Consider the following 68,171-nt stretch of genomic DNA (forward strand, 5'->3'; position numbering starts at 1 on the left):
GGGGCAGCCACAGCTTCCCTGGGCAACCTGTGCCAGGGCCTCCCCACCCTCCCAGGGAGGAATTTCTTCCCAACATCTAATCCAAACCTTCCCTCCTTGAGTGAGAGCAAGTGCAGGAGCCACAGCCCATCTCCTTGTTTCTGCCTTTCTGGGGACACAGGGACCCACACTTTGACAATGAATGGATGATGAGGGGGTTATTTTGCCTTCTGATCACCAATTTTGTGGTACCTGGGTGAACTTTGCAGAGAACAACAGAAAAGCAAAGATTCTGTCAGTATTTGGTGAACAAATCAGGAATATCAATACTTGCAGCTTTTATAAAGTCCTGTTCTACTCATCCAGGTCCTGCTTTAGAACAACTGGGGGTACTCTAAGATGCATTAGGGTAGATCAAACAGAAAAAAAGAGCAAACCAAGTGATTCAAAGAGGCCTTTCTGCCCTTTATTACTTTCTGGACAAGTACAGCTGATGCCCCACCATCAAAACAGAGTCAAATTGCAACAAAATATGAGCAAACACGGTTCTGGTCCACAAGATCCAACCTTCAAGAGGAAAACAAAGCTCTGAAGAGTCACATTTTACAGGTATAATTAAAGCAAACACTTTGAAGGATAAAGTCAGCAGAAAGTGATTTGTCAACTAGTTACAGTTTTAATATAAAAATGTTTAAAGTTCAGCCATAAGCTTAACTGTTCAAATGAAAATGAGTAGTGGAACCAAAAGCTTGAAGATGATGATTTGGTTTCAACATCAAGCTTGTTGGGTGACAAATACAGTAACCTTACTCCAGAATACACCTGCCCACACCCTAAAATCAGGTGTCTGGTTGTTGTCAGGCACCATCAGATATCAGATTTCCTGAGGCAGATGTTCTGTCATGTCCCAGCAGCTGCAGCTCAGGGGAATTTGGCTGATTTTTTGCTAATTGTATGCACAGATATATCAATTTACAGCCTACAAGGGTTCAGTGAGGACAGTGACTGAAACACTTTCTCACTCTTTGTGGACACTCCTGGACTCTCCCCCCCAGTGGAGAACTTTGCACTCAGTGTTATCACATCACATCTGCAGACACAGACATTTAGCTTTTGATGGTTTAAGTTTAGCATCTGTCAGGAGCATTAAATTCAAACCAGAACATCCTAAAAATTGTGTAAAGAAAATACTGATAACCGTCACAATTCTCCTGGAAAAAAAAAATATAATCCACATAACTATGTACAGCCATGCCAATTGTAGCTTCTCTGAAAAAAAAAATGAACTGGCATGTAAAAAAAAATAATAATACCTGTAAGAATAACATTGTGAACTGTTATTCATTCTGCTGGGAAGTTACAGTAACAGCTGTTTACAAACAGAAAAGACTGAGAAAGAAAGCATTTCCCCTTAGGGCAAATAAAGTTTAACAATTCTAGCAAACTATAGCAAAAAGGGGAAGTATTTGCCCTAAATTAACACAAAGGCAAGCTGGAAGAAAGATGGCAACTGTGTTTTTATTAGCCTCTTCATAAACAACAGTTTGCAGGAAGAGGTGGGAGTATATTACTATGATCTGGAAAAATAATAATAAACCTCCAATCTTCCCTCCAAAATTCAACACCTCTAAAATCGTTTTGGTCTTTTAACAGTTAGTCCCAGGCTTTATGCCTACACATCACAGTTTGGAACTTGTGTTAATGAACAGAAATAAAAAGAGCAAATACTGGTCAGTTGGCAGAGGGTTTCCAAGCCCTGGGGGTGTCCCAGGGTGGGAACTTTTCCATCTGCATTTCCCTGACTGGAGCCAGCAATCCCCCTGCTTCCACAGAGGCCTTCCCACAGACATTTCCTCCTGCACTCAGTTAACTCAGACTTTCACAAACCCCTATTTTTGTTTCCAAACCCTTCACTTGAAGCTGTTCCCTCAGACTAATTCCTTTGAAACCATGCAAAACCAGCAAATAGTATTTTTTTGACTTCAGATAATTTCAACTCATATTCTGTAATTTTTTTTTATAAGTTAACAGAGCTTTGAATGAGTTAAGGCACCCAAATGCCCAGAAAAAAATAAATACCTTGGGCTAAATACAACTAAGTGTTCAGCAGTCATTTAATTGCACAATCACCTCCCTAATTTGTAGCACAACTCTGCCAATATCTTTAGAGACCCTAAAATACAAATACTCTGTGACTGTAATGGACAAGGCATCGACAAGACATTCTCAAGGTTCTTTCTGGATTCCTGGCTCCTCAAGGTAACTGCTACTCCTAAAGTTAATTAGCATTTAGCAGCAAGATCAGCATGTCCTAAGAACGAAATAAATACTCACACAATCAATACTAATGGTTCAAAAGCTCAGACACATTATTGAAAACAACAAATTTCCAATCTTTTCTCCTGCCAATCCAAGATTGCAGAAACGAGACCCTTGGCAACAACATTCACAGCTCTCAGGACCACAGAAGCTTCTGCAAAGGAATTCTTGGCCTGAAGTTTTGTTGGCTGTGGTGCCTGTGAGGTGTTTTACTGTGTTCGGAGCTGGTAGTCTGTGAAGGGAAAAAAAAAACAACAAAAAACCACTTTTAGTCATTTGTCTCATTAAAAGTAGGAAAGCAGAGCAGCAAACTGGGATAAAATGCATTGGTATATTAATATATATTAATGTTTCTTAATACAAGAAAATAGAAATATCAATAAAGCACTGAGAGGGGGAATGGCCTTAAGGTGAAGAGGGGCAGGTTTGGATTAGATCTGAGGGAAGGAATTCCTCCCTGGGAGGGTGGGGAGGCCCTGGCACAGGTTGCCCAGAGAAGCTGTGGCTGCCCCAGCCCTGGAATTGTCCAAGGCCAGGTTGGAGCAACCTGGGCTAGTGGGAGATGTCCCTGCCCATGGCAGGGGGTGGCACTGGATGGGCTTTAAGTTCCCTTCCAACCCAAACCATTCTGGGATTCAATTACTCTACAAAATAAACCCAGATCTTTGCTTAGAATGGCCATGAGAATGAGCCCTGAAGGGTTAAAGGTAATTGTGGGCAGTCATGCTTAAATGCCAGAAAAAAAAACCAAACTAGAAAAACAGCAACAAAACAAACAAACAAAAAAACCCAACCTACTCACCAAAAAACCACAAACCAAAACAACAAAAAAATTAGCAACCAATAAAAGAACCAAACCAAACCCCACCACTTTTACTTGCTAAAAATCTAGTACATTTTATTAGCCAGTGTCTGATACATTTGGAAGCTGGCAGAATCTGTGTGTGAGCATATTGTGAATGTGTATGTTTTCAAATTTACCTCACCAAATTCCAGCCTAATTAGAAAATAACTTGAACAGCATTACTGTTTTATATCCTATTGGGTCTTTCAGTCTTTCATTAAGACACCAAAAAAGGGGTCTAGAAAAAGCAGCATATCTTCATCTACTGTGTGCAGGTCGTTTCATACCCAAGAATATGAGTTTCAATTTGCAGGTGTATCCTGGAGAAATAAAACACTCCCTTCTCTTACCTCCATTCTGGGTGATGTACCTGACCCATGGCAGGGCCTGGTAGCCACTTTTCTCAATTATCTTCAAGTAACGAACCTGGAAAGAAAGATCTGTAAGATATAAACTGCCCCATGTTGGTTTAAAACAGCATTTAGTAAAAAATAAGGAACAAAACAACCACCCTTTTTCAGTCAAAAATGTGTTTTATGGGTAAAACTTGAAGAGGAGTCACATCTAGAAGATGAGAAACAGCTCATGTGTTAGAACCCAGCATGTGAATTTATCATTATTTCCATTTTCAACTACTAACCTGGATTCCTGAAGTGGTGAAATAGGGAATCTCAAACTTGACACTAATGGGAGGTTTTCCTTCCTTGTCTTCAGCTTCAACACTTGGAAGTCCAAAGTGAGCTCTCATCAGGTATTCTTTTCCACCCTACCCAAAAGGGACAGATTTTTTTTTTCTTGAAACAAAATAAATTAAAAAAGAACTTGCAATGACACAAGAGGTTTTATTAATGTCAAACTGCTGAACTCCACTATTCATTCCAGCTCTTCTCCAGGGCTTCAGAGTGACATGTGTTTTTATTTTAAAAATGCTTTTTGTTTTTAAAGCTGCAGAGCCAGCCTGAGGCACAATTCCTTTTCTTCCAGCCTCACACTCAAGAATTCAGATTAAATGGTGACACACAGCTGCACTCTCACATCACCAGCAGTGGATAGAGCTCATGCTTGTGGAACCACCCAAGAAGCAGAGCCTGACAAAACTCAAACAGCTGCTGCTAAAGCCAGGCCAAAGATTACACCATCCACAGGATCACTAAAAAATCTGCTCTCTAATCTGGTTCTGAAAAAATATCCCAGTGAAACAAATATAAACAACATGTATTACACCAAATTCCAACCCTTCATCCATGGAGAAAGAGGAAGAGGCCACTACTGCTCATCTGACACTGTCAGAATTTGCTCTAGGCAGAGTCTGAACATCAATGAAATACTGATGGGAAGTAATTATTACACTGCTGGGTGATAAGAGTAAAAAGAACACTCACTGGAAAAGATTTAATGGACCAGACAATCTCACTGTTCTCTGGAACCCATTTGACACTTCCAACAGTGGTTTTGAACTTTGGCGAGTCGGCGTCGTTTGGAACTGGGATGTGAATCTCCACGTTGTTGGCAGTTGATCTACGTTTAAATTGACTTTTTGCCTAATGAAGGAAAAAATATAATCAACAAAGCAGGCTCTAAGTACTTCCATGATGCTGGTGGGTTCAGCTGTGAGACACAGAGCTCCCCTCCACCCCAACCTGCATCCTGAGAACCACGACACAGACTGTAAGTTAAAATTAAGTGTTCAAAGAGATCCAAGCCCCACAGAAATACTTAACACTTGTACAGAAATGCACATGTTGCTGGTCAAGCTTTGAAAATAAATGAAAGAAGACTGAAATTGGCCATAATTACTGAAGGATGTCTGACCTTGATCATGTACTCGATGCGGCTGTGGGAATGTTTCTCAATCACAGACTCGATCCAGATCAGGGGTTTTACCTGATGGGGAAAAAAAAAACCACTTCACAGCTCTGGGTTTCACCTGAAACAGTCACTAAAATGTTGCTTCATAAAGCTACACTCAACATGTGAACCCCCACAGAAAACAGAGCCTGGGGTGTCCAAAATGACAAAAAGCCGTGGTTTAATTTAAAAGAAATAATTGTACAAATGAGCAAGTATTGATACACCAATGAGCAAATGCTACAAGAATTATAAGCTTAAAAATGTGTGGCTCACATTAACCCCTAATAACAAACACTTGCATAGGAAAATACTTGATAGTTTAACATACCATGGACTGAACTACAGCAGCTCAGTCCCCAGCATGAAGCTCTAAAAAGCCCTAAAAACCCCTCTAAGACTTAAAAATAACTCTAATTCAAAGCATTGCCCTTAAAATAAAAAATAACTCGAAGTTTATAGCATCTTATAGACCCTCTGTAGATTGAGATTTTCCTTTCCTGAAGGGAAAGGCATCCTCATCACTGAGACTGACACACTGATAAAACTAAGTGATAAATTCTGTTGTAAAGCACAATGAATGGTTACACTGACATTTCATTATGTAGTTAGATGAAAAAAACACAGTATTTAGAAAACATAAAAAAGTCAAGAGTATTTAAAAACTACTGAATAGTAGTTGAAAATACAGAGACTTATTGCCAAGTTACTTCTTAACTCCTTTTTCCTCCAAAAAGAGCAAACTATTAACAGTTGACTTAAAAACTCTTGTACTGGTCAAGATTTGGAAAAAACTAAATAAATAAAATTAAGGGAAAGCCACTGTGGCTACAATTTAAAGCACTCTCCCTTCAAAAAGCAAACCTCCAGACTCACGTGGGTGTTCAGACGATAGGACATGAGCTCAAACTCCCCGTCAGGGGGGATGAAGGAGATGGTCCTGTCGTTCTCGAAGCGGGAGAGACGAACGCACTGGTGGAACTTCACGTCTTCCAGTTCTACTGATTTACTCTTCCCACCTGGCAGAAAACACCACAGGTCAAGGTCCTGCACGAACTGTGGCCCAAGTCTCACCACAGCAAAGCTGCTGCCTGCTGACAGTCCTCCCTTCTAGCCAACACTTCCTAGGAATAGGGAAGGGATTGTCCCCCTGTGCTGGGCACTGCTGAGACACCTCGAATCCCGTGTCCAGTTCTGGGCCCCTCATGACAAGAATGACTTTGAGGGGCTGGAGCATGTCCAGAGAAGGGAATGGAGCTGGGGAAGGGGTTGGAGCACCAGGAGCAGCTGAAGGAGCTGGGGGAGCTCAGCCTGGAGAAAAGGAGGCTCAGGGGGGACCTTCTGGCTCTGCAACTCCCTGACAGGAGGGGGGAGCCGGGGGAAGTGAGGCTCTGCTCCCAGGGAACAAGAGGCAGGATGAGAGGAAACAGCCTCAAATTGTGCCAGGGGAGGTTCAGGCTGGACATCAGGAAGAATTTCTTCACTGGAAGGTTGGTCTGGCATTGGAAGGGGCTGCCCAGGGAGGTGGTGGAATCACCATCCCTGGAGGGATTTAAAAGCCATGTGAATGCAGCACTTGGGGACACGGTTTACTGGCGGTGTCGGTTAATGGCTGGACTTAATTTCAGAGGGCTTTTCCAGCCTTAACGATTCTGTGATTTCCTTGCTATGCCCAGGCCTCAGGCTCCAGATCCCACCTCTCCTGATTATCACAGCACCCCCAGGACACTCACGGCCCGTGTTGTCAAAGAGCACTTTGTCGTTGAGCCCCAGGCGCAGCTCCGGCATTCCCGACAGGAACACCCGCATCTTGATGGAGCCCACGATCTCGCTCCGTAACACGTTCCCGTTGGCACTCACCTGGACAAGGAGGCACAGAAAGGTAACACTGCTCTGATGTGGCATGTTGGGACACCAAGCAACACTCCCACCCCATTCCCACGCCCCGGGGTTTTCTTGGATGTGTTTCTCCTGAGGAATTAATCCAGCACAGCAGAATTAGATCAGGGAAGTGATGGCACAGAGAAGGAAAAGACCTATTCAAAAATCATCAATACAAACAATTAAAGGATTATTTGTACTGGATGTCCCTGAGACCACTTAATCTTAATGACTGATGCTGCTTTGAGTGGCACAGCACACCAGCCACAGTCAGTCTGACCTTTTATTGCAGACTTTCATACAAAAAAGCTCTTTATAAAACTTCCCACTCCAATTCTCATTAAGAGTTCAAGTTCAAGGTACCCACCAAAAGGTTAACAGACTCTATGACATCCAGGAACACCTCGTTTTTCCTGTATTTTATGCCTTCTGATCTCCATGAAACAGCATTTGTAACAGTGGCAGGCGGGCGTGGGGCTCCAGTTTCAAGTTTGTGACCTTCCTGAGTGATGTACCTTCACCAGCCACAGGGTTGGCATGAAAAAAATGAAAATTAATCTTTTTTTGATACTCAGAACAAGCCAAACATTTGTTTGCCCACAGAAGAATGCTCAAAACTCTCCGAGGGCTTTGTCACCGTGATGCAGAATGGTACTTACTCTTGTAAAATTTTACTATCAGTGGTTTGTGGATACCCAAAATCCATAAGCTCATCTAACAACTCATAAATAATAACAAAATTATCCCTAATGCTCTCTTCTTCCAACTCCTTGAAATATTCAGAAAAAACCTGAAACAAAACGACAGGAGGGAGGGAGAGAAGAAGAACATGAACTGAGCAAGCAGAGCACGCACAGAATGTATTCCTGCACCCGAAATAACCATTTTAGAAAGCTCCAAACCAAACCCCATACTCCACAAACAGCATCAGGGAACCCACCTCCATTAAAACTCAAGAGAGAAACAATCCCAGGAGGAACTCTGATGAAAAATATTTATTCTGGAGGAAATATTTTTCACAGCAGGTTAGAGATGAACTGAACACAGGCTCTATTGTGACGCACCACTACTCATGCACCACTTCACAATTCTCCTCTGGGTGCTCAGGTCTTGTGCAACTACTTACAGCACTTTGCCCCATCCTTTGCCTACTCAGCTACAAAATATCAGTGCCTTTTTTTAGTGGTTAGGGAGATAGTTCTACAAAATAATCAGATATAAAGTAAAAATGCTATTGTCAGAGTTCTTTAAAAATGCAAAAGCTCTTTGCACTTCTATCTGAGGTCAGATTTAGACTGAACTGAAAGCAGAGGTTACTTCCAAGATTTCATACTCACCTGAACTACTTTATATAAAAATGAAAACACGAGTGATACACATGCATTCTTCTTAGATGTTGCAACAACTGATAAAGGATGTTCAGGAAAAGTGCATTAAAAAAAAAAAAAAGAAAAAAAGGTTTCCTAAGTGCATTTCAAAAAGCCTCTAGGCAATTAGAGTTGGCCAGAAAAACTAAGAGTTAATTATTTAACAGCACCTCTGATCTAAGGAGATGGGAAAATAAACCTCCAGGAAATAATTTATTAGAGTAAAATTAACAGAAATACCTTTTTGTAAAGAGCTTATTAGAGTAAAATTAATATAAACACTGCTGGTGCACATTACATTATGTAAAGTATACATCAACTTTATTTAATATAACCTATTTTATTTAACCAACTTTATTAGATAACCAAATTTTTTTTCATCTTATGTGACTTCAGCCATTCTCCAACTTGCACTTTGTCACTAGAGAAAATAAGAGCAGCCCTTGGCCTTTCTTTCAGCAGCTCAAAGGATACGATACAGGTTGTTGTGTTTAATCCACATGAAACGAACTCCTCCGTGTGCTAGGATAGGGGAAAGCGTCCCCTCCTCCTCCTTTTCCATAAGGATCGGCATAAAATGCTCCACCTCTGACATGTCCACATCTCCGCGGTAATTCCGACAGATCAGAACCTACGGAGAGAGCACCTTGGGTTTTTTCTCTTTTATAAGGGTGTTAGCACGCAAGAAAAACACACAAGGCCTCTCTAAAATCGCTCTGCTTCCCTCGAGTCTCCCTGCACGCAAATCACGCCGCCAAAATACTTTTGCTGATTAGGACGCAAACACCAATATTTCACTGTGAAGTCGCGCATTAACGCTTCCCACGGTTATTCCTTATCGCTGCTCGCGCCCCAACAATGATTTGAAGAGGGGAAAACAAGGAGCTCCTCTCAGGCAGAGATTAATAACCGCGGGCCGCGCTGCCTCACTCAGCATCGCGAGGGGACACAGGCCACGAGTGCCCTGTGCCGGGGTGGTGGCACCTCGGGGACACCCGGGGGTGGCGGCGCGGCGGTGCCGGGGAGGGGAGCGCGGCCCCCGCAGCCCTTCGGGCACCGCGCGGCGCCCTCAGAGCGGAGGGTCCCGGGGGCATCGCTCCCCCCCGGCCCCGTAGAGCCCCCGCGGCCTGGCCTCACCTTCCCCTTGAGGTCCAGCACATACACGGCGCTGGCCGACATCGCCCCGAGCCCGCCCGGGCCGCGTCCCGCCCGCTCCCCTTCCCTTCCGCTTCCGCTTCCCCGGCGGTTCCGACGGAAGTGACGTCACCGCCCGGGACAGGCCGCGCCTCCGCGCAGAGGTACACGCGGAGCACCGCGGCCGCGGAAGGACATCGTAATCAGAGGAGTGCTGTTAAATAGTCCCAGAATGTTTTCCCCAGTTTTATTCCCGCTGGGAATGAATGGTCCGGTAGCGCTGGCACAGCGGGGTGAGGTGTTTTCCCCCATAGTGCTGGCACAGACCCCGGAAAGGAACGAGGGTCTGTCCAGGCTGAGGTGGGAACCACACTGAGCTCCCCTGGCTCAACCAGAGGGACCAAATTCGGGTTAAAAACAATATTCCGATTATCCCAATATTCTGATTATTCCAATATTCCAATTGAAGAGGAGCGACAGGATTTTGAATGTCGAGGTACGTGTCGTCCCTCACAGGGGGTGAGAATTGTAAAGGCAGGCATGGCCCTTCCAGAACTTCACACACAAAATTCGCCCCGATTTTATATGTAAATCAGCACCAAAAAAAAAAAAAGGATGAAACCAGCACTTTAATAAGTTATATCAAAGTTACAAGTTGCAGCAGACCCCTCACCTCTGAAAGAAGTCTGAATAGAAATACTGTTGTCCACAAAATCATATTTGTTACCTCGTGTGAAACACTCAAGAGAGACACTGATTATATATTCCAAAGTTGCCAAGCTTGGGTGCTCGGTGTGTTCCACAAATCCAGCACCCCAGCTATCAAAACTTGGACATCATTGACAACTTGTTGGCTGCCCTCTCTTCCCTGGATTAAATCTCCCCTCTTGTTGATTAGGTTTAAAAGTGTACAAAGATCAAACATGAAAGAACATCCTTCCTTAAGAAAATTTTACATACTCCACACTTTGCAACATCACCTCTGAAAGAACTTGATAGAAAGGAATTTTACAATTCCCATAACTTACAAAAGAAACTTAAATATGAGACTGTCAGACTCTTCGCTTCCAAAAAGGAGAACAAATAAAGGAACATTTTCCAGCTGGCTTGCAGCAATTAATTTTGGCCTTAATCTCATTTTAAACACTAAAAAACTAGCCCTCTGCACCCACATAAACCAGATCTCCTCAGCCAAGAGGAGCCTTTGCTGGACATTTGGCTTTAACAAGCAAAGCTATAAAATAAGACAGGACAAAGTCATAAAACGCTCAGAAGATATATTAGACAATATGGAGAACACACACATTTACATGGCAACCCTTGCTTGATACAAACAAAACACAACTCCTGCTCCAGAGCCCGTGACAAGCAGCCCAGTCACTTAGTCCAGCTGACTTTGGGAATGTCGTAATGCTCAGTCAGAGTATCCAAGTGCCTGTTGAAGTCCTGGGGGAGGAAAAGAGAAAGAAAACGTTTTAACATTTGGTGCTGACATCACCAAGTCGAACCACAAGACCCCCTGCCTGTGCTTCACAAGGTGAAATAGTTCCCCCAGCCCAACAATAATAAGCACGCTCCGAGGGACTCGGGGTGACTTCGCTCACCTCCACTCTCTGCTTGTGGGTTTTCGAGGCTTTTTTCAGGATCCGCTCCATTTGCTGCGGGAGACAGGGAGGGGCCGGTTACTCCGAGCACTCGGGGCCCCTCAGCGGCCGCACCCGAGGGGTGACGGGGGTGGTTTTTAAAGCCTTACCCGCTTCTCCTGCATCTTCTCGTAGGCCACCTGCGCCGGGGTCCGCTTGTCCAGCCCGCGCTTCTTCTCCTCCTCCTGCTTCTTGCTGCTCACGATGTGCTCCAGGATCTGGGCCTTTTCCTTCGCCTTCTTCTTCTTCCTGCGGACACAGTCCGGTCAGCGCCCGGCCCCGGGGGTGGGTGTCCGCCTGTTCCTCCGGTCCCCCCTCACCGCCCCCGGTTCCCCCCTGTCCCCCCGGGTCTCCCCCGGTCCCCCCTCACCGTTTGCCGGCCCCCAGGGCCCCCCCGCTGCCCTTCAGCTTCAGCGGCCCGCGCTGCACCGCCTCGTAATCCGCCATGGCGGAACGGCCGCGCCCGCGCCCTCTGCCGGCACCGCCGCAACGGCGCGGCCGGGACGAGGGGAACTGGCAGCGAGCCCCGTGCGCTCCCTCCGTGAGGGGAACGGGGAACGGGGAACGAGCCCCGTGCGCTCCCTCCGTGAGGGGAACGGGGAACGGGGAACGAGCCCCGTGCGCTCCCTCCGTGAGGGGAACGGGGAACGGGGAACGAGCCCCGTGCGCTCCCTCCGTGAGGGGAACGGGGAACGGGAAACTGGCAGCGAGCCCCGTGAGCTCCCTCCGTGAGGGGAACTGGGAATAAGCCCCTTCTGCCCCTCCGTGAGGGGAACGGGGAACGAGCCCCGTGAGCTCCCTCCGTGAGGGGAACCGGGAATAAGCCCCTTCTGCCCCTCCGTGAGGGGAACCGGGAACGGGGAACGAGCCCCGTGCGCTCCCTCCGTGAGGGGAACCGGGAACGACCCCTGTCCGCCCTCTCAGTGAGGGAAACCGGGATAGAATGAGCCTCGTCCGACCCTCCGTGAGGGGAACTGGGGCGGGACTGTCACAATATGTGGAATATGTCAAGTTTCTCTTAAAGTCAGGATGTTTTTTGGTGTACGCTCTTTATGTACTTTTAAGCCTGATCAGAAAGCGAGGAGACCTAATGAGTGCAACGGGCAGCAGGAGCATCCCTTAGTCAAGGACATCTGGGAACTAACAAGATTTAAGGATGTAGTAAATCAAGATGGTGATGGATGTCTATGAAAACATGGCTAACTTGGCAAAAGACTTAAGGTCTGTGTATCCTAGAGCTGAACTATCTTCGTTATAATATTAAAATCACGCTTATAGGTCAAAAAGACCCTGCCCAGGTGCAGACCATCCCTTGAGAATGTGGAGAAGTTCATTGGGGTTACGTAATTTGTACGGAAATTACTAAATAATCCTAATAATAGAGGGGCTGTACTTGGAAAGGGACTAACTCTGAACTTCTGTGTGTAAATAATTTATGGATACTACCTCCAGTACAAAGTACCATTAGCAGCACACAATGTGCACGAAGGGAAAACACCGGCACAGGCTGCCCGGGGCACTGGTGGAGTCACCATCCCTGGAAGTGTCCATAAAACTTGGCTGTGGCACTTGGGGACATGGACCCAACCTTGGCAGTGCTGGGTTGGTGGTTGGACTCTGATCTTAGAGGGCTTTTCCAACCTTAATTATTCTATGAAGAATGAGAAGGAAAGGAAGGAGTGGTTACCAAATCTCCAGCATTCGGTGTTAGTTCTCAAAGAAGGAAAATACTACTAACACTTTTCAGTTAATTTGCCGTATCTGAAGGCATGAAAAAGCAGGATACAAGAATACCTGCTGCTCAAAGGCACTAATGAGCAGCTATTAGTTGTTCTGCTAAATGCTGTAACCCGAGTCTTTGTGGTGCTCACAGGAGACAGGTGAGTGCTGCTGGATAAGAGCCTCAAGCAGCCAGACTAAAGATTTGATGAAATGCTCCTGTTATGATACTTTGCAGCCTGTGGAAGTTGGTTACCTGATCCTCTGCTGTACCTGAACCTCATTGTTGCAGCTTTTAATAACCGAATATCCAGACGACCTATAAAGGTGCCTTTGGGGAAAGAAGGATGGGAAAAAAGTCGCCATTCCCAGCTCGAAATGGGCAATAAGCAAACCATTTTCACTCAAGAGCAACTGGATGCATATCAGGTATAAACCAAACTAAATGGCTGTTTGAACACAACGCTGAATAATGGTAAAGGTGTTTTTTTTTTTTAACAATCTCTTTTAAAAATTAATAAGTAGAAGTACTGAATTACACCACAGATTTTAGTGATATAGTTTGATCTTTATCTCAAGAAGAACAGTTATGAAATACTTCTCATTTTATGCCAAAAAGAGAGCTTTGATGCTTAGTTACGTATTTTACAATATAACTTCATCTAAGTCACTGTACAGGAAAAGTTTGGGCCAATGCATGCTAAAAACTCATTACATGTTTTATCTTTTCTTGTTTCACAGGACTGCACATTTTTCACAAGGAAAGAAATCCTGAGGTGAGTATTCTGTGTGCATTCTGTGGGTAAAGGACATAGATTGCTATAAAGGCAGGCTACATATAGGGTTAGATATTTTAAATTTGCATAAATCTATTTTAAAATTGTTTTTAAAGTGATACCTTTGGGCAATCTTAGTATTTTCATTGTTTTGGTTTTTTTTTTTTAATGTACAAACTCTGTGTTATCTATCCTAAACTGAGACAGAATTCTGAATTTTGTATTTATGTACCAGTCCCTCTTTATTTATTAGAAATAAATGTAACAAGTTATATTTAGTGGATACTTTGCCAGCAACATCCACGTTTCACATTGTTTTATGACAGATGCTTCAAAATATACTGTTATCCTTTGGAATACTTGGCCTGATTTTCATAAATCCTTAATGATTGTGTCAAGTTTTCTTCATGTCTGCTTATAAATAATTACACTGCTGCTTCAAAGTGCATTTCCCCCCTTCATGTGCCTCACTGAACTCTCCATTTAATCTCTGGCCAAAGGTTCTGATAAAGACAAGACGAGGAGTGGGACTGAGAGTCTTCACTGAAAACCTGAACTTCTCCTCTTGTAAGAAATACTCACCCAGACAGTAACATACACAACATTGAAGCACTGTTTGCCCTCCCTGACCCTTGGGTGTGTGAACAGAAAGGGAATTGTTCCATTTCTCTGCTCTCAAGATGCCACCACACGTGTTTTTTTGGCAGTTTCTCTGAAGGGCAGAGCACAGGGGACAGTTTTGTACAGAACTTCAGACCCCTGACATCTGCGTGTGGATTTTAGACAGGATAAACCAGGAATGGTTCTGTAAAAACTGGAATCTGTATCTGCCTCCTTTCCCCACAGGAAACAGAGGCCAGAACCATAACTATGTCATGAATTAAGACATTTATTATTGATAAGGATCCCTTTTAAAATTCTCTCCTATTGTTTTGTTGGTAACAGCTGTGAACGGGATCCTTTCTCTAGCGCCAGAAGAAAGCAAAGACACGCTGAAAAAGTGGTCAATGCATTCCAATCCTGATGCACATTTTCTGTCTCTTGAACCTGAGTTCTGTGGAAGAACAGGAAGATACTTTGGATGGGTAAAATCCTGTTAGGGTGGATCCCAGATCTCTCTCCCTGCCCACGACTTCAGGTTTTATTCTGACGTTTAAACCGAATTTTTCACGCTCCGGTTTCAGCCCGTTGTTTTTTGGCCACACCAAGCAAACAGATCCCTTCTGCCTTGCCACCAGCACTTGTGTGTTTGGAAACAAATCAGGGGGACCTTCAGGTTGAAGGTCTTGTGCCTTGTTATCATGAACACACATCCCAGTGACTCCACGTGCCTGAACACCTCTGTAGAATAAACCTGACACTGTTAAATGTGGGTTTGGATACAGGTGTGAAGGAGTTTGGCTGCATGAGCTGTGTAAGCATTTTCACCTCATTGTTCTAGAATGAAACTTAGTATTTTTCACCAGTTACACCGTGTTGCTCTCAATACTGGTTCTTCCACCACCAACATAATGATTCTGTGATATATTATAGATATACTTGTTATATATCTATAATATAGATATATATTATCTATATATTAGATATATATTAGATACATATTAGACTCCATGATCCCTGTGGGTCCCTTCCAGCTCAGAATATTCTGTGATATATAATATATATATAACATATATGTTACTTAGTGACCGATCTCCACCTGGTAATGGAGGAAAAGAGTGCAAAGTGAGGTGGAAGAGGCAAACACCTTGTTCTCAGAGGTCTAAAGGACTCATTCACCAAACAAGCCTTTCTTTCTGCCTCAGGCTGTTTTACAGGTACCGAGATCTGGCCCCTCAGCTCGTTCCCCTCGACTACACAGACAAACCAGCTGTGACACTGCCCTACGAGCTCATTGCCAGCATGCCAGAGCTCAAGGTACGAGCCAGGCACACGACTCGAGTGACACACTGCAGCTTAATCTGCCCTATTTTAATAATTCATCCAGGACTAATTGCTGGGAGCCTGACATACAAATAAATTTGGGTTACTGACGGCAGAAGTCTTTCTGGAAGCTTCCAGTGATTCCCAGAAAACACCCTGAAACCGCACAGAGTTTAAAGCGGCCGCGGCTGCGGCTGCCTCTGACACGAACAGAATGGCAGAAAGGGGGAGAGTTTGCCAAAAAGAGGTTTCAACAAAAACAATCTCGCTCCAACTGCCTCATCTGCACTGAAATCAATGCTGGTAAGGATGACCTCCCCTTGCTCCTCTGTTTCCCAGGACAACCCGTTCCGGCAGCGGATCGCAGAGGTGTTCTCGGAGCACGGGGACGGCAACATGACTTTGGATAATTTTCTGGACATGTTTTCAGTGCTAAGTGAAATGGCTCCCAGAGACTTGAAAGCTTATTATGCTTTTAAAATTTATGGTGAGTGAGACATGCATAAAAAGTTGGGGAAATCCTGCAGCTTTCATGCAGGGATGCAAAATCTTCATTATAATGATTTCTAGTTAGCATTTCTTTTAATTCCATCTCAGTGTTTGTTCTCTCTCTACTAAAAACTTTTGGTTTTCTTTATCCTTTTGTCTCTTATTTACTTGGGATCAGGATTTACTACAAAATTTACAGCCTGAAATTATCTGCGGTTTTCAAGAGCTGATAAACATTTAAGAAATATTTCTGTCTGAAGAGCTGCTTGGAAAAGTGCAGCACAAGGGATTTGGCTGCCCATAAATCTGTAGGGTGGATTTGGGAGGGAGAGGCGGGGAATAACAGTGCAGGCTTTTTTCTCCAAGGACAAATTTAAAGATTTAATTTTTTTTAAGGGACTATTTTCAGTTATTTTCTTTATGATCAGCTAAAGACAAACCATATACCAAAGAAACAAAATCTTGCTGGAATGATTTAATTATGGCTACACTATGTTTAGCCACTAAACTATTTACAGTTGTTACTCTTATATATGATAAGGAGAAATGATTAGGCTTTTATTTTGTAACTGATTCTTTTACAAGCACACAGAGGTAACTTCCTTTCTGATCTGAGTTCTGCTGATATAAATCCATCACATCCTGGGAACCAAACCCTCCTCTTGGGTCTTGGCAGCCAACCACGTAAAATGCTGAAATTCTGTCACTTCAAATTAATTTTTGTCTCCTTTGTCAGATTTTAACAACGATGATTACATATGCAAATCAGACCTAGAGAAAACTGTTAACAAATTAACCCGAAATGAGCTGACCCCAGAAGAAGTCAGCCTTGTTTGTGAGAAGGTGATTTATGAGGCTGATGTGGACAATGATGGCAAACTGTCCTTGGAAGACTTTCAGCACATGATCATACGAGCCCCAGATTTCCTCAGGTAATATTTGCTTTTCATTTCTGACACAAAATTGCTCTTAGTTTCTCTGTCAAAAGCCTCTGAAGTGTCTATTTTATGTTTCCTCAGCCTTCATAGATAACCACTCTTCCCTGGCAGGTTCTAGTAGAGCTGCAAAGACTGGGAAAAGAGATGCTTGAAAAAAAGCCTGGAGGCTACTTGAATTGCTTTTGAACCTCCAGATGTACTTTTTATACAACAAAAAGTCCTTGTAACTTAAAAAGTTAATATTAGCACTCAGGCTGCACTGGTAGGTCCATGAGATTTGCTCACTCAGTGCCTGACATGGTGTTAATGTGGTTCTGATGCACATCTTACACAAAGCAGCACTCAAATCTTGCATTTATTTAATGTACCCAGTCCTTGCAAGTGCTTCATGAAATAAAGTTTCCAATTATAGTACAGCCCTAGAATTAATTGAGTTAATCCTTTGCATAGTGACACATAAGTGATCGTGGCTTCCTCTTGTTAACAGCACATTTCACATCAGGATCTGAATCCAGTGAAACAGATGGATGGAAGCACTTCTGGAACCTTAAAAAACTATCACTTCACCCAAGATTACCAACCATAAGAGCACAAAATGAGAGGGGCAAAGAGGACAACTTGTGGTAACTGAACCAGTCAGAAAACTGTTCTTGTTTACCTCTCTTAAAGGATCAATTAATTAAGTTCTGCATCAAGATTTCCCTGGAATTTAACAAAATGTCTATTCCCCCCTCAGCTAGAGCAAACCTGGCCTGGACAGTGAGATGGGAAGTATTCTTTTAAAGTTCAGATACCACCAGGTAGTAAAGGAGCTTGTATAGCTTCGAAAAATTCCCAAGAAAATGCCTTAACCAGGAAAAAACCCACTTGAGAATAGTTTCCAAAACACTGTGATTAATCAAAACTGTGTAAGCAACTCCTCTGATCATTTAGAGTCTTAATAAATGCTCCAATTAATCAATTTGCAGAAGTATTCTCCAGAGTGCAGGATTTATAATGAGAAAGTCAGCATACTTTGAGGACAAGAAACCCTTCCCCAAATTCTGTCCCTCTTCTCTAATTTCAGAAATCCCCTGTTTTCCACACCAGACTCCATATGCACAAATGACAAAGAGAACTGACAAACTAAGTTTGCAAAATTCTCTTTTCACAAGAAGTTTATTTATGCAGTGCTCAGGGTCCTGTACAACAGAGTAAAAACAGACATCCTGTAATAAACAACAGTTTTAATACAAACATGAAAATCAACGAGAAGTGTTTAAGAAAGCAGTTGTAACGTGGGAAGGGGTGGCAGCCAAAAGTGGTCATTCTAAAAACACAATTTACAGTTCTTTTTACAGATTTTTGGGATGCATTAAGGTCCCTTCAAAAGGAAGTCGTAAGTCCCAACTCACGCTCCAGGCAGAGCACACTTTTCCTGCAGAAAGGCTGGAAAGCTGCTCTTTCCAGCTGCTAAACTTTATCAACCACAGAAACTCCAGGGCTCAGTGGGAGATGGGCCAGGGAACGAGGCAGCCTGGAACACTCAGACTGCAGCTCCCATTCACATTCCACTCAGCAGATCTTTAGTTTAAACTAGAACTGAAGACACAAGTCATCATTCTTCCCTCAGCCCTATAACTAGGAGCCCATCCTCACACAGCTGTTTGTTCCTTCCTCCCCTGGCACAAACAAGTCCAAGAAAACACAAAATCAGGGCAGTTTTGAGCCAGAGACACCCCCACAACAACCCCTCAGCAATTGTCAGGGGGATGATCAGCATCCCACATGAAAGGAGAGACCAAAGAATTTTCAGCAGCAGTAAAGAGACTTACAATAATCCATAGGATTTATAAATCTGAGGCTGGAATTCTGACGCTGGCATAAGGCTCTGATGTCAGGGAACATGAGCTGTGCCCATTTAACACAACATGGGTGTTAAATCAGTGTTAGAACAGCAGTTCCACCAGTTACTGACCCACTGACAGCTCTGCACCCAAAAGGGTGAGGACCATCCCAAATATTGCAACCAGCCTGGAAAATAAGGGCAACCACAGAATTCCATGATACTCATTAAAGTAAGGGACTTTGAGAACGTGCTCAAAAATGGGCTTGTTTCTCTACAAACCAATTGTTAATCCATTACCTGACATTTTAATGGTATTCAGACACTGAGAATGTGTAGTGTGCACAGTTGATTTTGCAGATCTACCTAAATTCCTCAGTTTTACAGATTTTGTACCCAATTTCAGATTTTTTCCTCCTTAGTTAAAGAAAGCTTAGATACATTACTGAATGTATTTCCCCAGTACCTCTCTGATAACTGTGTTTTCCATAACACTCATACTTAATAAACACAGTAAGTGAATGATGTGATGGAAACATCAACTAGATATTGTACTTCTCCAAGATTTGATGCCTGTATTTAGTGACACAGAGCCAAGCACAGGTGCAGTGCAGTGTCTTTAACCTTTTCCTCTCTTACATTTGCATTTTAGGTTTCATATTGCTTACACAGACTTAATGCCTGGGTAGAGCGTGCATACCCAGAAGGATTGTGATGGCTGTAGTCACAGTAACTGCATGAAACTTCCTGAGATCAGGCAATAATGTACTTGTTCATTGAGTAAAACCAACCATTTCAAAGGAAATCACACTCTGATCAGGTACATAAACATGTGCAACAACCAGCATAAGTTCAAACAGAAGGTATTCACAAAGAGTTCTGAATGCAAAAGAGTAACTTGAGATTTAGAAAATGAGTGAAAAAAAATCACAATTCCATCCTTCAAGTTTTGCCCACTTGTAAATGAACATGGTTTGCTTTCCCCAGCTCGAGATGAGTTATTGATATTGTCCACAGGCAGACCTGTGGTGTCAAGTTAGATAAACCACTTATTTTTCCAGTCACCTTGAAAAATAAGTCTGGCTCAACATCTGGCTGTATAAAGCAGAATATGGATGTGAGACAATCCACAGTTACTGCTGAGCCAGAAGCAAATCATGACACTGATCAGCTTTGTGGAGGAAAACAGCACTCAGACCATGCCTTATCACCTCCCCAGTTCTGCCTCAATCATTTCTTGAAGCACAAACTCTCTCTTTAAAACCATCCTTATCTCAAGACAGAGATGCTGCTCGTCCAAGCTACAGCTCTGGGTTAACTACACTCTGAACCACAGTGGAAGCCTCTTCAGTGAGGCTTCAGTGATTTTATCCTACAAATACATCTGTGTGAAAATCCACTACGGTGCACAATCACCAAGTCCTGCTGCTAAAAAGCCACAAGTAAACAAAAAAACCAAACCCTCATAAGGTTCTGGTTAGAGGAAAGCTTTAATCATGACAGAGCTTGTTGTAATCTGCTATTAAAAAAAGGTTGGTAGAATCTAAAATGCATTTTTATAAACCAGTAACGTACACAGTGAAATATCCTTTTTCCATTTCAGAGGAACAGGCAGCATTCCTGTTGAACCCAGTAGCAGGCTGCAGATTTATAATGTTAATTATGAACAGATCTGTAATTATGATAGATCTTTAACTACAGTAACACTTACCAGTGCTACTCTGAAGCCAGAGGTTACCACCACAAACTTGGAAGAAAACAAAACCGGTGAGTAAATTCAACAACTTTAAAATCAACTTCAATTCTACCCTTAAGTGCAGTTGTCAATGTAAACGAAGCATGTTACAGCCCCAGTGAGCTGCAGGACACAGCTGGGAGTTTGCTGGGGTCAAACACACCATCACTGCCCAGCAGGCTCAGCAGCAGATGCTCTCACTGGCTCCTTTAGGCAGGAGAATTGAGATCAGAGCTGCAGCCCCGCCCTGGCAGGGGCTGAACGTGGCTCCTGCATTTCACACACGGCCACGTCACGGCTGGGTTGGTGGGAATGAGTTCCCAGCCTGTTCCTGGGAGGACTGGTGTCCTTTGCAGTGACAGGGGTTGTTGCTACCTGACATCTGCACTGGGACACCCAGCAAGGCAAGGTCAGTCAGAGAGAGTCTGTGTTGGAAAGGGGGTGTGCAGCATTTATTTGCATATGTGAGCAAGTGGGCATGGGAACATGCCACGGGGAGCAGTGTGGCACTTCCTGGTCACTACTTCAAACTAGTTACTACTTCATGACAGATCTGGGGTCATTCCCAGCTGGAGAGTGGAAAAGTTGCCCATTGCAAGGTGACAAATTTGGTGTAAGTGTCCCTGCCTGACCCTGACCTGGTTCTCCAAGAACAGGTGACAGATCACCTGCCCAGGACTCGCTGCAGCCATCAGCTCCTGTCAAACACATCTAAACATCTGGAGTACTTAATTAATCAATCAAGTCTAATGTGGATAAATTCCTGATGGTAAGGATCTGTTATATTTACAGCACACTTTGGCTTTTTAAAAAAATAGAGATTCCTTTGAGGAGGATTTTTTCTAAATGTCAATTGTACTTGTGGATTGTCAAGAGTAACACAACTGAGTAAGTGACAGGCAAAGGAGCTTCTCTGCAGTAGCAAAGAGGTGGAGCTGCAGAAAGCTCCCTCCTACCTCCTCAGAAAGCCCCAGCCTGCACTGCTCCCCCGGGGGCATTTCTGGGATGGTCTGATGCCACTGTTCTTGTGCAGCTCCAGACTGGATATGCACATGTACCATGTACACACACCTGCACTTTATTCACATGGGCATTTCTGGGTCTTGTTTTGATCATAACTTCATCCTTCTCCCCTGGATGCATGAGAGTTATGGACACAAAGGTTGAAGTCTGTCAGCAAAGGTGCTGCATCCCCGGGCCACGTGAGATCTGTCCCCCTCTGCCACACAGCACACGCGCCCAGCGGCCAGCTGACAAAAATAAACTTGTTTTGTCTCCAAAATTGAAGAGTCAAACAATTACCAAAATAAACCATTTCTTATTCAGATGGTCACAGAGTTTGTTGTGACCAGACAAGGTTTGTTGGGAGCACTAAGTCCACAGACAGAGGAAACCTCACTCAGCACAGGCACAGTCCAGCTCAGGTTAAGGCCGTGTCCCTCACAGAAGAACACATCGGAAAAAGCTGCTTTTCTTTTGCTGGTCTGGTGTGATTTTGACTCCCTGGTTGCTGCCTTGTGGGCTATTGCCTTCCTGAAGAGGCAAAGAATATTCAGTTACTCATTTACACTTCACAGCTTCTCCCATTCCTATTTCATCTGGTCATTCTCTTGAGCCAAGCCTGACGTACCCAAAAACCTTCCCTAAAACCAACAGGAGGCTTCACTCAATTCTCAGTCTTAAACCAGGCACGACAAAAATTTCTAGAGCTGCATCTGCAGCTTTTGGCTTTAATAGCTCACACTGCATCCATGTTTCTTCTTTATATTAACACAAAGACAGTTGAGATTAAAAGATAATAAATTAAAGGGCATGTCTGGCTCTTGCTGAAACACTTATGAATGGTCAGCAAGACCCAAAATATCCCAGGTCAATCAATTTATGTCTGAACACATGAGGAGGAAAGCTCAGTAAAAGCAGAAGGAACCCCCATCAGCTTCATTTCATATTTCATAAAGAACAAACCAACTTGTATTTATTTGTTGTAAAAAGGTAACCCAGTCATTGCTCAGGATGCTTTTGCAAAGATTATCAAAAAATATTAGTTCTACACCTATTCTGAAACAGTTTAAATCTTCTACCCTGCCTCCTCTATCTTTATGATTTATATGATTTTCAGACTGCAAGAGTGAGAAGTATCATTAAACTGCTCTACCCCCCACGTGACTTTTAATAAAACAAATAAATCATTTTATTTAGAAAACCTCAGCTAATTCCTGAAATGCAGAGACAGTTGTTTACAAGCCAAGGTCAGAGCACAGCTTGACAGAACTAAAACCACATTCCTAGAACATTTCAGTGATCCCTTATGAAAGAGACCATGATACAATTTTTATACACTGTGAAAAGTTCTTGCAATGTGGCTTTTGGTTGGTTGTTGTTTTTTTTTGTTTTCCTATTTAAATCCACCATGGACAAAATAAGTTACTCACCAACTTCTTGTCCATTTTTGCTTTGATATCTCTTGCAAGAGTGAAAAACGCCTGTGACAAGTCAAACAGTTCAGTGTTACAGGGGAAATAAAATGTACCCTAACAAATAAATTAAATAACAAATATATTCCAACTCTAATATACTTTATTGTTTAGCAATAAGCTGAGTTTCTACATACACCAAACTCCTCAAGAACATCAAATTTTCAGGTTTTCTCCCCCTGCTCCAGGTTTTAATGCTACTTCTCTATATCCACAACCTACTTTTTGAGCCCAAAAGCCCCACCCAGGGTTTGTGCAGTGGGAAAATGACCTTTATCAATCCTGTTCTTGAGTACAAAGACATGAGCTGAGTTTTCCCTTGTGCTGCCCTGATGCCCTTTGCTGTAACACCCCTGTGGTGTCCTAAGCACCAAGTTCCATCTACATAAATTAGCATAATTTTAGTTAAACAACACCTTAATGGAAGGCAGGGAAATGTGTTTAACAACCCACCCCCTGTACCCAACAATGGACAGGTGCCTGTCCTCGCTGTCTGTCTGCACCAATAAGACAATAAATATCAGAGGAAGGGGTCTGTACTTACATTCTCTATGTTTATATTTGCTTTTGCACTGGTCTCCATGAATTTAATCCCAAAGCTGGCAGCAAGCTGAACAAAAGCAGATTTCACATGAGTTGAACAATTGCAGGAGCAGCTCCAAACACACCCCCGGGCACGGGCTCTGCCCCTCCTGCCACGAGTCACAGGAGTTGGAGATTTACTCACACACAACTTGCAACAATTAGGGACTAAATCTCACTGCTGCTGGCCTGTTCTCACCAGCTTGGCTCTGCTCTTTTACAGCCTGCACATGTTTTAATCTGCTCTTTCCTCTTTTATTTTTCTTCTTGCATTGACACCTTGTAACACCTGCAGTGCAGATGCACTTTCCCTGCCTTGACTAACACCAGAAAATACCATCCCATCTACCTGGTCTCTGTGGCTTTCAGCCAAAAAGAAACATTTTCTCAATGTCAAGCCCTAACATCCTTTTTCTTAGAAAAATCCAGCTCGTTGCCTCGCACCTGACAGATAATCAACAAGAATCCTTAACACAGGCTCAGCTTTTCATCCCGGGGGGGAAATGTATTGCCACGACAGCTTGGAGAACATTTAATCATTCCACTCAGGTGGTGCCACGCTGACAATAATCAAAGCAGTTTTTAGACTTTGAAAAGCCTTAGCTGAGATCCATCAAAGCCACAGAGCACTCACCTTCTCCCCTTGCTCTCTGGAAACTTGTCTTTTGTCGTTTGCGTCACATTTGTTGCCCAGGATCATTTTTTCAACGTCTGGAGACGCGTGCTGGGACAGAGAGCAGACACCGGGCTTGGCTTTTGTACATCAACACTGGCAGGCACAGGAGGCACCACTCAAGTACCCAACGTGGAGATGCTGGTGCTGAGCACCTCCTGCAGATTTCCAGGCTCCCCCAACCCCTCATCCCAGCACCACGGCAGCTCTTGGATCGCTTGTCGTGGCAGGAAACCATCACATTGGGTGCCCTCAAGAGTACAGTGGTAACACAACAAATCACACAACAGGCCCCCACAACAAATCACTGTCAGCCAAGTCAGTGTGTTACCAACTTCCATCCCACGGATGGAACAACAAATGTTACTGATTTCCATCCTATTTATTTTCCAAGTACCCTCCAGCACAAGAAGGATAACACTTCTGAAGCAATTAAGCTTCAATCACTTTTAGAGGAGGGAACAGCACCTTTAAGAGTCAGCAAGTAGAGAAATTACCTCTTCAATATTCCTGACCCAGTTCCGGATATTTTCAAAAGACTTTTCATTGGTGATGTCGTACACTAACATGATGCCCTGAAGGTCAGAAGGAGAAAGATTGTTTCAGCAAGAGTTAAAGGCTCATCTGTAGCAGAGACAAGCAACTTAACAAGAACTATTTTTAACACAGTTCACAGTGAGATAAGGGGTGCAGGATGTGTATTTATAGAGTGGAACTTGGGGAAAGGTCCCTCTACAAAGTCCCATGTCAGCCCAGCATGGGCAGGAGCAGGAGCACAGCTGAGGGTTCAGCCTGGCACAGAAGGTCAGTTGTGCCTGTCCCACCTCAGCCCCAGCTGCCCTGACCCTCCCAGGTGGGTTTATCCCAGCCCGGATCCCAGGACTGCTCCTACCATGGCTCCCCTGTAGTAGGCGGTGGTGATGGTCCGGAATCGCTCCTGCCCGGCCGTGTCCCTGGAACAGACAGGACACGGGGCTCACACACCACCCCCAGCACCGACCCGAGATAACACCACCGAAGAGTCAAAGAATTTAACTCGAACCAGTCTTTAGGCTCACTAGGACCGAGTTTTAGCTTCTAAGATACCATAAACTCCTGAACAGCACAACTGGAATAAAAGCACCACACCGCCGTCCCCACGCACAGCCCCGGTGACCGGACACCCCCCGCGGCACAGGAGCCTCACCAGATCTGCAGTTTGATTCTCTTGCCATCGAGCTCTATCGTCCTAATTTTAAAGTCAATACCTGAAAAGGAGAAGCAACGAAATCACTCACAGCTCCTGCCGGGAGACCAAACCAGCGCTCTGTCCTTCGATTTCGCTGTTCTAGTTTCACGTCCTCAGAGCTCCCCCCGTGCTGGATCCCGGGGGGCCGGTCGGGGCCGGGCCGGGGACTGCGGGGCCGGGGCTGTGAGGCCGGGTCAGGGGCTGCGGGACCGGGTCGGGGCTGCGGGACTAGGAGAACAGTGGGGGGCTGCGGGGTTGGGGCTGCAGGACCAGGCGGAGGTTCCAGGGCCGGGCGGAGGTTCCAGGACCAGGCGGAACAGCCCCTCACAGACCCCTCCCGGAGTCCCCCCGGGCTCAGCGAACCCGCCCCTCCCGGGCTTGGAGCCGCGGCGGCCGCAGCCAACCCCCGCCGCCGGCGCCCCGCGGGCCCGTGAGTGCCTGTGCGCGGGCTCACCGATGGTGGAGATGAAGGTGGCGTTGAAGGCGTCCTCGGAGAAGCGGAAGAGCGCGCAGGTCTTGCCCACGCCCGAGTCCCCGATCAGCAGCAGCTTGAACAGGTAGTCGTAGGTCTTCGCCATGTTCGCGGGCTCGGGCCCCGCCCCCGCCCCGCCCCCCTGGCGCCCATTGGCCGAGTCAGGCGGGGAGCGCGCGGAGCCGGCGCGCCATTGGCGGGTGGCCCCCTACCGCGTGTAAGCGGCGATGCCATTGGCGCGTGCCCTCCTCCCGGATGTAAGCGGCGCTGCGATTGGCTCCCCGCGGGCGCGCCTAGTCACTTCCTGCGGGCGGTGGCAGTGACGCCATCCTGCCACTGCCCAGCGTGACGTCACGCGGAGAGGAGCGCCACAAAAACCCACCAGGAAACCTCGGCTCTGAGAGAAATTTTTAATATGGAAGGGCAGGGCCGGGTGGTGCCGCCACTGCCCGGGTACAGCTTCTACCAGGTTATACAAAAGGAGTCATGAACCGTGCGGGGCAGCCACGGGCGGGGCACGCAGGGGCTCCACAGGGGCTCCCTGGGGAGGTCTGGGGGAAAAAGGTCCCCGAGTGACACCCAGAGCCTCCGGCGTGGCTGTGCTGGTCATAACTTAATTGGCTTTCCCAGGATACAGAGAGAAAGGAGGAGAGAGGAGCGCTGCAGGGATGGGGCAGTTCCTTGGCCACGGGCAGGTCCCTGCCTCTCATATACAGTTCAGTTCGTTTAGCGTCTGGTCCAGTGTCTGGTGCAGGCCCAGGTTCTCCTCTTTGGCTTGGGCAAGTTTTTCTAATAGGAAAGAAGGAAAACACAACTTAAGCCACGTTATTTTACAGCTTTTTCCTTTTAATAAAACCTGTGGTAACTTACCTTCGTGTTTAACACACCTCTACAGCTGGAGCATCTTTTGGCAACTGCTCTCATTTAGGGAGGGTTTTGGCCATGTCTCTTGTGAAGTGACAGACTTGTGTTCTGACTTAATGTGTGATGTACAGGACACATCCTGCTGGGTTTTCCTTGCACCGAGAGGTTTTTAACCAGGCAGATGGAACAGAAGGACACACCAAAAGCACCCAAAGCTTTTTGCTGCCACCTGTGTCCTGGGAACACTAAAACTGAGGTGTTTGCCAGTGCCAGGTCCTGCCCTGGCTGTGTCTGCCCTTCCCTGTGTGAGGAGCTGAACATGTTTTTGGTGGTGTCACCAGCACAGTTTAGGTAAGTCCCAAGGAAGGAAACCCCAAAGGCTGACAGGTAGAGGTATCGTGTTTTATTGAGCTCAGTGCCCACAGAGGTGGAAGGGTCACTTGTGGAAGTGGCACAGGAGTGACAGGGATGACAGGCAAGAAAAGCTTGAGAAATGCAGCGAGAGGGAGCCCCCCCTGTGCCCCCACACGGGGGCAGGTCACAAAGAGGTCATGTCATTGAGGGCATGGTCAAGCTCCTCACTGATGGCTTTGTACTTCAGCTTCTGAGCGTAGAGCTCATCTGTCCGTCAGCAGGGCCAGCAGAAAATGCAGGGAAGAGAGGAGGCCACAGGAGGAGGAGACAGGCAGAAGGCAACAGCAGCCAAAGCAGTTGGGGAGGAAAACAAGAGAAGAAAACAGAGGCGTGGTTGAGTATCAGAAGGGAAGCAAAACACCCACACAGCTGCCCGGTCAGGAGCTTCACCTACGTTTCCTTTTTGCAATCCCACAATTATTTTTTCAGTAAGCAGATTAAGTAGGGTTGGGATCTCGAGCCCTTGAGTCCCTGAGTTGCCCAAAAGCAGGTTGTTTTACCAACTTTTTTGCAGGAAAACCTCTTTCAGAACTTCCCAGTAGACACATCACACCCATCTACCAATACACCTGAGGAGTGCTGCTGCCCTTTGCCAATAAAACCCACCACTCACTCCTAAAATTTGTTTTCTGATTTGGAACCAACCACTTTTAAAGAAATTTGAGCCATTCCATACCTTCCAGGTCATCAATAGACTTTTCCAGTTTGGCAACGGTTCTCTCTGCAAATTCAGCACGAGTTTCAGCCTAAAATAAGTTGAAACAGAGTCACTGGATGCTCTTAAAAGAAATGATGCCAAAATACAGTTTTTGGGGATGGCCAAACTCACTTCTTTCAGCTTGTCAGAGAGAATCTTGATTTCTTCTTCGTATTTATCTTCTTTTTCCGAGTACTGTGAAAACAATAAACATTCTTTAAGGGAAGTTGTAGCAACAATAATAAATGTTTATGAAACTGTGACCTATTTATAACCACTTTTCCTTTTACAACAGCTGCAAACACCATTTCCGTGGTTTTCTCCTCCTCCCCAGGCTTTTCAGGCTGGTGTGGGCAGAACTGATGGAGCAGGAGCCACAGCCAGGCAGCTAAAACCTCTCACTTGCTTTGTATTTCTGGCTTATTTCTGTGAATTTTATTTACAAGTTTTGGCTTTGCCTGTACCCCTTAGTTCACTGCAAGAACCAACCTTTTCAGATTGAGCTTCCAAAGACTTCAGGTTGTTCGTGACGTTCTTTAACTCCTCTTCAAGGTCACTACATTTACTATGGGGGGATAATAAAAGTATGAATTACTGGTGTGATTTAATTTTCAAAGAATCTAAAACATACAAGGCAGGAGGTAATGAAGTCTGAAAGGAGAAAAGTGGGTATATAAGGTACAAACAAGCTTTTCTACAGGTACTGATTACATGGCTGCCTACCAGGAGTAGATTTTTCTAATGAAATATAGTGTTGACCTTCAGTGTATTCTAAACAGTTACTCACACTTCAGACACCTCTGCACGCTCCTCAGCTCGTTCCAGTTCACCCTCCAAAATAACCAGTTTACGGGCAACCTGTAAAGACACAACAGCTCTGTCAGGCCAGTCTGGAGTTCACAGAATCCCAAAATGTTTTGGGTTGGGAAGGGCTTTAAAGATCATCTCATTCTACCCCCTTGCCACGGGCAGGGACAGCTTCCTTACAGATTTTTCTCAAAGCACTACACTCCTGCTTCCTTTGGAATGAGGAAATTAGAATCAATCCCACCCCCCCAGACATAACAGACCTCCCAATTAGTTAAGATTTTGCAGTGCTTTTAGCATCAGGATGCTGCAAAGTCACTGTTAAAACTCCTCCTTGTTGGGAATGTTCCAAGGTTAGAGCATCAACAAGTGCACAAAGAGGAACTAAAGTGGGGAGTGAAGTTGTTTTTTCAGAGCCCTCCTGAACGTTTCACCATTTCCTTCTCCCTTTTACCTCCTCGTATTTGCGATCGGCTTCCTCGGCAATGTGCTTGGCCTCCTTCAGCTGCATTTCCTGAATCTCCATTTTCTCTTCATCTTTCATTGCTCTGTTCTCAATCACCTTCATTCCCCTGCAGAAGTCAAAGCGTGTTTAATGTAGAAGCGTTTTAGCACTTCTGTCTCAAAGGTCCTGAAGTGGAATTTGATATTTGTAACCCAGAAATGGCCCATTACCATCCCTGGCCCATTACCATCCCTGTTCTTCAAGGCTAAAGGAATTACTCACTCAAGCTTATAAAGAAGTTCTGAGTCTCTGATCTGCAGATACTAAATTATACAGGAATATTTCATTCATATACATTAAATTTTTTACCCCAAGAAAGTCCCAAAGGGCCATACCTCTCGCTCTCATCTGCTGCTTTCTCAGCCTCCTCCAGTTTCTGCAGGGCTGTGGCCAGTCGTTCCTGGGCACGATCCAACTCCTCTTCCACGAGCTGGATGCGTCTGTTCAGAGCTGCCACCTCCCCTTCGGCCTGTGAAACAACCACCCAGACCCGGGGTTACACAGGCCACTGGAAAACCTTCCCAACTAAGCAATTCCCCTAAAACTGCAATGGCATCTCCCCGGAGCTCCAGGGGCCCTTCTGCCTCTGCTTTTTGTTTGCTTAAACTGTGGCATCTCAGGAATGTCAAGGTATGGAGTGTGTGCTTGTCCTTTCTTTTTTTTTTTCAGTGGTACTTATCATTCCTGCCACACAACAAAGGACAGGACTGCCAGAGGATCGAAGGATTTTTGGATCACTTTACCGGGCTGAATCTATCCACAGTTAAACAACGAACTGTTCTCATAATGGCTTAGTTCCAAAACCTTCACTGTTGGTTTCTCTGCCCTTGGTTCCATCCTGGACCACAGTCACAACCCACTGCTGAGGTCTGAGCCAGTTCCTTTTCCATCCTGGCTCCTGAGCCTGCAAACACTGAAGAATCTTCACGGTCAGCTGGGCCTGACAGTTGGCCTCAACATGGCAGAGTCAGGCTTTTTTGGGGCAAAATTAGATATGTTCTTAAAATAAGTTCACTTTGCTTCCTGTGCTGCTTAAGGAACTAGGCAGAAAGCATTTCTTGATAAGGTTTGTATATTATTGAATAAACTGCTCAGTAATTGGAGTGCTATTAATGTATAAAAAATAGACTAATAAATGGAGAGACTGCCAGGAGAAAGGCCTGATACAGACAACATGGACAAACTGGTGTCCATAAATATGTGTTTATTAAGATATGGCTCCTTTAATTGCTTGTTTTTGAAGAAAAATAAAGCCCTGCTTTCATAACTGCCAGGTTTGTGCACTTTATTGTCCCCAAATGTGAGCAGGATTGCCATCTCTAAAATTAACTTTTTTTTAAAAAAAAAGACTTTTATGGGCTACAGACTCTGGAAGGGTGATTGTTTTATTCTTTATGGTAAAACACTTTAAAAAAAAAAAAAAGTGTTTTGCTGCAGCTTTGCAAATTTGGTCACTGACCACTCCTAAGCTGGAGGAAGTGGTTTCCATTCACAGCTGAGCCATCTTGGAAAGGAGTTCAGTGGCTGATCCAAATGGAAGCTGACCCAGGATTCCTCTAGTCATAAATTATCCAACATTTCATTTGTTTTTTACCCAGTGCTGTGTTTAACTTCCTCGATTTACACACAAGGCATCGATCATGTACAAAACTGGCATATGTTCTGTGGCAGCAACTCCTTCCTCTAAACAGGGCACTTTTAAGTCATATTTTAATTCAGCAAGATTCCAAAGCTCTGGAGCCGGGGCCACTGGGAAGCTGGGGTGAGCCTGGCTCCACCTCTCCCAGCAGCAGCCCGCAGTCCTTATACGGTAAAACTAACTCGCTGACATGTGATAAAATAGCAGGAAGATGCCGGGAAGGCTGATTACACACAAATCTAAGTGAAACCAGCTGTCCAGCCCTGGGAGAGCCGCACGCTAGTGGAGAGTTCGCGTTTCTCTGTGAGAAAACCAGGAGGGAAAGTTATTTTGCAGCAGTTCGGACATTCCCCAGCTGTGCCGGAGCCAGCGGTGCGGCGCCGAGAGGCGGGAACTCCCCGCTCCGTGTCATGCAGCGCTTTTCCCTAATTAAACAGCCATTTCCTCCTAAACTCGCAAGCGCTCCCCGGTGCCCACGGGAGCTCGAACCCGTGGCCGATGGGTGTCCCTTTTCCGCAGGGATCGGCCCCAAAGCGCGAGAAGCAGCGGGCGCCGGGGCCGCGCCCGGTTCCCCCCGGGACGGGACCGGACGGGACGGGGCGGGCGCGGCGCTGCGGCAGCGCCGGCGGCTCCCGCGGGCCGAGCGTGCGGAGCGGGAGCAGCCCGGGGATGGAGGCAGCCGAGCCGTCCTCCCGCAGCGAGGAAGAGCCGGGCGCGCCCCAGCGAGAGAGAGCCAGAGACAGGAAGGAAGGAGCAGCCCGGGAAGAGAGCGACCGAGAGAAGGCGAGCAGGCAGCCCCGGGCGGTCTCACTTTCTCCCGCAGGTCCCGTTCCAGGTCCAGCTCCCGCTGGAGGACCTGGGCGCGATCCTCCGCCTCATCCGCCTGTTGCTGCAGGCACTGGATCTTCCTCTTGACGGCTTCCAGGGAGCTCGGCGCGGCCATGGGCGCGGCGCGGACGGCGGGCTGGGCGCGGAGGTGCTGCACGTGGCGGCCCCGCGCCTTTCAATGGCCCGGTGACGTCACGCGGCTGGAGGTGGAGGTAGAGCTGGTGACGTAGCACCGGGGAGTCGGCGCAGGCAGGGCCGGGACGGTCCCGCCCGTCCCCCGCCATCCCCATCCCCATCCCTGTTCCCATCCCCATCCGTGTCCCTATTCCCATCGCCATCCCCATCCCCGTGCCGGGGGGGGTGCAGCCCCCGGCGGCCGCGCTCCCCGGCCCCACCTCCCGGTCCCAAAAAGGGGGGGTTCGGGGCTGGTGACGCCGCTGCCGGGCCCTGCCCGCCGTTCGTTGCTGCCAAAGGCGGCCGAGGTGTGGCGGGGAGCCGGGGCTGCTCTTTAACCCTGGGGATGGAGGCAAAGGGCATCTTTACGCCACAGCTGGAGCCCTGCCGCTGTCCCGGCTTCCCGCAAAGATCACGATTTTGTTTACTTGATTAAAGGAGATTTCAGTTTTTCTAAAGAATTCCCACCCACAGCACTCCTTCCCCCCGGTTCAGTGCCATCCGTTCTCTGGGTGTCCATCGAGCCCCGAGTGGCACCGTGTCCCGGGGGCAGCTGCGTGTGCCGTGGGCTCGGTGCAGAACAGCTCTGGCTCCCTCTGGCAGAGGGGAGAGGAGAGAAAATCCCTGCACCACAACCCTGCCTTTCTATCCTCAGCCTAGTGCTGCAGTATAGAAATTCTCAGCCGTTCCTATAACAGTGCAGTACCTACAAAATACACAGAGCAGAGTTACAGGGAAGTGGGTACATACATCAGTGGCCTTCTTCTCAGCCTGCTCCAGTTTCTCCTGGGCATCTTTGAGAGCCTCTGAGTACTTGTCCAGCTCATCTTCAGTTCCTTTCAACTTCTTTTGCAGAGCAACCAGCTCATCCTCTACCTTTCAAGAGAGAAAACCCCCAAAGTGAGCATCCTGATGTAGTATCAGATACAGTTTAATATGATAAAACCTCTCTTTACTATTAGTTTAACTTCATTTTAACATACAAAGAGTCACAAAAGACCAGATCAAAGTTCTGCTGGGGACAACAGTCTGAGAATGACTGGTAGCAGTTGCTGGGGAAAGATCACTAAAAACATCTCACCCTTGAAGAACGTTCTCTGCCACTGCACACATGGGATCTGGTTTAATATATAACTGGGTATAAGCCCCTTTTCACCCCATTTTTATTTTGGACACTCTGCAACAATCAGTTTTACAGCATTATTATAAATGTTTTTAAATTAGGCCTTTGTGTTTGTTCCCAGACTTGGTGATTTATCAGGAAACTGTTCAATTCCTGTACAGCTGGAAAAAATGAGTGGTGGTTCCCTAATCACCTTTGTGGGAGGCTCAGGACACTTCAACCCAAATGGAAGTGGGAGGGAACAGGGCTGGCCCTGCTGTAGAAGGGACCTGGTGACCTCAGGAGGTCCCTTCAACCCGGATTATTCTCTAACTGTGGCCCAGCAAGATATGCTCCATCCTACCATGAGGCTCAGACTCCTCCATACCATATAAATCCATATTATTCACTAGAATGGTGCTATTTATAACCTGCTGGGAGACTGTTTAATGACAAACTGCCTCATGCTCCCTGAAGAATTCACGTTATCAGAGGCTGGCTGCTGATAAGGGTGGGCCTGCAAACCCATCTGCTCCATCCTTTCATTTGCAACTCAAAACAGCTCAGTCTGCTGAGAAGCTGATTTATCTGTTTAGCTCCACCTTCACACAAATTTAGTCTATCAAAATAGTTTGTGTTTTGGTGCACTTCCTTCATTTTAGTTTCAATGATGAAGACGTTTTTGGTAGTGTGCTATTCTGGAACGTTGTTACGTTGCAATAGTTTTCCTCAGAGTAACCAGAGAGTGTGAGAGAACTGAAACCTTGCTTGGGTGCTCCAACAGAGGGACAGTGAGCAGCAGGATGAAGGTGATGCTGGCTTTGTGTATGAATATTAAAATCACTACTGGAGTACTGTGCCCACATTAAAAAAAAAAAAAAGCTGAAAATTTTGAGACAACTCAGAAAAGAGGAGTAAGATCAAAGATTTATTTTTCTAAAGAAAAAGAAATATTAGGCCAAATGAATGCTAATAACATATTAGAGCAGTCTGGAAGATGTAGTAGAAGCAGCCACATTTAGAGAATGTAAAAGGGAAAGGTGGTAATTTTACAAGGAGTGCTGTAAAAACTTGAGTGTAGTCAACTTACATTTCAAGATTGTTCTGAAAATACCAAAGCTCAAATAGGAGGCAGACACCCAGAATAAAGACATTGAAAAGCAAAAGAACTGAAAATGTTATCGTTAAAATTCAGCTAAAAGCAGAGCATCCAAATTAAGATATTTTTGATTATTCTTGACAAAAAATGATAGAACATATCTACTGTTGAGTCTTAGTTGGCACCTCTGAGGGGCACTCTGTGCACCAAAGACTTGAAGTGAACTTTATTAATTTGCTTCAAGGAGAGGCTTAATTAATGTTTAGACACAGCTGACTCTATTAGCAGTAGTCCTACAGGTGTCAAGGTTTGCAGCTTTGATTTTGAGTAAGTAAAGGCCTTTTCCATGGAATCAAAAGCACGAGAAAATTAAGGCAATTATGTAAGATTTAAGAAAACTTAGACAAAGTACTGCTAATAAATCTGAGGATGATGTTAATTTTGCAAAGACTGAGATGGCTGACAAGTTACTGCCTAGACCTGGCTGTATAAGTGTAACAAAAAGGCAAAAAAACTTCAAAAGAAGATTAACAGAAAACCTGACTTCAAATTATTTTGCTTTCTGAATCAGAAAATTGCAGCACAGTATTTTGTGACACTTATTTTCACAGCACACACACAGCCAGTGATTTTATTTCCACTTACCTGCTTGCATTTGTCCTCAGCTGCCTTTTTATCCGTCTCAGCCTGCTCTGCTCTGTCAATGGCATTCTCCTTGTCCAACTTCAGCATCTGCATCTTCTTCTTGATAGCTTCCATTTTTGCTCAAGGCTGGGTTGGATCTGTCTCGCAACTGAAAGAATCTGATGAGTGAAATTTTAGATTTTTAACAGCTTGGGCAGAGAAAGAAGTTGTACCCCGGCAAGCCACAGGGAAAATGAGCTCAAGTGGTTGCACAGGTCTTTAAACCCAGAGACCCCTGGACAAATCCCAGATCTACTGGCCCCTTCTCTGATCTTCCATCCACAGCCTTTCTAAGGAATGAGCTGGAACAGGCTCACTAGAGGAATCTTCACCACTCCACCATCTCCTTATTTGGGTCCTGTTTTCTTAAAGAGAAAACTGTTTCCATTTTTAAGCTTCTGACAGAAGCAAAAGTGTTGACATATGAACACATGCTTGAAAGAAAGCTGATTAGCACCCATTTGTGTGTGCAGAGCAATTAACCAGCCCAGCAGAGCTGGGGGGATGGCCTGGCTTCTTGGAATAATGGCATGAGGCTAATGGAGGAAAGGGAAGGATCCTTTTAGATTACTCCAAAATAAAGCCATGCATAAAATAAATCAACCAATCAGTCAATCATGTGCTTAAGAGGTAGCCAAATATATGTTATAAAAAGATGCAGGATAGAGACAGCAGGTTTTTTGCTGTAAAAATAAGCCTTGGTGTTAAGGAACTAGCTATAATCTGTGATAGTATAACACATAACAGAGCTCAGATTTAGATACCAAGTTCAGGCTCAAGGCATTCTCTGAGTTTGAGTGCTTGTCCTTGAAATTTCCCTCACTAAACACTTGGGGAACTGAACAGTACCTGAAGTTGCAGTCTGATGATCACCGTAAATTATTTCTTCTGCTGTTTGAAGGAGTCACCTTCTCTCTGTCAGGCAAGAGCAGGCTCTGGGAAGAACATCAGGAGTAGTTCCACTGCCAGAGGACACCAAGCAGAGCATCCAACAGCCCCAGGACAAGCCCCGTTTTCCTTTTGCAGCTCTATTAAACACATCCCCCTAACCCCATGCCCTCTCCCATCCCTTCGCATGCTCTCGCTGAGCCTCACAGCCCAACACCTGCCTTGTCCTGACTGTAGCAGGGCTGAATTACTGCACCTTCCAGGGTGGCCTAACAACACTCACTGACTTTGCTACCCAGGGACCTGCATGGAGTCATGGAATATCCTGAGATGGGTTCCACAAGGATCATCAAGTCCAATTCCTGGCCCTGCCCAGGACACCCCAACAATCCCACTCTGTCCCTGAGAATGTTGTTTAAATGCTCCTTGAGCTCTGGCAGCCTTGGGGTTGTGCCCACTGCCCTGGGGAGCCTGTTCAGTGCTCCACCGCCCTCTGGGGGAAGAACCATTTCCTGAGATCCAGCCTTCACATTCCCCCAGTTCTTTGCCCAATCCAGGTCCTGTTGACCACCCAGTCACTCACAGCCCGAATTCCCCTGTACCCTCACAACCACTCAGTCCTTCCCTCAGAAGTGCTCACAGCATCCCCAGCCATGAGGGCACCAGGAGACTCAGCACAACACTCAGAACTCCCCCATCCTCTGGGGTGAGCTGGCATGGCACCAAAAGGCCTTCTGGAGAGAGTTTTATGGGAAAATCTGCCCTTTATTTAGCTAAACACGACAGTAGAGTGTTGGACACAAAGCCAACACCAGCGCAATGCCTGTGAGCAGGGCCTGAGCCCCACAAAGTGCCCCCACAGCACCCACTGGGCTGCCCTTTGTGAATAATTGTGCTGGGTTTGGTTGGAGTCGAGTGACTGGTGTGGGGCTGTGTTTTAGATTTGTGTTGAACACAGGGTTGATAATATACTGATATTTTTGTTATTGCTGAGCAGGGCTTACACAGGGCCAAGGCCTTTTCTGCTTTTGTATGGCCACGCTGGGGAGGGGGCTGGGAGTGTGTGGGAGGGGGACACAGCCAGAACAGGTGACCCAAACTGGCCCAAGGGATATTCCAGACCATATGACACCATACTCAGTATCTAAAGTGAGGGGAAGAAGAGGAAGCAGGGGGATGTTGGGAGTGATGATGTTTGTCCTCCCAAGTAACCATTATGTGTGATGTGGCCCTGCTCTCCTGGAGATGGCTGAACCCCTGCCTGCCCATGGGAAGCAGTGAATTAAAAGCCTTGTTTTGCTTTGCTTGTATGCATGGCTTTTGCTTTTGATTTTTGCTTTCCCTATTAAACTGTCTTTATCTCAACCCAAGAGTTTTCCAGCTTTTATTCTTCTTATTCTATCCCTGATCCCCTGGTAGGGGGAGTAAGCGAGTAGCTTGCCTGGTGCTTGGTTGCTGGCTGGGGTTAAATCACGGCAATGATTTAGTGGGTTTTAATTCAAAATTAATTAATTTACCAAAACCAAGCCTCCTCCCCCCCACTGCCCGATGAGGGTCTCGCCCCCCGCCCCAAAATGGCGGCCGGGGGCGCCCCCAGGGGCTGTGCTGAGGCGGCGCCAAGATGGCGGCGCGCCGGGACTGCAGCTCTTGGCGGGTTGAGGGCGCTCGGCCCGCCCCTCATCCGGCCCCGGGCACCGCCTCACGAGCGGCAGTTAGATGTTAAATAACGCCGAGCGCAGCCGCTTGGTGTTTTTTTTTTTTTTTTTTTTTTTTCCCCTTCCTTCCTTCTCCTCCTATATATAAAGCAACGATCGGAATTTTTAACGGTTCTAAGTCAAGCGTTTGCTGAGAAACCGATGCTGGCTTTTGCCACTTACTGTGTTCCCGCCCCTCAGCACACCTGATGTAATTAAATCTGCATTTTCCCCTCAGAAATCGCCACATTTCTTTCCCCTCTTCCAGCCCGGAGGTACCGCTGAAACGACGTGGCCCCATGGGCTTTTTTTTTTCCCTATTTTTCTCCAATCCTGATGATTTTAGAGGCCTAAATGATTCTGTGATTTGAACAGTAGAAGATAAAACCACGCAGGTCCTCAGCATGGAAGTAGGTTTAAGGTGTGGGTTTAAGGTGTAGGGATGAGGCACTACATTAACAGTGTTCCCAAACCTGCGCAAGTGTCATTAACCCCCAATAAACCACGTTAATCGCTATCATGGCTGGCATTTCTCCGCCGAGGGCAGTAGGTTGTTGTAGGGATCTGGGGGGTTTTGGGCTGAGGGTGAAACCCCAGGAGCTGAGCTGGGGTCAGTGCTGGTGACCACAGCCCGAGGACAGACGAGGGGTCATGGCAGCCAGCACTGTGCTGAGCTGCCTCTTTGGCACAGCTGTGGTGATCCCCACCGGCTTTTTCCGAGACAACATACACATTTAATAACTTCTCTTGGTGGTCCAGCTCACACTGCTTCTGTCAGTTCAAACCATCCAGCTGTGTTTTGTGGCTCCTCCAGGGCTTCCCTCCCTCGATGATCGCTGCCATCCTGCCTCCAGGCCTGTTCCACCCCGTGGTCCCGCACGCCGCAAGGTTGGATGTGCTCCGTTTGTAGCTCTGTTTCAGAGGAGCAGGTTTTGGGGTGCAGCTTTGGAGACGCATCAAGCAGGGGAGGAAACCGAGGGGGAAGGACTGCGTTGGCCCCGTTTGACCTGGCACATGTAGGAACTCGTGTGATGGAGGCAGATGCAAGACCATACATGCTGCTCTGTGGGACTACAGCTGCTTGTACCCTTGGGTGTGCATTTCGAGCTGTTCCTATGGCTGCTCTTGCAGCCTCTTCACAATTTCTGTGATTGAGAGGAGCACAAGTGGCTTTCCAGCCAGCTCACCAACCCCCTTCCTGCCACAGGCTTGGGCAAGCTCAGAGTCAGGGCTGGGGAAGCGAACACTGAACGAGACTCTTCTGCCTTTCTACTGCAGGAAGGTAATTTTTCTAATCAACTCTTCAGCGTGACTCAGAGCCACATTTAGAAAGGAACATCAAGGAACATGTCACCCTTTGTAGCCCTTCAACCAGGTACATTCCCTTCTTCTCTTCCCTGCTTCACAAACTGCAGAGAAAGACATGAAAAATTCACTCAGTGATGATAATCCCATCACTCCCACAGCCTCTGGCTTTCATTAGCTTGTGAAACGGTGAGCGACCAAGAAAGAAGAGAAAGAAGAGCCCTCCGAACAATTTATTTTTCTTTTGTTTCAGGCAGGCAGGAAGGTGCTATACAGGCTGTAAGAGTTCTTTTGTTTTTCCTCTTCTTTCAGAGGGACTGTTTGGGCTGAGCACGGCTTGGCAAGGTTGGTGTGTAAATATGAGAGGATACCAGAAGGAAATGAAGTTGGATTGTTGGAGAGTGTGCTCATTCCTTTGGCAGCAGGCTGCCTGGGAAGCGTGTCACAGCAGGCATCTGAACAGACTGGGGGTGGTCAGACCCGTGGCCTGAAGTCTGGCAGGTCTCAACATTTTCTGTGCTCTCAATCCCTACTCCTTTTTTGTGGCCCAGAAGTTAGCTGGGACCCACACCATGTTCCATTTCATTATCTGGGAAAACCAGACACTTTATATCCCCCATTTTCTCCTGCAGCTCCTAGTCTGCTCTAAACTTTGGTCATTAAAGATCTCCTTCCTCTCTTTCACACTGATCCAGCTCCAGCTCCTCCTCATATGCAAAGCTGCATGTGTCAAGGCTAGAAACATTTAAAAGCAGGATAAAGAAGCTGTTGACAATCCTTTACCAAATTCCTTCATTTTATTAATGTAAGTAGCTCCTAACAATCCACTCTCTTGTAAAGTTTCTGTTATAGAGACTATATAACACAGTGTATCGTTAGCAAAGGTGGCCTAGACTGAACATCAAGCTTGGCTTTCCTTTTAAATGACAAAATCCATAAACCCTGACATCTCACTGGATTTCTGTGCTTTGTGGGCTCTCCCTGCAGGGCTGTCTCCCAGACTGGCAGTACCAATCAGTAATACCCCTCTCTCATACTTTCTCATTAAGTATCCATTACTCACCATGGATGAACACAAGGTACCAAAGTGGTGTGACCAAAGTGGTAGCTGTGCTTTTCCCATACCTATATCCAAGGGAAATTTACCACTTCTCTTAAATAATCCTGGTTATCTGCATTTCCCAGCAGTGTCTTTGAACACCTGAGATGCTGAATTTGACACTGCTTTGAACAGGATGGCAGAATTCACTCAGCACCTGAAATATGCCTGTCTTGCTGCCAGCATCTGGTACAGCAGAAGAAAGCAAATCCCACCCTGAATGCATGTTAACATTCCTGGATAATACAGAACGGAGAGGATGCCAGAAGAGGAGGAACCAGCATCATCTGCTGCAAGATTTTGGCTGCCGTTCCTTTCTCTGGGCTGCCCTTCTCCGGTGAGACCCTTCAGTCACAGAGGCAGGATTTGCCTTTAGAGCAAAGGACAATCTGTGCTGATCATCCGTTCCCTCCTTGGTTTTTGCCGTTCCAGCCCATCGCTGGCCCCAGCGAGCGCTTTACGCTCTCCCTTGCCATTAGATGGCAATGCAGATCCACAGATCCTCTGTCTTCCTGCAAAAGAATCGCGCAGCAGCTGGAATGGCTCGTAGAAACTCAAATCTTCTGTTTCCTCCTACCTCACCTTTGAAGAGCGAGGCACCTGAATGTGTTTCACCTGGAAGGAATGGAGCTGAATGCCTGGGATGGCAGCTCCTCTGAGTCCTCAGTGCACAGGCATTCACCCTCACTCCATTTGGGCCCTTCTTTGTGCACAGAGGTTTGGTTTTTTTCGCTCTTCCACAAATTAATTCATTTGTCTCTTGTTTTTGCTGTTTCCACCACCATTTTGTTGTCTTGCTTGTTCCTCAGCTTATTGCCAGCCCTGGCAATGAGTGAGTCATGGGCTGCCTCAGGCCAAACCCTGGAGGATACAGACTTCTTCCGAGGGTCATGAATCTCTCATCTGGGAAGTTATAAAGAACTGCAGTGAGAAATAGCTACCACCACAAAATGCTTTCCTCAATACTCATTTTTCAGCTTTTCCATTGTCTGCACTTGACTGGTTCATTTAACATGTGCGTTACTGGCTTTTTTTTCCCCTTCACATTGTCTTTTCCACCAGAAAATGCCACAAACTCACATCCAACTTTTGCTCAGAAAACTTCCAGGTTCATTTGTGTTCCAAAACCAGGCAGGTTTGATCCTTCAGAACTGAATATACATATTTTTTTCTTCTGGAGCCTGTTTGAAGTTCAATCCCATGCCAAACACAGTCCACCAGCCCTCATGCAATATTGTTGCTGGGCAGCCAGCCAGGACAGTTGTAGGGCCTTTTGGAGTCTGATTTGGATACTTGCAGCAGGATCTCTCTGACTTGGTGACTTCAGCTGCATTAGTGGCAGGAATCCTCGTTTGTACCAGAAAGAATTAAACTACGATCAAACCCCACCCTTTTTTAAAAATCTTCTATACTGGTGGAGCAGATGGAGAGCTCCTGACTGTGGTCTAGAACAGGGCAGGGTGGTGGGGAGATTTGCCTCTATGCCAGGCAAGGATGGGATACTGGAGCTTCCCTTGTCACTCACACCTCCCATATACATTAACATAAGCACCTTCCAGCTTTTTTGGATTTAAAATGATCTAAACAATGAGGATTTGGTCCTAATCCCAGGAGAAGTGCTCCTCCATCACAGAAAGGCTCTCTTTATTCCTGGTGCACAAGAAGTTAATAGTGTTCCTAAGCCCTCTTGGAGAAGTGAGCAGTGTGCTGCAGATAAGTTATATCAGGAGAAAGTGTTATCACTTGGGCTTACATATTTTGTGCTTATCTGTTGGACTCTAAAAAGCTGTTGCATTTAATTACTCATTTCTCAAAGCTTTTATTAATCATTTATTAGCTTTTTGTTCCTTTGCTGTAGATGTAACTTGACATATAAAGTGAGCCCAGTTATTTCATAACCAAGCACATCTCAGGAGGAGGAAAGCACTGAATGATAGGAAGGGCCTTACTCATCTTGGCACATGGTGGTACAGCTCTAGTTGGGGCCTCTGGGACTTCAGAAATATAAATACCAGTGCCTTAAGCTGCCCCATCACCTGAGATCTGTGGCACTGAGGAATTAGATGGCAGCTGCATATTGGACTAGGGATTTACAACCTTGTGTTACCCTTCTTTGGTACCCAGTGTTGCAGAGCTGCAGGTGTAAGTATGGTCAGCCTGGCAAGGGTGGTTCCCTCACACTTCATCCCTTGGTCCCAAACACAAACTCACCCCAAAGAAACATCAGGGAAAAATTCTTCAGTGTTCATCACTACTGACCACAAGTCCTGGGATCAGGGAGCTCCAAGGAACAGCAAAGGATCTGCCTTGCCAGAGAGACCAGCACTGGCAGGGGGGTTTCCTCAAAGCCTTACAGGCTCTGCCAGGGGAAATCAGGGTCAATTTTCCTGCAGATGTTTCCCTGTGACTTCTGAAAGGACAGAGAAACCTTCATACCCTTATGGAAACCTTTATTTCCTATAGAAACCTTTATTTCCTTATTCAGCAACATCCCATTTCTCCTCTGTCACCCTTTTCAAGGAGAGCAACACAACAAAGAGCAAAACAGCCTCTGTCAAACCCCTAAAACCCCCACCTTCCTAAGAAAGAAGGATTTCTATTCTGGCATTATAAAATATTAAGGCCCAGGATCATTTCAACCAGCTCAAGATGTCTTAATAAAGCACCTAATTTAGGCAGGTATTTCTCTTTTGCTCTAGTCAATGGAGTAAGGAAGCTTTGAGAACAGGAGACATTTGATAAATGCTGTTGCTTTATTTCTTCCCCCCATAAAAACATCACAGCCCACCTGGGTTTTAAATTGCTTTTCAGGCTTTCCTAATGAATGTCTCTCAATGTTTCCATGTCTTTTGTTTGCCCTCAATATGGGGAAAAGCTTTAAGTCAACAAGTTTTTATTTGATTTGTAAATAATGCCAGAGTGACACATTATCACAGATCCCCAGAACTCTGACTCCATGTCTTTTCCTCCACAGATGACGTGCCAGAGACACCACCCAAACAGGCTGCCAGGTGCAGGATAGGTGACAGAAATTAAAATAACTTTGAGGAAAGACCATCTAGAACTTTATTCTGTACCTCTGTTTAGCCCACAAACCGTCAGGAGCTGGTGAAATAATTGCTTTGAACAGATAATAAAACATCCTCCAGCAAAACTAAGGTACTTAATATACTGCCCAAGTCAATTTCCCTTATTTCTGCTGTCCTCTTGCTTTTAATAATGGTTTAATGAAAAATTCAAAATTAATTGAAACTGGCATTAGACATTCACGTGTTCCAGCGAGGGTTTCACTACTTCAATATTTCATAAGCTGACTTCACTGCTGTGCTTCTCCTTATCCTGCTTTCCTAGGCTGGGATATCATCCCTGTTCATAAAATGAAGGGTCCCACTGTGGGTGGGCGGGGGTATGTGAGGGAAGTTTTGCAGCCACATCACAGGCAAAGAAATAAAAATAATATCCGTGTGTTTTCCTCCTGCCACCATCCCCCCTTTCTGCATAATGATATTCATCTGAGCCTTGATGGGAAAGAGCTGTCCTAAAAATAAACAGGATCTGTCTGAAAGGTGTCTGAGGGAGGTTTTTGGCAGCTGTCAGGCTGTCACGTATGCTGGGAGGATGGAGCTGGTGGACTCTCTGACACCAGACAGGCTCTGCTGAGATGAGGATGCCTTATGCTCCCCTTGGCACTCACCTGGCAGATCCTCTTGGCCAGAGCCACCAGACCTCGGTGTGTCTGGGGCCTCATCCAGGTCTGGCTGCCATCAATGAGAGTCTGCCCTTGGATGGCACTGGGAGTTGGATCAGACCCTTGCTTTACCCCTGAGACTCTGGCTGCACACCAGGGATGGAGTTTGGCTCCCCAGGTGAATGTCACCCCAACAGAGGAGGAATCACCAGGCCCTGGGCTTGCAAGTTTCTGTAGGTCTCTGAAAATGAGACCCCTCACTGAGGTACCTGGATATGGGACCAGAGCCTGACCTTTGCTTTTTTTTTGTTATAACAGCTTTGTACCTCAGTTTCTCCTTCTCTGATAGAGGTGATGTGGTCCTGTCTTCAAGATTCACAGAGTCACAGAATATGCTGAGTTGGAAGGGACTCAAAAGGATCATCAAGTCCAACTCTTAGCCCTGCACAGGACCAACCCCAAGAGTCACACGATGTGCCTGAGAGTATTATGGACACATCTGCAGATCCAGGCATATTTAAATGCTCCCAGACCATGACTGTGCTAAAAGCAGTTCCTGTTCCCCACAAGGCACTTTATGGACACGTGTTACACGTGTCAGAAGGTGAGCAAACAGAGACACGAAGGCATGACATGACTCATCTCAAGCCTTTGAAGCAAGTCAGTGGCAGAGTGAGGACCCAAGAATCCCAGACCCCACCAAAACAATCATACCTTTGGAGTGACCCAGGATGGAAAGAAAATGTTGTGAGCAGAAGCTTCAGTTCTTCCCAAATGCACAAGAAAATCTCCACTGCCCGTGGTGTAACTGGAGGTATTTTGCTGCTTGTTCTTGGCAGAGACATAAAGTGCTGGGGATGGAAAAGAGAGGTTTGAAGACAGGCTGGAAACCTTGTTCCTCCATCCGAGAGTGGACACTTCTTTTGTTCTCAATGGGAGCTGCCATATCTGAAAATCAGGCTGTTTTGTTATCTACTGGGCAAGAGCAGCTCCTTTTTAGTGAAGAGCAGACTCTGAACTCAACTGTCTTGCAGCACTTTGGTCTGAAAAGACCAGTCTGTGTTAAGAAGAATGGATGAGGGAATTAATTCCTGTAATATGGGCTGCAGGAAGTTACCTACAAGATAAGAGGGTGACTTGATCTTTTTGAGAAAAAGAGAAAAAAAGGCTTCCTTATCTTGATGGTGTTTGCTCTGAAGTATCATCTTGTGACTGCCAGAGTCTGCCTTGTGGGATCAGTCAGTTGGAGCCGGCTCTCCTGGCTGGCATCACTTCCTTCCTTTTGGAGGTGTCCTTGTATTTCCCAAAGTACTGCTCGTTCCCCTCGGTGCTCTGAGGCTTCTGTTCCCAGTGTTCCTGGTGTGCCTGGAGCCCCGTGACGCCGATCCCACTCACGTGCCGAGCAGGATACGATCAGCCCTGCAATTAGGCAGGGATCTGAAAGGAAGAGGAAATCAGGATGATGAAGCGACGAGGAGCACGTGTGAGTCAATATGAGATATCTGAGGGGATGATGAGCAGTGAGTGAGTCCCACCCCTTCTGGAGGGTCCCAGGCTGTTCGTGTACAGTAACTGTACAGACCCCCTGGGGAAATCTGCACTGATGAGGGGTGTTCACACAGCCAGGCTTTATCTCCTCAGGGGGCTCTGATTCTCCTCCTTGAGGAATTACACAGGATCACAGAATATGCTGAGTTGTGAGGGACCCTCAAGGATCATTGAGTCAAACTCCTGGCCCTGCACAGACACCCCAACAATCCCACCCTGTCCCTCAGAGTGTTGTCCAAACCCTCCCGTTGCTCTGGCAGCCTTGGGGCCGTGCCCACTGCCCTGGGGAGCCTGGTCAGTGCCCAACAAGCCTCTGGGGGAAGAACCTTTCCCTGAGATCCATCCTAAACCTCCCTGACACAGCTCCAGCCCTTCCCTGGGTCCTGTCCCTGGTCACCACAGAGAAGAGATCGGAGCTGCCCCTCCACCTCCCCTCATGAGGAACCTGTAGACTGCAACAAGGTCCTAATTTTCCACTGTGCAGCACACTTTTCTTCATTCAAATGGCCACGTTAAATAGCTGTGAAGTTCCTAAGTGCCTATTTTGCCAACAGATCTTCTCCCCAGCTGGCAGCTTTTTAGAGCAGGAGACACGAGGTTGCTAAACCCATTCATTTCTCACACGCACCCACGTTTCTAATGGCTGTGGAGATCCAGCTTTAAAGTCCTCTGAGAGCCATTGGCATGAAGAGCACTTTGTGAAGATGTAATTATTATGGGATTTCGGGGTGTGTGGAAATGATTCATGGAGATGTTTCCCAGCCAGCAGGCTCATGGAGCCAGGTGAGCTCTTCCCTGGAATGCGAAGCATGCGGCCCAACAACCGGGAGGAACAGGTTTGGCAGGACATTTTAAGTTGTTCGAAGCAGACAGGCTCTTCAGAGCCACATCCCTGCCTTGCCGACCTCCCAGCTGGATGCTCCTCTCCGCCACACTGGCCCTGGAGAGCTGGAGAGGATGGACACGCTGCGCCGGAGCCTCTCCCGCTGGAAGAGGTACCACATCAAGGTGCACCTGGCTGACGAGGACCTGATGATGCCCCTGACGGTCAGGCCCAGGGACACGGTGATGGACCTGCGGGCTCTCTTGGTGCGGGAGGGCGTCACCTCCTGGAAGAAGACATTTTATTACAACTCCAGGCAGCTCGAGGAGCACGAGACTCTCAAAGAGGCCAATATCCAGAATGGCTCTGTCCTCCTCCTTGTCAGCAATAAAAGGTAGGCGAGGAGCTCGTGTGCTGCGGGGGCAGCGCAAAGGAAGGGGAATGCTCGCTGTGTCTCAGCCCCTTGGGACACTTTTCTGTCGGGGTTTGCAGGCAGCAGATCAGGAACTCGATCCCTGCCATTCCCAGCAGGATTGAGGTTCCAGGCTCTTCATATCCAGATGTGCTGCAGCATGAAATAAGGGGCACAGAGGAAGAGGGAATCTGGTCGATGCTGCCTGTCCTGTCTTGTTTTCCTGGCTATGTGGCCAAGCACAGAGGGAGAGACAAGATGTGAAAAAGGGCAAGGGAGATTGTGCGACATGGGGAGTGCTCTGGGAACCTCTCACTTGTCCTCATCCTTTCCTGTCGTGCCTGTCTCTCTCCATTTCTTTGTAGTAAATACTTTCTGCAGGTGTTTGGGGGTGGCACAGCCCTGCTGTGACAGGGAAGAGCTGTGAGCCTCCAGCTTACAGCAGAGATCGAGGGGTGCTGGACAGGGATGGCAAGAGGCTGCAGCTGCCCAAAATGTGTCCAAATTGCAGCAGAAAGTACGGTGAGACTCGAGACTCCCAGGACAGCCAGTGCACAGGAGATCAACCATGGCAAGCATTATGTTCCAGAGGGGATGAAAGCTGAGATAATGGACCTGGGACCCACTGGCCCACGGGACAGTTTCGATTCAGTGTGGTGAATTTATGCCCACCTGTGCTGTCTTTCCTAATGCCTGGTTGTTGCTGCCAGCATGATTAATTCTGTGAAGCATTTTGGGGATACTGGGTAGAAGAAATGCACGGGTGTGTTGTGTCTAATTCATCTTTCTCAATCCTGAGCCCTCTGAGTTATGTGTCTATGCTGATCAGAGTTTCCTCGGCAGAAAAACCTGCACTAAGGACTTCAGTTCCTGATTATATGCCACATCCTGGAATGGTCCTATTTTCCAGTCCAGAGGCAGCTTGAAATCTCACACAAAGAAGATTTAATAAAGCATTTCTTTCAGAGCTCAGCCAGACACAAGAGATTTCACATCGCTCAGCTCGCTGCAAACCCCAAGTCACCCACGGCCCCTTTCTCCAACATCTCATTTCAGCTCTCTGATTAACTTGGCTCAGCTCCTCCTTTTCACCTTGTTTTTAATGGCAGGAGCACTTCTAGTTGTTGTTGTTTCCAGTATTTATTTTCCTAAATTGTACAGCCTGAATTCTTGAGGGTAAGAAAGGATTTGGAGGGTCTCAGTTGATGGAGTGCTCGTTTGGCAGATGCCTGATTTCCATAGCATTTTGTGCACCTTCCCACATGCTGCCAAAGCAGTGTATAACTGCAGCAATGCAAAACTCACCAGGAGATCCTGTCCCACGTGTGCTGAGTGCAGGGTGCCCACCTGAAGTCACTGGCCATTTTTGAAAATTTAGAGCTCGAAGTCCCAGCTCAATTTTCGTGAGCACATGAAAAAGGGAGGAGGATTTCTAATATTTTTCTCCTTGCATTCCCTGAAAATCTTCCTGGCTCCTGACAAGCACCTTTGGCCAATCTCTTACTCCTTTTCCCAGGGCTGGGTGCATTGTGGGGGGGTGGCCAGTCTCTCCCTGAAGTCACGTCTCTCCTCGAGTTTTAGGACAGATTGGGTTGTGACAACCTCAGCCACTCCCGAAGGGTTTTGTGTGGCATCAGTGGTAAATACCCAGGAACTGAGGACACATTTCTGTACAGGCTCATGGGGGTGACTGAGCCATCCTAGCACAATTCTCTCAGATAGTTCTGAGATGGCCTTGTGTGTGGCTGGGCAGTCACCACCCTACTCGGGACAGTCCTGGGCTGAAGTCACGTTGTGACTCAGCAAGCTGGCAGATCCTCAGCACACAGAGGTTTCAGAGGGTTTTAGAGGGCTCTCTCTCTCCCTGCCACTGGGAGTTTGGAAATACAGAGTGGGAGAAGGCAGGTGCTGCATTGCAAATGAGATTGCAGGTCCAATTTGAGCCCTAAGATTACTTGGGCAGAAATTTAGCTATTATAAATCCATGTTGCTCCCATGGTGTCCTTGGAAATACACTGGTCTGTATCAGCTGGGCAACAGTGAGCAACCAGAGGGACTACAAGGAGAGCAGCCTGTGCAGTGTTGGGACTGTCCAGGAGCCACAGGAGAAGAGAGGAGAGAGAACATAGTGCTGTGTTTGGCCAACACCCCTGAGGACTTGAGAGAGTTGGTTTTAGTGCTTCACTGACCCAGTGAAGTGAGTGACCCTTCCCATCAAAGGTCAGCATCTACTTCTTCAGTTCTCCTTGGAAATCTTGGGGTGTCTTCTACTTACTCTTTTGTACTGAGGTGCCAGCCAAGCAGAGCAATATTAATTCCAAAAGTGGAGTTGCTGTGATTGCCAAGGGCTGCAGCTCAGTGTCGTGCCCATAAATATTAATGGTCACTCTGCATGCTGTGTGTTCCTACAACAGGCTCATGGGACAGTTTGCTTTGAACTAGAGAAAACATGAAAATGACCCTATTTTTCATCCTCCCCTCCCCCCTTAATGCCTTCGTAGATAATTGGCATTTAGCAAAGGCCAAGTCAGCATTTCCACTTCTTGCTCGTGTTTTCTGGGGTTTATAACTCAGTCATAAAAATTCACTTAAGGCAGCAGCTTGGCAGGAAAGGGATCAGTGTACTAGCTAATGCTGAGAATTTATTTGGACCTTAGCGTTTAAAAGTTCGAGCAAAGCCATTTTGGAGTTCAGTCAACATGACCCCTTGCCCTGGGAAAACACATGGGCAGGCCAGAAGTGGGAATATCACACCCACTGAGGATGCAATTCCCCCTTGTGCAGAGCCTGTTAATCACACCAGTGCTGTGCTGGCTGAGGTTGCAGTGCTGGTGCAGTGGAGGCTGAGCAAAGAACACGCTGAAAACCAGTCTCTGCCCCAGAGAGCGACATAAACATGGTTTGCAAGTGGGTTAAACAGGCAAAGCAAGAATTAAAATGGGAATGAACAAGCAGAGAAATGCCCCAGCTCAGTGGCCTGTGGTGTTCAAGCCATCAGTGCCCAACAGGAGACCACCAGCGAGTCTCGGCATGAGTGGAGCACCCACCCAGCTCAGGTGCAGGAGCAGCCACCCAGCTTGGGTGCAGGAGCAGCCACCCAGCTCGGGTGCAGGAGCAGCCACCCAGCTTGGGTGCAGGAGCAGCCACCCGGGCATGCACGGGCTGTCCCAAGTGCCCGGGGCGTGCTCAGCCCTGGCACTGTTGGACCACGCCACGGCAGAACCCGTTTGGCTCGCTCCGGAGGCGGCGCAGGGCCCCAGAGCCAGGGAGCTGCTCGGCTGGTCTGGTGGTGCTGTGGGAGTTCCTGAAACTGGCACGGCTCTTCCTGAGTTTCCTGTGCCGCTCTTTGCTGGCTGCGTGCTGTGGAGCACCAGCCAAAGGCAGGTTTGACTCCCTGGGACAGTCAGCAGCAGGGCTGGATGGTGGCTGTGTGGAATCAGCTGCTCCCTGTTGGTCGTTTGTTGGCTGTGTTTTGATGTTTCATGGCAGATGGAGGGATATTGCCTTGGACTGGTGAATCCACCTCTTAACCCAGGAGCTGTTTCGAACAGAGGATGTCAATGGGTGATCCAGAGTGATCCCTCGATGTGCTGGATCCCTGTCACTGCCCATTCCTAAGGATCTGGATGTGGTATAAGCACAAACAGGTTGACAGAGCCCTGGCCCTTGGTTCCAGGCTCCTTTCCTGCTCAGTCACCCAGGCAAGGTCTGTCCTAATAAATTAAGCAGTGCCTGGACAGCTCTCTGTTACAGTGCTGGAGTATTGCACTGCAGTTTTGGCCCAGCCCAGGGGCCTTTCAGGAGCCAGCATGGGCCAGAGACTGCTCCTCATGGGCTGTCTGGATGTTTCCACACAGGCTTGGGGGGGTAGGAATTTAATACAGAATCCTTGGCCATTCTGTGCCAGCTGTCCCCTCAGTGCAGGAGAAAGTCCCAGGCACATTTAATTTACTGGCACAGACTCGGCCACAGCACATGGGTTCCCTCAGCCTTTTGGAAGCCGAGGTTCATTGAGGCCAAGCAGCTTTTGTCATCGTATATGGCTTGCCCAGAGAATGGAGTTCAGGAAGTCACTGGTGAATAGGTTAAATAAAGTAGATGCCAGCATTGAGTTTAGCAGAAGTCTATTATCTGGAATCTATTGGTGTTGATTTGCTGGCCTGGAGCCACCTGAAAGCATCTATCTCAGGGCATTAGCTCAGTTACCATAACAACTCACCTAGGAACAGCTCTTGACAGCTCCAGGAGCAGCCCAAGGTCTCACGTGGTGTATCAGCCACTCTTAGGTCAAAACAAGCATGTCCAGGATTCTCCCTCTCCTGCAATCCAGCCTCAGTGTCCCTGGTGAGTGCCAGTCCTTAAACAAGCTTTGACATGCTTGGGACCCTGTTTTATCCTTCAGAGGCAGTTCAGCCAAGTTTGCCAGAAGTCCATCCACTGAAGAATGGATATTCTATCTCCTGCCAGAATAACAAACCCATCCATCCTCGGGGAGCCTGTCACATTCCCTTATTGGCATTCAGTTTACAGCCTCTGATTTTTGGCCTCATAAAGGAAAACTATGTCTGAGCCACTTGCACAAGGTCCAGCTTCGGGGACATTAAACTCCTGCCTGCAGGATGTCACAGGGATCAATGGCAGACACCCAGCAGTGGCTCACTCCACACTTACATCACTCCACTGTCCTGTCAGCCCTGCTCACTCTCACTGGAATTCCCTGGGAAGCAGCCACAGCAAAGCAGGGAACACTGGATCTCTAGAGACCAACAGAATAATGAGATCTACACTGTTTGACCCTGCAAGGTAACAGGACAGCCCGGACCTGAATTCCGTTCTCTACACTGGGTTTCAGTGTGGTTTTGAAATGCCTCCTCCTTGCACCAACCCTCCTGCTTCTGGGGCTGTTCAGCAGCTGCTCCTCAGCATGGTGGGGAGACTTTTCACCCCCATCCACCTTCTGCAGCCTTGCCCTGTTAAGCTGAGGCCTAGCAGCAGGCTCCGAGGCATCTCGCAGTAGGATAACGATCCTTTAAACAGCACTGGGAGTCTCTCTTCTCAGGGAGAACTAATTAAGTTCTTCAGTACATGCTTAGACATATGCTGACCTGGTGTGGCCTTAACAGGCCCATTTCCATCTACCAGATAAATAATGCTGGCTTAAAAAATATCCTCCTGGAGATGTGTTACTGAGGCAACAGCCAGGTGGGGGGCTGACTGCATCTCTGTGGCTGGAGGTATTTATGTGTATTACTCACGGGCCAAGCTCTCTGTTGGTGGACTCAGTTAAGTGATTTTTAAGTTCTGAAAGCACCGGTGCAGTTACCTCTGCTGACCTCTCACAGTGTACAGGCCAGCCAGTGACACCTGTATTTAGCTCCTTCACTTAGTGTTCAGCCCAAGCAGCTCATTTAACAAAAGCAGAGGGTATTGCATCAACAGAGAACGTGGTCCATAGGATCTGAATTCCTCCCTGTGCAGGAGGAATTTCATCTCCTGGGATTGCAGGAGATGAAACCAAGCTAATGTGTCCCCCGGGGGTCTGCCTTGGCTCTAGGCAAAGAATTAATGAATGGAAAGTACATCCTAAACTAGATTCCTTTCTGGTGTGATATGGCCCAGCTTCCTGGACTTCTCTGCAGTGCTGGTTTATACCAGGTGAGACTTTTACCCCATTGGGATAAATCCCCTCTCCTGTGTCCTGGTGTTTTATGGGGCAGATGTGCTACAGGGTGTGCTCATGGAAACCCTTGGCCATCACAATCCTCCAGATTTTCAAGTGAAGAAGCAAATACTGGAATATGAATCCTGGTTTGGGTTTTACAGACAACACAAACAGCAACTGATATCAGTCTAACTAGACTGATCCTTTGCTAGAATCCAACAAAAAACCCCACCCCATAAACTCTGAACTTCTCTAAGGCCTGATGAAATATTTGCAGCACAGGCTCAGTTTCTTGTCTGCATAATTGCAAACAGCAATTCACAGGAGTCAGAAGACTCAGCCCTGCTCTTACTGGCTCTGCTGGGTGGGGTGGCTGCCTGGTAAAGCTGCTGTGGGCCATGAGAACCTTGGTTGCAGTCCAAGGTGGGATAATGAGCTCTCTGAGCAAACCCCAGCCCTGAAGAGGTACCCCTAGAAACTTGGAAGAGTTTAGGCTCTGTTCTGGAGACCCCAGGGAGTAGCTGTGATGATTTCTAAGGGTTTTCAGAAGAGTAACTCAGAAAGGAATTCTACTTTTGCTAAGCTTAAGCCTTCTGTGCAGGGTCTGTACCCCTGTCAGAAAATGTTGATGGACCCACAACCCGAGAAAGCCATTTAGTGCTAATGCCTGGGGCTCAGCCTGTTGAGAGCAATTCAAGCTCTGTCTTACTGTAAACATTCTCAAAGTGCTTCTAAAGCTACAGACTGCCTTGTTCCAAGATGAAAAATGGATTTCCAGCAGCATGCACTAAAGAGGAAGAGCCTTGATTATGGGGAAAAGGCTTCCAGACAGTTGTGGATTATCTGAAGGAGGCTGAAGGCACCTTCTGTGGAAGGATAAACAGGTTTGAAACCCTGCAAGTGGCTTATCCTCAATTTTACAGAGTGACTGAGGAACCAAACCAGGGAGAGGATGAGGTTTATATTCTCCCCACGTCGGGTCAGTTCCTCCTTGGTCAAATGCCATTTTTGATTGTGTGTCCACAGTGCTCCAAGTATTTGCCTCTTTCTTATTCAGATAATGCCAAGGAGCAGAGCCAAAGCCATGAGAGACGGGGAGTGTGACAAGGGCTGAAGGGAAGCAGATGGAAGAGAGCTTGGCCATGGAAAGGCAGCCTGGCCACCAGTGTTGGTAAGTCCCCACACACCAGCTCAAGGACTGTTCAGAAAGCAGCTCCAAGTGTTTTCAGCACAGTGCCCATGAATAATTAACCCAAACAAAACAACAAGTAAGGTTTCCTCATCAGTGTGCCATGTGCTCCCAGCTGCCAGCAGAGGAGTGTGGGTAAGACTGACTCAGCTCCTGAGGGCAGTGAATCAGTGCAATGCCCAGGAAAGGGGACTTCTCCCTGGCAAGTGGAGTGAGAATCAGCTGGGGTGGACTTTGCTTAAGGCCTTGGATGGGGACATGGGACATCTGGGCCTCCTTCCAACTCTCTCTCAGGATTCCCCAGGAAGTTGCTGATCTTGGCCTTTGCTTTCCTACCTGTAAGTGTGAGATAATTTATTCTTCCCTTTCTTCTATTCTTTGTCCATCCAGCTGTAAATGACTCAGGTTTGTGCTCTGGAGCACCTTCTATGCAGTGAGGCCCCAATTTTTAGGTTGAAGGCTCTGTACACCCAATAAGTGATAAGTGCACTATAGACAGTCCCGGAGCTTGGCAGCCTGTGTGTATCCAAAGGCCAGGGACTAGCTGGTCTCTGTTATGGTGGCCACCTCCCCTGACCTCAGCAACTCATAGTTACACCAAAACTGCTTCATTTTTGAGTCAGAGTTTATAAGACAATGAGCCTCCTTGTGTTCTCCATCTGTGCTCCAGCTCCCCCTCCCCACCCTGCTCCAATAACTTCTGAACCAGCTGACCTGATTCAACCCAATTTGATGGAAAGAGAGAGGTCTCACAGACCCAAGATCCCTGCAATTTTCATGAACAAACAGCAGCTGGATAGAAGAGAGACATTTAAGTTAATATCCTGCTGAAGGAAAGGTAATTACACCTCTTGCTCCTTATCTATTTTGGGATGCAGCAGCCAGGTGACCAGCTGGCATTTAGATCTGGCTGGTAAATCAGTTCCTGCCCAGCTTCAAACCAGCCCCTGCACTCACTGCCCCTTCCCTGCAAAGCCAGAAGCTGCTGGAAGAGCTGAGGATTTTGCTGGGGAGGCCTGGAGGGGATGAGGTGCCCTGGGGATATTGCAGTGAGCTGGGAGCACCAAGAAAGGAAGAAATAAAAAGCAACTGTAATACACAAATCAGAAGGAGAACGGGTTTCACCACTTCCCTGCTCACAGAACAACTTGTTTTTTAGGTTCAAACTTATTTTCAGGAAAAAAAATGGATGTTTCACTAACCACTACAGTACTTTCCCTAGAAAATTCCAAGGACTGGCAACTGTCTTACCAAACCCCCCAAACCTGCCTTTTCTGTTTTGCAACTGAATTTTTTTGGCCACGAGGAAACATCTGATTATTTTTTTCCCCCGACACCAGCATTTGAAGAAACGCCGTGGAAAACAGAATTTTTCTCCTTTTCCTTTTTCCAAGGGACCAAAAATATTTCCCCAAGTGCATCCTTGGACTTTGCACAGAAAGAGATTCTGAGACAAACACGTGGGCTTTGTCACGGCCGAAGATCTTTCAGTCCAGGCAACTGGGCTGGACAAAAAGTGGGATGGGACTAAGATGGAAAGAAGGAATATGACTTTTCCAAGGTCAACCAGCAATCCAGGAGACCAGGGAAGAGCTGGTGCTGTTGGGTCAGCAGTTCTGCCACTTGGCCATGCGGCGCCTCTGCACGTCTGTCTGTCCCTGGAATAATGAATTTCTTGGAGCAGAGCCAGTACTTTCCTGAGTGCTTGGAAAGTGCCTCACACAGCCCTAGGTGCAGTCATAAATAATGATTAAAATGATAATAATAACACTAAAGTGGATGTGTGCCACTGGAGATGGGACACACTCAGCAACAGAGCCCTAAATCTATGCCCCTCTTCTAGTAAAAGGTACAGTTTGCCTCACAAAGCCTGGGAGAGCAGGATTTACTTCCCTGGACTTGATAATCACAGTCTTTTGCTCTGCAAAAAGCAAACTGACCTGAGCTGAATTAGGTTCAGTATCTACTCTTAACACCTCCTGCCTGTAGCTGGCAGCTCTGGTCAGCTCTGGAAGGCTTTTTGCAGCTCAGGGGGATATCTGGAAAGACTAAATTAACTGTGGTGGTGTGGGGAGCTGCCTGGGCTAATGTTTTTTTCAGTGATAGGCTTTGATTGACATTTCAAATCTGCCTGACAATCTTTTATTCTAAGTGCAGTTGCTGCCTTTCTTCAGAGCAGGAAGAGCTGGTTTGGTTGCTGTCCTTCAAATGATGGATCTTATCACATGGGAAAAAGAAGTTAGGAAAAGAAAAACCACCTGGAAAGAGCCATAGGACCAACATAAAATGAGGTAAAACTAATCTATTTGAGGTGTTTCTGTTTTGTCCCTCTGTGTCCCTCTTGGGTATCCAATGATACCCAAGAACAGGGGCTGTCCTCTGAGGAGCAAGAGCTGACTGTTTTCTTTCTTTATTTGCCTCTTCATTATGTCATTTCCTTCAAGAAATTTGTTTAATGCTTTGCAAATAGAACTGTGCAACTCTCTAGTGATGAGAGAATCGTGGAAGATGACTGGAAGGGACCCACAGGGATCATCAGTCCAACTCCTGGCCCTGCACAGGACACCCCAACAATCCCACCCTGTCCCTCAGAGCGTTGTCCAAACACTCCTTGAACTCTGGCAGCCTTGGGGCTGTGCCCACTGCCCTGGGGAGCCTGTTCAGTGCCCCACCACCCTCTGGGGGAAGAACCTTTTCCTAATATCCAGCCTAAACCTCCCTGACACAGCTTCATGACACTCCCTGGCATTCCCAGGGCAGAGAATGCAGTGGGACAACCTCTTTTACTCACTTTTTACCCTGCCTCTTCTACTGCCTGTCCCCTACTCCCTGTCCCCCTCTTACTGCTGTTGCAGGTATCCTTAATGCTTGCTAAATGCTGGGATCACACCACTCAGCTGCCCTCAGAACAGGAGAGGCATTTAGACTTTTTAGAGAGTCATTTAGACATCTGGGGTTTACCTGAGTCTGGCCAAGGAGGTCTGATCAAGCAAACAGGCAAAAGGATGCTTCAAATCCTCTTCTGGACACAGTTGGGTGGAAAAATAAGTCTTTTGTTTGAGGTGTCCAGTCTCTCCTTGTTTGTCCATCAGAACCAGTCAGGCTCTTCAGGCTGCAGAGCATAGGGCTGTGGCTGTGTGTCCAAACACCAAAAAAAAAAGATGCTGATAGCAAGAACTGCTCTGAAATGGATGTTTGCCTTATTCTCTGTGAACACAGGTGTGGACAAACCAAGGACCAGCACTGGAAGGTGTGGGAGGAGTCTGTGTGACAGCCTTGAGCTTATTGCAAGATGGAGAAGTTCACATCTTCACAATGCTGCTCCACAGGAGGGATTTCTGCTTGTCAGGATTGTTTATCTCTGGGGTCCTGCTGTCGTTGGGGCATGATGGACAGGATTACCCAAAGCACTGCTCTTTGCTGCTGTTCACCTCCACCCTGCAGACAGGCCTTCCCAGCCAGCTCCTCTTGAGCTTCAGGAGCTGAAAACAGGCCTAGGCAGGTCATCTCCACCAGCTGCTGTGCTCCAGCAGGGCAGCTCAGCCTGGGGCTTGTTTCACTGGCTCTTCTGTGCTTCTCCTGTACCCGAGACACGGATGCATCAAATGTTTCAGTTTACCTGGCGTTTTTCCTCAGCACTAAATTTACTTTTTAAAGTTACATCAGTGTTGTACCCAGAGGGAATGGAGGAACAGATGCAGCCTGTGAAGTTCTGGCTTTAATTCACCTGCCTCATTTAATTTCCTGCCCTGCCTTCTAATCAATGAGTCTGCCCTGCTGGCCATGGGAATACCGAGGTTTTTCCATATCCAGGAGAATTCCACACAGTGGCTGAGCTCCCAGGGTCTCGAGAAGGCCATGCCACATCTCCTTTGAGGCTTCCTTATGGATTTCCCTCCCCCAGAAGCACTTGCCCACACTCTCCAGGCCATGGCAGCTGCACCACATTTCCTCGCAGGGCCCCTTGGCACAGGGCAGCTGTGCCACATTAGCCTCTCTTAGCCAGGCTGGCTGTGTGGCATTCCCTCCTGGAAGTGCTCTCCTACCAGGATTTCAGCCACATGGCACGTTTTTCAGGGCCACATGCTGCTTTCTGGGGCTCTGTGCCCACGGCAGCTCTGCTGTGCTACCTCAGATGCTGCTGAGGCCATTTGGGCCTTGGCACCTCCCAGGGTTCCCAGGATCAAAGGTGCTTTCCAGGGGCTCTTTTCTCCCTCCCAGGGCCCCCAGGCCAGGTCATGGTGCTGTGCTGGCCCTGAATGTGTCACTTCCCAGGTGTTGTCCCAGTGGCAGCATCTCAGTGGGGCTGTCAGGACTTCACTGCCTCAGACACTCTTGGCTGTCAGAAAACCCTGATGAAAGGGTTTCCTGCACTTTTGCTTTGATTAAGCAGCCTCCCACTGTCCTGCTTATTTTGGGCTCATGTTAATTCCAGGCATGGAATTAATTCGTGTTAAATCCGAGCTGCCCTGGTGTCAGAGCCCTTGGAGACAGGAGCCTGTGCCTGGTAGCACCTATTTTGTGACACTGCTGCTTCACCTCAGGCATTACAATCTGTATCAGATTTTTCTTTGCCTGCTAAAATGGACAATTAGGATCCCGTTGTAATGCAAATTGCATGGTGGAATAAAAACCGTGGGGAACAAAATCCCAAATCGGTGGTTCTGTCAGCCTTTGTTGCTGTGTGATGGGTCCTGCTCAGCTCCTGCTCGCTGGGAAGGATCAGGCAGAGGAGAACTCAGTGTGCCTTTGTGTTTTATAGGGATGTGAGGCTGCCTTTAGGCACTGACAGCCCCGGTATTGTGTGTGTGTGTGTGTGCAAACCTAACAGACAGATTTTCCTCCTACACTGGAAATTTGATGATTGTCTTGTTTTTTTTTTTTTTTTCAAGGCTCTGTTTTATAGCACCCAAACCCGTGGGGTAATTGCCAGTCTCTCTGCCCAGGGCTGAGATGACTTGGTGAGAGAAGCAGAGAGATGCTGGAATTTCAATTTCAGCCACATAATGTGCTCCCAATCCCAGTGGCCTTGTACGTGTGGTGCTGTCATTGGCGTCGTCGTGATTGTTCTTGTCACTGTTCTCTTGCCATGTTTGGTTGCAAATGTTGTAAATGAAGAGAAATATTTAAATTTGTGAAGGAATCTAAAGTTACTGTGGAGTTAAACACAAGGGAGCCCTGAAAAAAATGGAAGAGGTATTTATGCCTTCATTTCAAATGGCAACATGAAGTGATATTTTGTTGATAGAGCTGCTTTTACTGCAGATCAGCTTTGCATTTCCCCGGGCCACGGGTAACAGGGAATTAAGCTGCATGTTTTCACAGCAAAGCTCATCTTTGAGAACTGAGGTGGAATATCTGTGCTCATAAAGTGCTCTAAGTGGCAGTCAGGAGGCCAGTGTTCAGCTGAGCTTGTACAGTACCTGTAAGATCCAGAGTGAGAGCAATGCCTGCCCAAATCCCATGGACATGGTGGCTTCCAGAGGACAGCAAGGAACAAGAGTGAGAGGTGGTGAAGCCAGATGGATGAGCTGAGTTCAAAGTCCTCCTAGAAGCTACAGCAACATAGCTTGTATATCTACTGAGAAAAGCCTTTGCAAGTACCATAAATGACTCTAAATGGCCTTATTTTCCTGCTAGCAGTGAAATAAGCAGCTTCAATGGGGAGGAGTAAATCCACTTGATTGCTCATGTTGCCTGGAATAACCCTCTTATTGGTTATTACTAATAACCCAATCTATTGCTGCCAGCCTTATCTGCCAGGGAATCACTGTGTTGCTCCTGAATTTCCCATTACAGCAGAACCAGGGGAGTCAGAAGGGCCTCAAGGGAGGAAACTCTGCAGGAAGCAAAGGACAACATGGAGCACTTGGGTTATAAACAATGTGTGTGACAACTGAGAGACATCAGGGCCAATCTATCTTTGGAGGAAGGTTTGTGCCAGGCAAGGCTGAGCTCCTTCTGTCCTGACTCCTTCCTAAGCCCATCCATGGTGTTTTTATGCCTGGCCGTGGGGTGATGGAGGTGTTGCCTTGTTGGCTCATCTTGTGAAGGAAAGAGGGGCTTTTAGACCTTGGGTGTGCAAAGCAGCTCAAGCTCAGGCCTCCAGTCCAGGATTGAGATGATCATTCTCCACTGATATCCCTGATCCCCACAGCAGGAGTGTTCTCACACGGCAACGCCCTGGGAAATTCCTGGAATAGAGCAGTTTCTGCTCTCATTTATGCAATTATAAACCCAGTGTAGCTCCATTTGAAACAACTGTTTTCATCCAATGCAAATAAGATCAAGATCTGGCCCAGGCTGGTTTTGTACACAGTGGAAACCGACTGAATTATGGAAAACAGGAAACAAATCTAATGTAAATCTGAATGGAAATATCATGCTCTCTGTTACATCAGAATAAACTGGAAGCAAGCCTGTTGGTTCTAATGGAATTCATCTGGATTTACACTCAGCATTTGTCAGTTGGCTGCACACCGACATCAAAACTCAAACCAAGCCACCTCATCTGAATAGCTTTGAACAATTTCTCCCTTTTCCTTCACATTTAAGCAGTTGCCTCTGCATCCCGATGGCTGATTAGCCTTTTCAAACAAATAAACTCCTGCATCAACAAAGCAGCCCTGCTCTCACTGGCATTTGCAGAATCTAAATGATGAAATGGGAAGAGCTGAGCTTGGCTTTGGAGTCACTTAAACTTGCTCCTGCTCCCCTGTGCTCACACTGGCAGCGGGACCGAGCTCGTGGGAGGGCAGACCTTGACAACAACCATTCTGATTTCCCCAAAGGAGGGGGAAATCCCAAAGGCAAATTCATTGCCTTCCCTCCAGCAGTGGGCAGGGCCAGCTGTTTCCTGGGATGCCCAGGAGACCCTTCAGAGGTCAGCAAAATACTGTTATACTTCCACCCTTGCTGTCTTCAGTCAGATGGTCAGGACGAAGCCAAAACCCTCCCTGATGGATCTAACAGGGAACTGTGTCATCCTCTCTTTCCACAGGCAAGTTGCTGTGCAGGGAAACATGGGTATTATTCATGGGAAAGTGAGAGGGTTAATTAATGCCTGAGCATTAATTTGACTCCCTGGGTGAAAGTCACTGGAAAAACACAATATCTGAGTAAGAGCACAAGCCATGGCAGCCCTTCCCTTGAAGCTCATATACCCCAGCTTCTTACTTAATTCAGTTTTTAATCTGTGCTCATGTTTCTCTTCAGATAATTAGTAAAATGTATCTTAATTAAAACAAGAGGAGGAGAAGAAGACACACAAACAAGGCAAAGCCCTAAGTTGGGATTTGGGGAGGGGCAAAGCCATTATTCAAATAGAAATCTCGTAGCAAGCATGGTAATAGCAATTATGCAGAGTGTATCAAAGGTAAAAAGTTTTCTGAAAGTTGGATAACTGTTTGTCTGTACTCCCTTCTGAAAGAAGGGACTGGCTAGAGCCTGATGTCTGACCTGAAATCAGTCTCCTGGGGAGAAGAGCTGGGGGAGCTCTGTGGTCAACAACCCTTGTTTTTTTTATTTCTCTGTCACTGATTATCTGTGGGATCCTCAGGAAATAAACTGGGCAAGATTTTCACAAGTGGCCCCTGTCTGTGGTTGCTTTAATGTGTAGGTGTTCAACCTGGACATGCCTAATCACCCTTTGCTGCATCATTAGCAACAGAGCACCTGTGGGTCTCGACAAGGATCTGACTGTGCCTGCCACTACCTCTCAGAGTCCTTATGTTCCCTCTGTAAATTGATATAATAAATACTTTCCTGATTTTATAAAGCTATTAAAGGCTTTCTAATGAAACAGAGGCTTTGAAAGACCTGTGATTATTATGGATTATTCTTGCTTAGGCTTATTCCTAAGCCTGTGTTCAAGGCCAGGTTGGATGGGGCCCTGAGCAACATGATCTAGTGAGTGGCATCTCTGCCTGTGGCAGGTGGTTGGAACTGGATGATCTTTAAGGTCCCTTCCAACCCAAACCATCCTGTGATTCTGTGATTCCTGCAGGTCAGCTGTGCCTAATTTGTGAGAGGGTTTTTTTTGTACAATGCAATGCCTTTGCTATCTTGTTTCTGTTCTTTACAGCATAACCTGGAATAAATGCCTGGAGCCAGGATGCACCTGACAGTGGTGGTGTTGATACACAAACAAAAGCTCCAGCTTAGTCATTATCACAGCTCTACAAGTCTCTTTGCCATGGACCACAGGCTGATTCCATCCGTGCTGGTGGAGCTGGCACGTGTGAGTTTGGAAGCAAAGAGAAAGCAGGACTGAGGAGGAGCTGGATCCCAGCCCAATCCCAGCACTCTGCACCATGTGCAGTCACAGAATCAGAGAATCATGGAATATCCTGAGTTGGAAGGAACCCACAAGGATCACCAAAGTCCCACTCCAGGCCCTGCACAGACACCCCAACAATCCCACCCTGTCCCTCAGAGCGTTGTCCAAACCCTCCTGGAGCTCTGGCAGCCTTGGGGCCGTGCCCACTGCCCTGGGGAGCCTGGGCAGTGCCCCAGCACCCTGTGGGGGAAGAACCTTTCCCTGAGATCCATCCCAACCCCCCTGGCACAGCTCCAGCCCTTCTCTGGGTCCTGTCCCTGGTCCCAGAGCAGAGCTCAGTCCCTGCCCCTCCGTCTCCCCTCGGGAGGAGCTGCAGCCCCCGAGGAGTCTCCCCTCAGTCTCCTCTGCTCCATGCACTGGACTGCAAAGTACCCATAATCCTGGGAACCAGCCAAAGCCAATTTTCCAAGCTCCTTGGAGGGTCTCAGCAGCTCTTTACTCACTGCCTGTAAATGATCCGAGTGCACATGAGAATAAAGCTGATATTGAGTTGGGGGTAATGGGGCCACCAAGCAGAGTCAGGAGAGGATCACAATTGCAGAGACATTTTCTGCTCCAGCAATACAAGAAGACAGGGGGCAGTTATTTGCTTTCACAGGAATAAAACTCTTTAAGCAAGGACCCTAAAAGTGGGAATAATCATAATTTACTGTTCACACCGTGCAGTGGGGAATCAGGCCCAAGCTTGTAGCTACAAGCTTCAGCTATAAATGCTGTGGACTGAATGTGCTGTGCAGAGCTTTACTGAGTCACATTGATTTCAGAACAGCTTTCCCCAGGGAATGGCACTGCTTTATTCCATTATGGGTGTGAGACCCTGCTCTTGATTCTGATCTTATATTCTGAAAAATCAAGTGAGTTTTGGCGAGTATGTGCCTGACTTGCATATGCATGGAACGTGCCTTCAAGAGCTGATACAACTTTGATAAGATTCTTATTTAAGTTACTCTTCTAATTAAACCCAATTAATTCGGGCAGAATCTTCTCCATTTCCTCGTGGAGACTCTGTGAGCACAGAACTGGGTCTTATGGCAGAAATCAGGTTTGCCCACGATGGCAATAGAACAGGTTATCCTGTAAGCCCAGAGTAAATTTGCAAACTCCATCTGGTAAAAAAGAAATGCATTAATGGATTCTGTGACTGATCTCCTGAAATGTCATTTGAATAGTTTTGACTGTGCATTTGTTTTATTCCTGGGAAATTTCACAGTATAAAAAGACTTTTATTTCCCTTTTTCATTTGCCAAGAATCTCTTTGAAAGTTGTTTGTAATACAGACTGAGGCTTGGGCCAGACCTTAAGCTCACATAAGCAGACCTATATCTTTTGACTTCTGTAAAGAGAAGCTGATACACCTGAGCTGAGGATCAAGGACAAGAAAATGAAAGTAAGAAGCTGGTAGGAATGAAGCTTTTTGAACAGGGGAGTAGTTACTCCAGGAAACCTGTTATTTCCTAAAACAAAAAAAAACAAACAAAAAAAGAGGATTCTTCTAAAATTATAAAATTATAATCTTATTATGTGGGATATGAATGTCTAAAGCAAGTCTTACTGTCCCAGTGCTGTCCTTCCATCAATCCCTTTTGATGCTGATAATTTGAGGCCTTTCCCACTGCCTGCTTTGCCTCCCAGGGCAGGTGCAGGTGGTTTGAATGAAAATATTCCACTGTGAAAAAAAGTCACGGTAAGTTTTTTAAATACAAAAGTCTTGGCTGATAGTGAATTGGAGAATGTGGTGCTATGGGAGAGAGTCTGGTTTTAGATGATTTTAGTGCTTTTAAAAGCAAGTGCTTGGAAGCCAAATGCTGAGAATGCAAGAGATAATGTACATGGACTGGTGTGCTTGGGAGAAGGAGAGAGGAGGATAAGGTACATGTGGGTAACACTCTGAGCAAGGAGAACCACCCAGAGACTGAGACACAAACACTGGGGATAAAAGGAGAAAAAAAAGGAAGATTTTGGAGCTGGAGCCTTGGTTTAGCCCTGAACACTGATTGTTCCAGGTCCTGCAGAGTGGTAGAGAGGCCTGGATGCAGAGAGGTGTTCAGAAGGAGTCTGGACATAATGTCAGGAGGCAAGACTGTATGACAGCAAAGAGGGTAAAAAAAAAGCACAATTCAGAGTTTAGGCCAGGGCTAGCTTAAGCTCTGGATACATTAGGCTAGACCTGCCCAGTTCTGGCTTCTTACAACTCCCTCTGAAGCTTTTAGTGCAGCAAAAGGATGCTGGAAGAAAGGAAGCTCCTGCTGCCACGGCTCCACCATCACTGGGGAGGTGACTCTTTTGTAGTTTAATGGTGGGTTGTCAGTCTTCAGGCCTGTCAGTGCAGTGTCTTTCTCCCACAGCCTGGAGCTCCTTTCAGCCTGGAGTTATTCCTGCTGTCTGTGGAAGAGAACAGAGCTGCTTTTTTTGTTCTTGAAAGGACAGAAGAAATACTCTTCCTGACAGAACCCCAGTGAAGGCACTGGGCTATCAAATGCTGGGAGAACTCCCTAAAATCATTAATTGTGCTAATGCCAAAAGCAGCAAAAGCTACACTGAGAGAAAACACAAGGAGGGTGCCCTTGGTGAGATGTAGGGCCAGGCCATCAAACAGCTGCAGGTGCTTGAGGAAGGAACACAAGACCCTGGGATATTTGGAAGTGGCCTCTCCTGTTTGAGCTTCTGGAGGCTCATGTTCTGCCCAGCACCTCTTCCCCTTCCTGTTGCTGTTGACTGAATTTTGTTTCTATTTTCAGTCACTTTAAACATGGGGAAAGGAGAGGAAGCAGGTCTACAAAGCAATTTTCAATGTGCTTCCCTATCTGTCTGTCTGCTCCCTACAAATAGGTGTTTTTCTTAAGGATAAAGGCAGAAGATAATTCCTTTAAGTTGCAATTAAGCTCTGGGTGGCTGCAGAAAGCTACAGCTTTCTCCAGCTCCTGCAGAGACACAGCTTGAGCCCAGGTTTCCCTACTTTCCTAAACCAGGACATTTTTGTCCTGTTTTTGTTTTGTGTCTGGTGGTGATTATGGCCCCACTTCTCCAGGGTAGCCCGAAGTGATTGGAGCAGCAGGGAAAATGACAATTCTCCATAAACTGGCTGTGCCCTCTTTCTGAAACACTGATTTCAGAGAGGAGGGAACAGATTCCTCTCAATCCTGATTTCAACTCCTCGTGCTTCACCTGCCACACCTCTGTTTTCCAAGCAGTGAGCCCAGTGCAATCTCCTCTTACCCCTGCTGTGCTGGCAAGTCCTGGGAAGAGACTTTTTATGGTGTTGGGTGGAACACCGAGGGCTGGTGGAGCAACACTGGTGCTCCAAGGCTCCAGAGTCTCATCAGCAGACGCATGTGATGCTTTGGCTCATTAGTTAATGAGGTTAATGAGGACACCTGTGTGAGCCATCTGATAGGAAGGGGGCTGTGTCTAGCCATGGTGATTGCTCAAGATGACACAGCAAATCACTGGCAGAGCTGGGAGCCAGCAGAGCACAGCAGGGCAGGGCTCCACCTCCAGGTCTGAAGTCATCCCACCCACCCTTTGGTGGATGGGCACGGCCAGGAGCTTGAGGACACGGCTCAAATTCAGTCTGTGCTGGGCTTGTGCAATGGATTGGAAATGTTCTCTGTCAGTGAGTCCTGTGAACCTTGAGAGCTCCAAAGCCTCCCCACACCTCAACCCTGCAAAGAAATGTCAGGCACTAACTCTGAGGATCTCCCTTTCCCAGACAGGCTTATTATCAATGGCATCAAATAGTGGAATGTTACCATTTCCACCTGGTTTTAATGATTTATCACCCCTGAATTATGCCCCATTGGTGACAGTAACATTCTCTGATGTGGACGGGTGGATGGAGTAACGCCTGTCTCTGTTTGGTGTGCTAACAGAATCAGAATTAATATTTTGTCTTGCCTGGCTTATCTTAGCTAGACAGTAGCTATTATTTCACCTACTCTGTTTCTCTTCCCCCTCTCTGCCACAACTGAAATAATTTGATTTTGAGCTATACTTGAAGCAGGACTCACCTCAAATCAGATTTCAAATTCCTTGACCGGAGTCCGATCCCAACACCATCAATCTCCACTGTGTCCAAGCACAGTCAGTCATGTAATAGGATGGATCAGGCAGGGAGAGCACATTTTGTGGGTGACTGCAGACACCTGCACTCAAACACACTTGACTTTGACACGCAAGTCAGCACAGGGCAGAGTAAGTGAGAACCTGCCCCCCGTCAGCCAGCACAGCACATGGTCCTGTGCCCCAAACCACGGCCCTGGGGACACCAACCCCTCGTGGTGACACCCCTGCAAGTGTGTGTTCACTCCTGCTGAATGGCTGTGAGTATGTCAGTGCAAACCTGTGTGGATGTTGGGGGCAGGTGGGTAAAACAAGGAGGATTTGATTACTCACAACGTGCTCTCCCTCTGCCTTTTTTTTTTCTCTGCTGTTCCCACTCGTGCTGAATTACAGCCCTTGCCTCCCCGTGTGGGATGCTATGTTGTGTTAGATTCCATACATATTGCATTGTTTGCCTTCTTTATTTCCCTTTCCCCTCCCTGCTCGTGGTTGTTTGTTTTCTCTTCATGTGTGGCATCAAAAGGCTGTTTGAAGAGAAACTACCCAATCTGAATGAAGGGGATGTTGCTTTTGGAAGATCCAGCAGAAGCCTGAGCAGAACTGATAGTAAATTATGAATTAGCTGGAGATTTTTCTCACCTCTTTTTCTTTTTCTTTACTTTTTCTCACTTTTTTTCTCCTCCCTGCCTATTTTCCTAGCCCTAATTAAAATGTGCTGGGCACAAAACTGTAATGAAGGGCTGGAGTCATTACTTTTGTTTATGGCAAAGTCCAAGTGGAACAGAACTCTGGTTGAGTCCCATCTCTCTCCATAAAGCCTGTAATAAATATCAGCCACATTGATTTTCCTTCCCCTGAACCCTTTCCTATTTGTTCTGGTCTAAGTGCACTATGTTTTCCTCTGAGGTTTCTTTTGCTCTAACTGTTCTATTATCTGTTGTTGTTGTTAATCTGTGTTGAGTGTGTAATTGAGATCCTAAGAGGGAGGTTAAGAGAACCCCCCTTGGGAAGACATCTGACCTACAAGAAGACAGAGAAAAAAAATAAAATAAATAACCCAAGCCATTGAGGCCAACTGCTCCATTTACTTGGTGGAGCCATTTCCTTCAGCAAGGGCTTTCATCCACTCCAGGCTCAGCTCTCTTTCTGTAATTAGTTCTATGTATGTGTTCTTAACCTCTACTTGATTTTTGCATTGATTTCCTTGCCCTGGGGGAACATTTGCCCGTTGATTCCCTACATCTGATTTTTCCCTTACCTGCTGTCGCCCGCTGAACTGGTGATACAGGCACAGGTAAGATGTGGCCCCTTTTCTCTTCCCATTTGCATGCTCTGATTTATCCTGGCCCCAGTGACACAGGTCCATGTTGGGGGATGATGTGGGAGATTTCCCAAAACACAGATGACAGCTGCTTAAATTCCCCTTGGGTTTCCCAAGGAAGGAGGCATGGGCAGGACTGAAATCCTCCTGAGAGACTGGGAAACTGTGTTCCCCCAACACTGTTCACCAGCTTTCCATCCTCCTCCAGCCTCCTGATCTGGGCACTCTCTGTCCTGAGCACTTGAACTTCCCATCTCCCTTGTTTGGTCTCTGCCTCGGGGATGTGTTGCAAATACACGGAATCCATTATTCCCTGCTCACTGTACCAGTTCCCAAATCTCAGCAGATAAAGAGTTCTTAGTGTTTTCTTAATGTCTCTTTGTAGTTTATGAGAGGCCTAGGAGGCATGAGGGGGAAATGAGAATGTGACTCAGAAATCCCTGCTGTCGGTCACGTGCTTCCTTTGCGATCTTGTTTGTAACCAGACTATTAAAAGTGAATTATCCCAGCCGAGGGGCAATGCTCAAATGGAAGGGCTGGGGGGAGGGAAGTCACGCTTCCCTGGGGTGCCTCCAGATCTGAGCAGCTCAGTTCAACCACTTCCATCTGCCCCTTTCTGCCCAGACTGGATTCCTGCTGTTGTTACGGGAGGATTGTTGGCACTGACAGTTGGGGACGTGATTTTCCCTCTGGACCTGATGGAAACGTCCCTCCTGGCTGCAGTGTGGGGATGTCTTCATGCTCCTCACACAGAGCCAGGCAGAGGAGAGGGAGGTGCCCATGTGGTGCCAGCTCTGCTCTCCCTGGAGAGCCCGTGGATGGAGAGGCCCTGAGCTGACAGCTCGACTTGCTGTCAGGTTTCCACGGCACTGCCATTGCTCCTGCTCCCAGGGATGTCTGGTAAACTGGAGCAAATTGGGGTGAGGGATTATCAGGCACTAAATGGTGCTGCTGAGCCAAGCCTCCTGTTCACTGTGATGGATTTCTGTGTTCTCCCAGGGACTGATGTGATCCAAAGGGATCAGGGTGAGGAGGAGCTGCATGTCTGGGCCTGTGGAAGCAGTTGGGGCTCCTCCAGGTCCTGGCTTGTCTCTCAGTGAAGGTCAACTCCTGCTTCTATTGAAGTGATTTCCTATCTCTCAGTAGGAGCTGTATCAAACCTTTAAGGAATTAGATTCTGCTTCAGTTCAACCTCTCAAAAATTCCCTTTTGATCTCTCCTATTGTGTTCAGGAACTTCTCTGAGTGGATCTATTGACTTTCCATGGAAAGTGGACATACCCAAGTAAAAAACCTGCTGCTGAAGGTTTCATAGAAGTAATATTGACCTTCCCATAGACACTGAAGAGAATAAAATAGTTTTCTCTGTAAAACTGAACTAAAATTGTATTTGACGAGTTCTATAAAGTGCTTATAGATTTTTATTTTTTCCTACTTTGGCTGAAATGTCTTTTTTTAATCCCACAAAGGCCAGAAGCAGAATA

The 68,171-nt window shown here is 46.8% G+C and overlaps 6 protein-coding genes across 16 annotated transcripts; 2 read left to right on the forward strand and 4 right to left on the reverse strand.

The window, feature by feature from the left end:
• Positions 1-423: 423 nt before the first annotated feature.
• Positions 424-9,480, reverse strand: AP1M1 (adaptor related protein complex 1 subunit mu 1). The gene is made up of 12 exons (XM_051810534.1): positions 9,376-9,480; positions 8,713-8,869; positions 8,209-8,276; positions 7,531-7,661; positions 7,239-7,386; positions 6,724-6,850; positions 5,867-6,009; positions 4,955-5,026; positions 4,525-4,683; positions 3,783-3,908; positions 3,493-3,568; positions 424-2,530 (listed from the first exon to the last, which is right to left on the reverse strand). Exons 1-12 carry the CDS (start codon positions 9,415-9,417, stop codon positions 2,508-2,510), a joined length of 1,272 nt encoding a protein of 423 aa, XP_051666494.1. The 5' UTR covers positions 9,418-9,480; the 3' UTR covers positions 424-2,507.
• A 1,152-nt stretch (positions 9,481-10,632) lies between these two features.
• On the reverse strand, positions 10,633-11,547 carry FAM32A (family with sequence similarity 32 member A). The gene is made up of 4 exons (XM_051810550.1): positions 11,386-11,547; positions 11,126-11,264; positions 10,977-11,030; positions 10,633-10,818 (listed from the first exon to the last, which is right to left on the reverse strand). The coding sequence occupies exons 1-4, from the start codon at positions 11,460-11,462 to the stop codon at positions 10,750-10,752; spliced, it is 339 nt and encodes a 112-aa protein (XP_051666510.1). The 5' UTR covers positions 11,463-11,547; the 3' UTR covers positions 10,633-10,749.
• On the forward strand, positions 10,892-17,964 carry CIB3 (calcium and integrin binding family member 3). 7 transcript variants are annotated; one of them, XM_051810547.1, is made up of 7 exons: positions 10,892-10,909; positions 12,973-13,163; positions 13,476-13,510; positions 15,316-15,427; positions 15,773-15,920; positions 16,659-16,854; positions 17,348-17,958. In XM_051810547.1, the coding sequence occupies exons 2-7, from the start codon at positions 13,113-13,115 to the stop codon at positions 17,367-17,369; spliced, it is 564 nt and encodes a 187-aa protein (XP_051666507.1). In that variant the 5' UTR covers positions 10,892-10,909; positions 12,973-13,112; the 3' UTR covers positions 17,370-17,958. The 7 variants fall into 7 exon arrangements, with proteins under 7 accessions (XP_051666507.1, XP_051666504.1, XP_051666505.1 ...); XM_051810545.1 differs by lacking the exon at positions 10,892-10,909 and adding an exon at positions 11,659-12,895; XM_051810546.1 differs by lacking the exon at positions 10,892-10,909 and adding an exon at positions 11,659-12,895 and having other exon boundaries at positions 13,027-13,163.
• A 2,194-nt stretch (positions 17,965-20,158) lies between these two features.
• RAB8A (RAB8A, member RAS oncogene family) lies at positions 20,159-25,976 on the reverse strand. The gene is made up of 8 exons (XM_051810542.1): positions 25,832-25,976; positions 25,336-25,396; positions 25,042-25,102; positions 24,647-24,724; positions 24,111-24,200; positions 23,439-23,504; positions 22,853-22,903; positions 20,159-21,953 (listed from the first exon to the last, which is right to left on the reverse strand). The coding sequence occupies exons 1-8, from the start codon at positions 25,953-25,955 to the stop codon at positions 21,861-21,863; spliced, it is 624 nt and encodes a 207-aa protein (XP_051666502.1). The 5' UTR covers positions 25,956-25,976; the 3' UTR covers positions 20,159-21,860.
• Positions 25,977-26,245: 269 nt separating this feature from the next.
• Positions 26,246-35,695, reverse strand: TPM4 (tropomyosin 4). Of its 5 annotated transcripts, XM_051810539.1 has the most exons (10): positions 35,512-35,695; positions 34,624-34,781; positions 32,528-32,653; positions 29,472-29,605; positions 29,086-29,203; positions 28,612-28,682; positions 28,314-28,389; positions 27,957-28,019; positions 27,804-27,873; positions 26,246-26,638 (listed from the first exon to the last, which is right to left on the reverse strand). In XM_051810539.1, exons 2-10 carry the CDS (start codon positions 34,735-34,737, stop codon positions 26,556-26,558), a joined length of 855 nt encoding a protein of 284 aa, XP_051666499.1. In that variant the 5' UTR covers positions 34,738-34,781; positions 35,512-35,695; the 3' UTR covers positions 26,246-26,555. The 5 variants fall into 5 exon arrangements, with proteins under 5 accessions (XP_051666499.1, XP_051666497.1, XP_051666501.1 ...); XM_051810537.1 differs by lacking the exon at positions 35,512-35,695 and having other exon boundaries at positions 34,624-34,945; XM_051810538.1 differs by lacking the exons at positions 26,246-26,638; positions 35,512-35,695 and adding an exon at positions 26,650-27,334 and having other exon boundaries at positions 34,624-34,954.
• A 10,135-nt stretch (positions 35,696-45,830) lies between these two features.
• TINCR (TINCR ubiquitin domain containing) lies at positions 45,831-53,651 on the forward strand. The gene is made up of 3 exons (XM_051810520.1): positions 45,831-46,101; positions 52,839-52,952; positions 53,641-53,651. Exons 1-2 carry the CDS (start codon positions 45,842-45,844, stop codon positions 52,840-52,842), a joined length of 264 nt encoding a protein of 87 aa, XP_051666480.1. The 5' UTR covers positions 45,831-45,841; the 3' UTR covers positions 52,843-52,952; positions 53,641-53,651.
• The last annotated feature ends 14,520 nt before the right edge of the window (positions 53,652-68,171 follow it).

This window comes from Manacus candei, unplaced genomic scaffold, assembly GCF_025592945.1.
Source record: "Manacus candei isolate 608988 ecotype Guabito, Panama unplaced genomic scaffold, ASM2559294v1 h1tg000078l, whole genome shotgun sequence".
NCBI lineage: Eukaryota > Metazoa > Chordata > Aves > Passeriformes > Pipridae > Manacus > Manacus candei.

Excerpts from the sequence above, each read along its gene's own strand:
- AP1M1 (XM_051810534.1), bottom strand. The coding sequence starts at position 9,417 with ATGTCGGCCAGCGCCGTGTATGTGCTGGACCTCAAGGGGAAG. Across the intron at positions 6,010-6,723 it reads GCTCTTTGACAACACGGGCC|GTGGGAAGAGTAAATCAGTA; the intron begins GTGAGTGTCCTG and ends GTTTTCTGCCAG. Across the intron at positions 4,684-4,954 it reads GCATCGAGTACATGATCAAG|GCAAAAAGTCAATTTAAACG; the intron begins GTCAGACATCCT and ends TTCCTTCATTAG.
- FAM32A (XM_051810550.1), bottom strand. The coding sequence starts at position 11,462 with ATGGCGGATTACGAGGCGGTGCAGCGCGGGCCGCTGAAGCTGAAGGGC. Across the intron at positions 11,031-11,125 it reads AGAAGATGCAGGAGAAGCGG|CAAATGGAGCGGATCCTGAA; the intron begins GTAAGGCTTTAA and ends TGTCTCCCGCAG. Across the intron at positions 10,819-10,976 it reads CCCACAAGCAGAGAGTGGAG|GACTTCAACAGGCACTTGGA; the intron begins GTGAGCGAAGTC and ends TTCCTCCCCCAG.
- CIB3 (XM_051810543.1), top strand. The coding sequence starts at position 15,185 with ATGTTACTTAGTGACCGATCTCCACCTGGTAATGGAGGAAAAGAGTGC. Across the intron at positions 15,921-16,658 it reads TTATGCTTTTAAAATTTATG|ATTTTAACAACGATGATTAC; the intron begins GTGAGTGAGACA and ends CTCCTTTGTCAG. Across the intron at positions 16,855-17,347 it reads CGAGCCCCAGATTTCCTCAG|CACATTTCACATCAGGATCT; the intron begins GTAATATTTGCT and ends TCTTGTTAACAG.
- RAB8A (XM_051810542.1), bottom strand. The coding sequence starts at position 25,955 with ATGGCGAAGACCTACGACTACCTGTTCAAGCTGCTGCTGATCGGGGAC. Across the intron at positions 24,725-25,041 it reads CCTACTACAGGGGAGCCATG|GGCATCATGTTAGTGTACGA; the intron begins GTAGGAGCAGTC and ends TCTGACCTTCAG. Across the intron at positions 24,201-24,646 it reads GGGTCAGGAATATTGAAGAG|CACGCGTCTCCAGACGTTGA; the intron begins GTAATTTCTCTA and ends TCTCTGTCCCAG.
- TPM4 (XM_051810539.1), bottom strand. The coding sequence starts at position 34,737 with ATGGAAGCTATCAAGAAGAAGATGCAGATGCTGAAGTTGGACAAGGAG. Across the intron at positions 32,654-34,623 it reads CTGAGGACAAATGCAAGCAG|GTAGAGGATGAGCTGGTTGC; the intron begins GTAAGTGGAAAT and ends CTCTCTTGAAAG. Across the intron at positions 27,874-27,956 it reads TCTCTGACAAGCTGAAAGAA|GCTGAAACTCGTGCTGAATT; the intron begins GTGAGTTTGGCC and ends AACTTATTTTAG.
- TINCR (XM_051810520.1), top strand. The coding sequence starts at position 45,842 with ATGGACACGCTGCGCCGGAGCCTCTCCCGCTGGAAGAGGTACCACATC.